This window comes from Hetaerina americana, unplaced genomic scaffold (genome assembly GCF_022747635.1).
Source record: "Hetaerina americana unplaced genomic scaffold, ioHetAmer1.1.p SCAF_5, whole genome shotgun sequence".
NCBI lineage: Eukaryota > Metazoa > Arthropoda > Insecta > Odonata > Calopterygidae > Hetaerina > Hetaerina americana.
In genome coordinates this window covers 71,639,258-71,711,346 of record NW_027287095.1, presented here as the reverse complement: position 1 = coordinate 71,711,346, position 72,089 = coordinate 71,639,258, and the positions used below count along the sequence as shown (strand labels likewise).

Below are 72,089 nucleotides of genomic sequence, written 5' to 3'. Positions count from 1 at the left end.
ATTTCCAGTTTCTTCCCAATATTTTTCATTTCCCTCAATCTTCAACGGCTCACCTAACCGCTTGCTTGGTCTAATTTCGTCATTCTTTGGTGGAAGTAATTTTTTTAAACTATTTCTTTGCCTAATTTCGTCTTTCATCGGAATATTTTTTTGCGTCTCAAAGCTATTATATGGCGCATACTGTAATTGTTTCATTGTTCCTTTACTTTCATAATGCTCCATATTGTTCATATCATTGGATTTTTTATATAATTGCAAATATACATGTATGCAATTTTAAATAATTTGATATTTGAAAGGTATTAAAATTTCCGTTCGACTATCAATCGTCCACTACTTTAAATCGCAAATTACTGGCATCTCTTGGAATTCAGGCTTATTCGGATATTCTTCTTAAAAAATCGAATTATTTTTCTCTCGAAGGTGGGATACCAGATTGGTGATCGGTTCTATCAGCTGGATTTTTTTATAAATTACCAATATGGCTGATCTTAGAAATGTGCATGCCTTTCCTGTCTCTTCTCAATTTAATTGCATTTCATAATTTGCTCAAAAATATTCACAACATGAATTCTAGCCGCTGACTTCAAATTACGTAATCGGGTATGATAAACATTACGTGTTAAGAAGTTTTAATTATTTAGAAACTGCTAAATGCTCAAAATTACTATTGTAATACCAAGTGAATAAATATTTGTGTAGATTTTTAAAACATTCGAAGCAAATTATTCGTCAATCGGTTGATTCAGAAACAAATCCATTATTAATTCATTACCTGGTACATTTTCCCAACTATGAAGATGATTATTACTTTTGAAAACTGATGATTTGAACAGCAATAAAAAATTTGTTACTAAATTACGTAAATGAGTTAGTTTTCATGACATTAATAATATTCTAACAATAATAATCAAAGCCTTGTTCCGGCTTAAAAAATCAATGAAACCGTAAGAATAACAAATATGAGATATGTTGCCGAGATAAGGACTGCATGCGTTTCATTAGCATTACGATAATAAAATACTTCAGATATCTCACTTTCTAATATCTAAATTTCAGATATTTACTAAGAAAATAGAATAATTTTACGAAAAATTGCTATTATGAAATGCTAATCCACCGATATTCAAAATTATCGTAGCAATCTTATCCAATCCGGACTGATGATAGAAATGAGTTGTATGCGAGGATGTGTCCCCTTTTACGTTTGGGGCAGCCGCGTTTGTTTTGTGGTGAACGCTGCTCCCCATTCCGTTTTCCTACGGGCGACCGAGTGAGTGCCCAGTCTGCTTCGGTGGTTGTTTACGGCCGTGAGGAGGGAGAGGGACTTGCGTCGACGCAGCGCTAACCGTGAGGTCGAGGAATGAGGGCTCTGTCGACGACAGCAGAAAATCGGTCCGACGGGAATGGGATGGGGTGAAGGAACAAAGCTGTCGTCGTCGCTGATGACTCCTCAAATTCGACGTTAAAAGCATCAGTCACCATTCGTCCGAGCAGTGCTTAAGCCGCGGGCTCTCGATACGTTTCCAATTTTTAAAGAATTGATGAGAACTCAACGCGGTGTGCCCGTCGACGCAGTAAAATAACATCGCCACAGCAATAAAACGCGTGCGTCCTTCAGCGTCTACACATGCGTAGTCGTACCCTTCAGTCAAGGGTGTATGTGGGAGCTAGAGTGATTAATCCGATGAATTATGCTCAAGAAGTTATGTCAGTAGGCAAGCATCACAGTAATCAACCCAAAGGTTTGTTTGATAGGCGGGATATAGGTGGGAGAGCCAGCTCCTACACCTGTGTCACCCACGAGTATACCTCGTATAGTATCCTAGAAATATCTGATACTCAATAAATCACATAGTTTGGATAAGTCGAGGGTGCCCAGAGGCTTACTCGGGAACCGAACCCGGGCCTTCTAGTAAGCAGTCAGCCGCTCTAGCCACTGGACTATCGCGCTACGTTAGTGAAATGGCAAGAAAAAATGGCTTCTAACCATTCATATATAGAATGACGTCACATCCTCTATGACGGACCAAACATTCCACCAATTTGTATAAGCAATTTTAAATTAAAGACGATTGGTTTAAAAGTTGACGACAGCTATCACAGATTCATGCAATGACGGGTGGGTAAATATTGAATTTAATGAGCGATACTGAGGGAGAGTTGTCGAATTAAACTAATGAAACATACTCAGAGAGTGAAATAAATATTGTTTATAATTATAATTAGCGCTCAAGAAAAACTAAAATTTGGTAAATGAGCAACAAAGGCTTGATACATTTTTCCAGTCCAAAGGGAAAAAGGAAAAGAGCAGGAAAGGGAAAAAATTAAGGAACACGAAGGAAAAGTCCCCGTAACGAGAAGGAAACGCTGAACCACAAACGCGCTCCATTTGCTGTCATTCTCAAAAGTCGGCCATACAGCAGCAAAGCCTCTTTAATCACAAGAATAGCTCTTTCTTTGTAACTAGCACTTTAAAGTTTCCTGATACTAAGGAGCGCTAAACTTGATGACAATTGCAGTGAACTCACGTTATTGAAATTTTGATAAAAGTGAAAATCCCCTCAAGGTAAACAAAACTTTACTTCATTGACAGCATTGTGCTACTCAGAATGTACAAAATCTGGGAATGCGAGTTTTGTTATGACAAAAATGAGGCAATTTGGCTCACACAAACGCGTAGTAACGGTGAGTTGTGGTATTTTCCTCTGAATCAGGGTAAATGAAGAAACTCAGATATTTTTAGGGTATTTCATTTTTATTATTTCAAAATTCATAATGCGCTTTGTAGTAACATCCTATTACGTTGGATTCATATCATTCATTGGTAAATTTCCCCATAAAATACAGCTGTGATTAAATCTTCATATAGCATTCCATTTAATGACAAACTGTCCCATCAATTGGACCCAGTTAATCCATATCCGACAACAAGTCAACAAGACGACAAAAATTGGACCAAATCTTGTCGACAGTTATCAATTTAAAAGGAAGTACATGCCAACTTCTTCACACTTTCTTAAGAACTGATTCCCACCAAAAGCAATCTAGACCACTAAATCTGGGATAAAAGAAATGAAACATTACCATAATATATGACTGGTTTGGAGGGGTGGCAACTTATTTCTTGCCTCCATATTTTCACAGAAAATAATCAACAGAGTGTGATATTTCACTCAAAGAGACATTGTTTCCTTTGACATTTGTCAATAGTTGTGATGTCTTGTAACGAAATCAACTTAAATTGAATGCGCGTCAATATTGTTTCATTTTTTATTTAGTTTGTTTATTTATTTTAAGGTCGGTGACAAATTTCCCAAATACAAAATCTGATCCCTAAGTTATGGAGTGCTTGGGTCCTCATTAGAAAGGAACAAGTTTTACTCCATTCTCCGTCATCTGTCCCATACATTTCAAATTAATGTCGTCGAATTCACAAAGTATAAATATTATTCTTACAATTATGAAAAATTATTTAGATTTAGGTGTCGTAAATCATCAAAATTAGTGTGGCCAATTTTGCCCCATATTTTATCAGCGAAATAATTAATAACACACATTTCCGAAAAGATTAACCAAACAAATCCTTTTGTAAGGTTTTATAATAGGCACATTTTGAATGAATGTGCTGGCTCAATGTCTAGCAAAGTACGAGTTAGAACCAAATCCTATACTGCATCTGGAAAGATTTCGGAAAGTTACTGATTTGAGTGTAATGACTATCATCAAAGGTATACATTGGTTTCATCTTTTGAAGCATATATAGCTAAAAAAATGTTTTTAAAACATTAAAGAAGTAATTCTTTGATTTTTATGTGTCAATAAGCTATGGGTAAAATTTTCGTAGCAGGTTACGGGATTTTGTCTCATCTTCTCGACGGTGACGCGTTTCTGACACCCTGCTATTCCCTACAGCACATCAGTATTGCTGTGAGCTACTGCGGAGCTGCATGCATCCTAGCGTAAGGTTTAATTGATGAGTCACCATCAATGTGATAAAATCACGGTGTAATGTGTTAATATTTATGCGTTAGGCATTTCTCTTTCAATGATATTTTTGTGGAGAAAGTAGTAATGGTTATTTAGGGAGGTGACTGACAGCTGAGGTCATTTCATTCATTCGGGATAGGTGGGTAATTTGGAAATGGTAAGATTTTCAGAGAAGGAAATTGCCACCGACAGTAGCACACTCTGAATAAAAGACAACAAACGGTCCAAAATTGAACGTCCCATTTGATGGAATTCACTTGAAATGCTCTTCAGATGGCACCGAAGTGGAGATAGGGACATCTCTGAATAATCCAATCACCTCGGGGATCCAAACCCAATCTCTCGGCGTGGGAAGTAAGTGCACTAACCACCACATCAATCCGATCCCCATTTGGATAAACATTTATTTTTTTCGGCAAAGGGATGTTGAAGACTGTAATAGAGCTAGATATAGTAGTTAGATTGCTAGGCAAGCGAGGGAGGGGCAGGAATAGTGCAGGGATGTTGAACAGGTTGAAGTAAGGCGATAGAAGCACGCTGGCTATATATACCTTCTGATCATAGGAGGGGGGGGTTGGTCAGAGAGGGAGGTCGGAGGGGTAAAAAGGTTACAATGTAGCTGGGAAGAAAAGAGAATTACATTTTTGATTTAGAAGAGTGGTAGGTCTAGGAGTGGGGAGTGGGAGGGATACAAAATTTCGTTGGCAAGATCATCTTTCCAACGGACACATTTCAAAATTTCTAACTGCTTGTGTCCGTTGGAAAGATGATCTTGCCAACGAAATTTTGTATCCCTCCCACTCCCCACTCCTAGACCTACCACTCTTCTAAATCAAAAATGTAATTCTCTTTTCTTCCCAGCTACATTGTAACCTTTTTACCCCTCCGACCTCCCTCTCTGACCAACCCCCCCCTCCTATGATCAGAAGGTATATATAGCCAGCGTGCTTCTATGAGGACCACCTGATGATGACGTTCAACGTCGAAACCTGGGTCGTGTGTTTTTTTAAATAAAGTGTGTGGAATTACAAAGTCAATTATTTCATTACATTTCAATATGTTATGCAAATTCCACAAAGTTACGCCTGAGACAACAAATTTTTTTGAAATGAGCTTATTTAAGTTTGGAGTCAGGCCGTATTTTTTCAAGACTATGGAATATATCGACGTTCAGTCTGTGTCCATCCAAAATCTATCTTAAACGGTAGACCACCAAATAATAATAAGACTGACTAAATAAAAAAAAGTTGAGAAAACTTCTTTGTCAGATTTACGGTTCGTATAGTCATTTGAAATTATCAAATTTAATCGAGTTACGTGGAAAATGGAATGAAGTGCTCTTATCTTTCCAATCTCTCGTCTCTGTTTTCCAAAAGCAAAGCTGACTTAGATTTTACATGGCATCGTAATTTTTTTAAAGTATTACGTTTGGTTTTAAGCAACAGTTCTCAACACGCACTATAAGACTCGTTCATTCAAACACATTTTTACAGACGCAAACGCTCACAAACATACTTAAATACACACAGTTATGAGCACATAAGCACACCTATACACATTCACACGCACATTCACACGCACATCCACACTCACATTTACACATTAGAATCCGCATATACCCATTCACATATATATTCACGCATACACGCATGCACACATGGACAGAAACTTACTCGCAGATACGCACGCACTTACATACACGCACCATTAAAATTGAGTTATCGAGAATATGTTCAAACGTATTCAAATCACCTCAAATCCTAATAAGGGACGCAGTTAGGGTTTGGAAAAGAAAACAATCCGTTTTAATTAAGAACTCAAATAGAAATGAAATAAAATAAGTACGATCTGGTTCTTGACGAATGAAATCTATTTTCGTTTCCCCAAAACCACGTTCTGAAGCGCCTAATCTCTACGAGAGACATTTCTTAGCTGGATCATTTGTAATAAAAGCACCCTTTGGTCCCGGAGAAGGATGCTTAAGACCCTTTTCTGCTTAAATAGAGGTTGCGGGCTTGTTTTTCAACTAGATGGGTTAACCTCCACCTAGGGCTTAGATATTCGAGTGTTGTTTGTGCTCTTTTTATAATTTGAAAATCCGATTTAAAATTATAAAACGGGCTGATTACGGAGTAATGCTAAATACACTCTTCATATAACGTCAATTAATTTCAAGTTATCATAAAAATGTTCGCAACAGCCAGATTATATAGTGATAAGGGTAAACTATAACATTTAATCCTGAAGTAGGTAAGGTGAATGCAGAACATTTTGATTGGTAATGGAATGTCGAAGAATGTTATACAGGGGAGTAAGTTAGGAATTGATGGTAGGGGAGAAAAAGGTAAGGGATGTTGGACGGTATAAAAATAGGGAGGATGAAGTATTCATTGTGGTGTAGAGTGTCAGATGGTGTCTTATAAAGTCAGTCTTAAGTCAGCCACAGCGGTGGTTCGTCTGGGTTCATTCAAAACCTACCATAAATGGTAAAATAACAAGTTAATTATCTTGAAAAGGAAAAAAATATCCGTTACACATATTCTTCAGGAATATCCTTTGATGTCAAGAGATTTTTTAATTCAGTGTCATAGTACTTCAGGTGGTGGATTGTCATGTAATACTTCACTGTCGCGACGGCACGCCGTGAAGTATAGTCGCGAGGACGGTATTCAAAAGTCTTCAAGTCCTGGCTTCCCACCCCGAGAGTCCGGGTTCGTATCCTGGAGGTGGCAAATCTTTTCAGGGGTTTTCCGATCCCTACTTGTGGTATTATATGTGGAGAGCAATTTTAATGGAGTAAGCTGTCCGTCGGATGGAACGTAAAACCATGGACCAGTTGGCACCTATTTTTAAGTACTTGTTAATACCTGCGCTGGGTTTTACTTCATACCCTGAACAACTTCTCTCAGCAAATTACTGTACTTCCTATTTGTAACGGCACAAAATGCCTTAGTTGATGGTCACCTCCCCTAATAACTAGAACTAATCATAAACGGGTAGGTAACGTCTCCGTTCTCAATACCTTCCTCCGACTTGCCCAGACTGAAGGTAGGATAAACCTGATCCTTCATACGATTCAATCAGCGGAGACCTCGGGTCTTGAATCCGAGGGTACAAGGGTAACCGTTTCACTGGTTGGGCGTATTCTTCCTCCCCCGATGATGTCCCAGAGGCGACGACGGAATACTGGGGCGAAGGCGGTAGATTGGGCTGGCAGTCGCCCTTCGTCCGGTGGCACGTCGATTCCGGGTAGGGCTTGTGTTCGACTCGGCAAGTTGGTTGTCGCGGATTGGGCCCGACGAAGTAGCACCGTCGGAGGAGAGTAAAGAGGTGGAGGTCGCAGCAGATGGGGACATCGTGATGCGGGAACACTTTTGGGGGCGGGAGATAATATTCCGGTGGAGGTTTTATTTGATTCTCTGCAACTGGCACCTCCTCGATCCTCCTCCTTGGGGCCTCCACTCGTTTCTCCTCGCAATCTCGAGACGGCTCTTCACAGGGGCGAAGGTCGACGGTTACTTCCCTTAAGCGACCTGCCTGTGAACGACAAAGAGAACTTTTTAGAAATTTTTTGGATAAACTTAACTACTCCATGTTCCACTTGGTGAAAGTTTTTAATATTAATTTAAAAATAGCAATCGTGTTATGCCACAGATAGTATTCCATATTTTTTTTTGAGAGACTACGATTGCTTTTTTAAATGAATGTTAAATTGAGAAACTTTTGATGCAAATTTATCTTTTCATAGCTCACCGGAAACACGTAAGAGATATTTTTTTCTGAATTGAGCTCTCTCGGACATTTTTGAGGAGAGGTTAAAACTCTCCACAAAAGTTATTTTTTTCATTAAAACACATGGGAAATAACAATTTACTTTTAAATAAATCTTTCCAATCAGTAATCCCTCTATTTTGCCAAAACTTTTGAAAATTGCGACTATTCTCAATTCCACCCGATGAACGAGAGGTCAGGAATTATCAAATCAATTATCATAGTATGTGATTTATTCATTTGATTATCCAATATTATCCAATTTTTGTTCTTGTTTTAACGCTATTTACACCCTTTTCCACGATATATCTCGCAACTTCCCTTACTGTTTTTAAGCAGAACATACGAGAATGTATTGCACAGGATTAATTGTCAATTTTTAAAGTTGTAACTTGTTCCAAGGAATTAAAAATACCACCATGTCTATATTTTTCAAATTTTTCTTTTTCTAAAAATTTGTTCCAGTCTCCTTAAATTACTTTAGCTATCTTCTAAACAACAAAGTTGTAGGACGAAATTGGTTATCTGTGGAAGATTAGCTGAAAAAATGTATCTCACCTCTGCAAAACCCGATGACTGGAGAATGCATATCGATAGACCGGCAATAAGAAAAGCACAATGGATGGAGAGGCGTGAGGCCATGTATAACGCCATTGGTGATGATCGCGTGGTGTACATAAGTTACAGTACTATCAATGCATTTATATATGCATCCAAAAGTCCTAGCCAAGTATTTTCAGAATTTAGGTCACCACACAAGGATTAAGGTGAGCTCAGAATTTCCGTGAATCATCTAATATGAATCGTCCTCAATGTTTAACACGCGCAGAAGACAATGTGACCATTGTTTCGCGCCTGGGGTATACGTTTAACTCACTGCAATTAGGTCGTATTCAAAGCTGCCAACGGGTGTGGAATCCATTTGCTGCTGAGTTTCTGGATATGATATTTCATTGTTTCTTTTTAATCACTTTTAAACAGCTAGTTTAAATATATATATATATATATATATATATATATATATATATATATATATATATATATATATTTTAATGGAAGTCAACCAAAGAATATTGATATGCAAACAGAAATGGTACATCGACTACAGTGTACGGATAACGATTTATCTAAAAAGAAAACGAATTAAATTGAAATTTCAACTAAACATATTTGGACTGAAGTATTGATAAATGGCTGCCTCATTTACTTATCACTTGCTAGTTAAAAACCTTTTTAAGGAAAGAAACATTTGATTTTAGGGGGCTGTTGATTCAGCGACCTCGATCGTTACATTGTTAACAGATAATTGGTCATTAACAAATGCGGTAGTATACAAGAACATGCTACTGCATTAGGTTCTATAATTTTGTAGCCATTCGGCCGAGATGGGTAAAAATGAACCCATTAATTGATACCTCTTGCTGATGACTAAAGTAGTCAAAGTCGAGAACGAGAAATGGCCCAAATGACAAACTAAAACTCCAAATCCTCTCGTATTATATATTTCCTACATTTAATGATATTTTTCAAGCACTCATGTCTGCACTTAAATAATCTTTGTACATAAAATTGATCCTAACTTATTATCTACTGTAGAAATGTTTCTGAGATCAAAAGATTTGTCTCCCAAAGTGGAGATTTGCACATGTATAACTATAGTACACCTGGGAGGAGAGTTACTTAAATGCTCACGTTTACTCAGGTCATTGAAGTCACTGAAACTTACACCGCCATCTCTAATTACATTACACGTACATTTCCTCTACCAGACTCCATTTCGGGACCTGTGTTTGGTCCATAGCCGCGGATTGTAACGCCGAAATTGTCAGTACGCACCAACTTGGTCTCGGCATGTCAATGCGAAATTCACACAATAAGGCTGCGCTTTAGGCATCCAGTTCCTTGTATCAACTGCGATTTATCAGGGATTTCGTTACCCAAAAAATCACCGAGCTTGGGTGCATCGGAATGTATCCAAAGTCACAGGGCATCAAACTCGGACCTTACGATCAGTGATCATACGCTCCATACCCTAGTCTACCGCACCACGATCCAAAATAGAATATCAGAGATATTACTTGATTTTTTTTGCGATAAAGACTGCATAGGGGTTTGGTTTGGTTGACTATCGGAAGTCGGACCTTATTTATAAATCACGTAAATTCTTATGCTTATCCTGTTGGTTATGCGACCAACATTACACCAACCCTCGTTCCAAACTACCCTCGCTACCCTTAATTTCGATCCAAATTGGTCGCCTTCCTTGCCAGAAAATCGACAATTTTTGCTGAAATTCCCGCATAGCAAATGGCAAGAACACGATAGGAATAGTGAAGGCAAGATAAAAAAATCAGCTTGACGCAAAAAAACATTGTGAATAATACAACTACTCAAGATTATGAATAATACAACAACTACAAGATTATGTTGAAAAATAGATTCATTTTTTTCCGAAATGTTTGTGTTTTCTTTTTTGGCTCGGGCACTTCAGGGACTACCCTCGTAAGATGATTCTGTCGAAGTATAAAAGTCACAAATTCAAAATAAATGCCCCATAATACTAATATTTTTATTAATATCATCAAATTTTCTGTTAAAATAGAAATATACATTTCTCTGAGGATTTTACTCCAACGCATAAAAATTAGAATGTTATATAATTATACATTTTTTTTCAAATAACTATTTTTTATTTGAAGCCCTCAGACCTTCATTATTTGATGCCCATTAAACCCATTCATGCCCTTATTTAATGCTAATAAATGGCCTTTTTTTACATGCACATCTTAAAAATTCCCCGCAAGCAGCCGCCAGGGCGTTGGGCGGGGGGTATTAGGACACCACCCGTAAAACAGAATGCAACCACATGAAAACAAACCAAAGCATGCTAATTTACACCTATACACAAGAATCTATTTATACAAAACCAATTTTAACTTTAACACGCATGAAAATACACATATGTACTAGCAACTAACATACTACCTTGATCAAAAAGTTCCCGGAATAACCACCGTGTGGCGCTCCCATCGTTCCGATTTGAGTTCTGTTTTTTTTGTTAAATTGGTACATCTGTTGTTGATATTCCCTTTAAATCTTAGTGTCATAACTTGACATTTGCAAAAGTTACGGTCGGTTTTCGGTATGTCCATCAGTGCTTCCTGTGATTTTTCCATTACTTCCTCTCGGCTGCTAATCAGGTGAATTCGGTGGCTGTTGGATGGTATTTGTTGCATTTTTCGTCAAAAAATTACGAATAATGATAGCACTGTGCGACGGTGCGTTATCATGGTGCAAAATCCACGAGTTTTCTGCCCACATTTCTGGTCTCTTTCGGCGAATTGCTTCACGCAAACGTCTCATAACGCCCAAATAATACTCTTTGTTTACTGTCTGGCCTTCTGGCAAAAATTCATGATGCACTACACCGTTGTAATCCATGAAAACCGTCAGCATTGCCTTCTTTTTTGACTGAAAACGACGTGGTTTTTTTGGTCTCGGCTCATTTGGTGAACGCCATTCACTTGCCTGATGTCTGGATTGCGTGTCGTACTCATAAACCCACGTCTCGTCTCCAGTAATGATCCTTTTGATGAATGTGGGATCGGATTCAGCCTCGCAAATCATGTCTTTTGCGACGTCAACACGGTCTCTTTTTTGCATGAAATTGAGGTCTTTTGGAACCAACTTTGCTGCTACACGACGGAAACCCAAATCATTAACCACAATGTCTTGGGCGGATCCATAGGCAATGTTCAAGTCCTCCGCTATTTCTCTGATGGTTAATTTGCGGTTATTGACCAACATTTCTTTTACTTTATCAATTTTTTCACCGACTTTCGATGTCGATGGTCTGCCACTGCGTTCATCATCTTCGATTGACTCACGACCACTTCTGAACCGCTCGTGCCACTGGTAAACGACCGTTTTTTTTAGAGAATCGTTGCCGAAACACTTTTCCAACATTTCCAACGTCCGTGCGCCACTAAATCCGTTTTTTACGCAAAATTTAATACAAGTTCGTTGTTGCAAATTTAAATCCATTTCTGCAATTGTAAAAAATCGCTAACACACACAGAGATAGATGTACTCTTGGCTACGTAACTTTTGCAAATGTCAATTTATGACACTAAGATTTAAAGGGAATATCAACAACAGATGTACCAATTTAACAAAAAAAAACAGAACTCAAATCGGAACGATGGGAGCGCCACACGGTGGTTATTCCGGGAACTTTTTGATCAAGGTAAACAGGCGCGAGCACCTACAAATGTACAAGATGACTACGCAGAGTTTAATCTTGTCCTCTCTTATACTTCCAATGCATGTACTCTTTTTGTGAAGACTTCGATTTCTTAATAATATGGTTCCTGATTGTACGAGAAAAGAACGAATATCTGTGTCTCTGTGTACTGGGATCCATCTACCTAAGTTCATCTTTGTGGTCTAACCTTCCCAAATAGTGTGGGGTAATTCCCTTTGTATCACAGTTAAATTCGTGGTTTAAAAACAAATAGAAAGTAAAAACAGAATGATTCAGTTATGGAATCAATAAAACGTAAGATTCAATATCTAGTTCAACAAACTTGAAAGACAGAAAAGAAGAGACAGAACAGTAAACCCTCATTTCAGCATGTCAACCATTACAAGATTATCCAACAATTAATAATTATAACCTTGAGTTGTAAGATATCGATTGTAATTCGACGTAAGTATTTTAAAAACAGCGTTGAGTTTTACCACTGATTTTAGTCAACATTTTCATCTCAAAATTCTGATTTTTAGTCTCACCAGGTGCGTGTTTCTTCGCCAAAGCAGGATTGTGGGAAAAATATCCACAACTCGGGGATAGCGCAGCTTTGATAGTCTTCCTTCACATCTCGAGGGCGACTGAGCTCAAAACCACTCTACATCTCTCCTATTTCGGACAGAAAGAAGCATGGGGTTCTTCTGGGTCAAGCAGTAGTGCAATGTTCTTGCTCAATTAATTGTTTTCTCCCGGTTGCTTTTTTTTCCCCATGGTCTCAGGTCAGCATTTTATTTCACCATATTCTACCTAATTCAATGCAAATTCGTCCTTTGTCCACCACCTAGACCTAATTTAAACTTGTCACCGGATTAGGCTATGGTTGACTCCTTGGGATGCTACTTACTCACCTCGAGTTGATGTTGTGTGGAGACTTTTGAGAGAAAGAGATAATCAGCAAACAATCCCCAAAAACGGAAACGAATGGGATGATGCAAAGCGACCATCTAGGGAAACGTTTGGAATTGGTATATTTGTATCGCAACTGGTCTAATTTTCGAATAAATAGGGTCCCTCTGCAGTCAAGAGATACAGTCTACAGCCTTTGCAGTAGAATAGTAGTTGAAGATGGTCTCCTTCTATTCAGTAACAGTCTTATTGCTGTCAGCGGCTCCTTTCCTGCTGCTCTCTGCTCAGGTAAGCAGAATTAATTTCTCTCGGTAAGAGGAGAGAGGTAAGTTCAGACTCTATGAAGGGGTATTTGAACTTATTGGCGAACAGGGAAATATTTGAGTAAATTTGGTCATTTTATGGATTTACACGACGCGGTGGTTCGGCAAACGAGCTATATAATAGATTTATAAATGCTCTTTTGACTGTGCCGGGCTCAAACCCAGACCCCAAGCTAAACATTCCAAGCTAAACTATTGATGCAAGAGATTTTAGGCTCATTAAGTTTTTCTGTTCTTCTTTCTGGGAGACCAGAGGAGACAAGCGTAAGATTTAATACCCTCTGGTTTTTTGTAACAATTACTAGCCAGTATTAGTCCCTAAAATAATAATTTAAACGCTCTCCGTTTTAACGTTAGTTAGTGTGAATATTTGATTAGATCCATTATATAATAGGGCTCGTTTTTGAATTGAATTCGATATATTGTTTTCAGTACACTCTTGTAAATTCCCGGGGATCGAGATGGTGCGGGGGCTAACGTCCTGGCTTCCCACCCAGAGGGCCCGGGTTCAAATCCCGGCGGTGTTGAATATTTTTCAGAGGTATCTCGATCCCTATTTGAGGTGCTTTATGGAGGGCACTTTGACTGAGTACGCCGTCCGTCGGATGGGACGTTAAACTCCGGACCCCTTGGCGCCTTTCGTAAAGAGCAGGCTAATGCCGACGCCGGGTTTCTCTCCATCCGTCATCCTTTCCTGTCCATCCCAAATGACCTCAGCTGTCGGTCGCCGCCCCTAAATACTACTACTAATTGATTATTTTCGCTTAGGATTCCGCTTTTGTTCTTTTATCTTCCTCTCGCATACACGTAAGTATCTTTATTACACTCAATTTATTAGCTGTTCACAGACTTATTTGCCTCAAGTGTTTTTCACTCAATATTAGATTACGTATTGGCTATGGTTTTATTTATACAAGAAAGTTGAGATTTGGAGGAAAAAATTTCAGCGTCGTCCTTACCCCACTGATTTTTATCATTTCGGAAATGATATTCAGTTTAATGATCCTTTTTGGTACTAATACGCACACTTCTTCTATTCTTCTTTTCGAAAATGAAATTTTATTTTCAGGAGTTGTCCGTCGGGGAAACCTACGATCCAGCCGAAACATCACCAAACGTCCAAAATCCCGAATCAAATTATGTCCGGAAGCAGCCCCCAGCCTACCGACCTCGCGGCAATGGATACCAAGGCCTCCAGCCAAATCGGTTCACGACTGCATTCTCCTGCGATACCCTGTTCGACCTAGCAGCTTTCCACTCGTACATCATCCCCGTTCCTGGCAGCGGCGCCGTCGCCGAGTATCAAGACGTCCGCGGCATCCTCTCGCCTTTCTTGGATCGCTGCGGCTTCGGGAGGCAGCCCGGTGCCTTCGGCCGGCATGGCGGCCAGTATGGCGGCCAGTACGGCGGCCAGTACGGCGGCCAGCGGCGCCCCGGAAGGAGGCATCCCTCGCCGTACTTTGCCCCGCGCGGTTGGGACTCAAGACGCGGCCCGACTCAGTATTACGACGGAAGGCCTCAGCGCAAGTACCAAATGGTGTCTCCGATCTATCACAAGAGGTTCCCAGGATACTCGTCGTAGGGTTGCTGCGACGATTGAGAATCCAGAGGCTCGGCGGGTATTCAATAAGTTATGGATATTGAAACATCACTCCGTCTTCCCCGAAGCCCTGCACCAAGCCATCGACCCACGTTCTCCAGTTATTGCAAAATGCAAAAATATTTTTTTTTAAACCCGGTCTTTAAATCTTTCCACATGATTAGGACTTAGTTCCTTGAAGATTTCCTTGAATTACGTAAGGCTTTAGAGGCGGAGGAAATGTGCGCCATTTCATTGCTTTTTTTTTTAACGAGAGGTGGAGGGGGATGGTCCGCGAGTAGTTTTACGTAAGGTTAGTCATTGCATTATTTCAGTCATCGTTTATGAGGAAATAATTTTAATCGCCCTTCATATCCACAGGATGTGTAGTGGGAACGCCCACCATTCCATTTCACTCTTCAGGAATATCTATCCATTATTTACTGTCTAATAGCTCTAAAATAAAAATTAAGTCATAGTTCTCGTAAGTGCACTAATTTTGCACTATGTATACGTCGTAGAATTGTTCAGGAGACAATATTAGTGTAAAAAGCTCCCATCGAACTGAAATGTGCTTTTTTCCTGTTGAGAAGCTTCCTGCTTGACATATTTCACATTGACAGCGCCTCTAATTTCGGGGATGAGGCATTCATATCATACGAGTTCTTGCAAAACGGGAAGAAGGGCTGACCTTGCGCGATACGTAAGGGATGACCTTATGCAATGTAGGACGGCTCTTTTACGGAAGGATCGAGAGAATTTTTAAGGTTAAATAAAACTGCCACCACCCACTGACGCAATATACGCAACCTTTCAAGGCAAAATAAAATGTTAGGAGGAATAATGGCTTTTTTTCATCTTAAAAATATTTTCTCCTTCATGAATATAATAATTCACATAGTCAATCTTTCTAAATGTGCAAACTAATTATGCCAGCTAAACTTACATCTTCAGAAGTAAGGCTGAAACATGCATAGTCATTTTTGCAAAATATTTTACATTTTTTGGGATGGGATCTATCAATAATTCTCCAAAATACTAATTTTAAGCATCATTTTTTTGTTTGGCATGGATTTTTAAAATCCGATTTTCACGAGCTTGTCAATGTCAACGAAATGACACGACCTAAACTTCAAATATTCTTCATGATTTTGATTGAGATAATTAGTTTATTAATCTTTCATGCTCCGTGGATTGTATTTTATGCATATGTTTATATTTATGATGTTAATTTGTTAGATATAGTAGCCATGGGTAAACAAAGTGTTATTTCTTGTATTTTATGTAATGAAATAATGATCATTCATAAAACTTTTTAGTATATTTCACTGCATTAAAATAACTGTAAATTAAATTCTGCAAATAAATATTATTAGCTTTCACGCCATTCTATTTGTTTATTTTTCGTCTAAACCAAACTATAATTGGAAAGCTTAATGGGAAGAAAAGCTATCGCATTCATTCTCTTCTGAAAGAAATGCCTAACCTCTGGTTTTAAATTATTTCCGGATTGAGATAATATACATGCTTATTAGTTCAAGATATTATGCAAATACGATCCTGAAAATTATGTTTATTCCGTTATCTTAATGGAAAATGACTCAACAAAGACTTGTTTCAAATAAAACAGTTTATTTAAACATGCACCACCACAATATACAGCCTATCTCTCTAACCACGTGTGCCAGAAAACGTGGGCATTCCAACGAATTGTTTTGTGAACTGGGTATTTACAATCTAAACACGCTCTTGTAAAAGCTAGTTTTTGTAATGGAAAATATCAGATTCATTGTTTGTAGAATGAATTATGTAACTGAAATATTCATTAAGTCAGCATTCCTCGGTTATTTTCAACCCCAATGTCTAGGCATTAAAGGCGTAACCTTAACTTTTAACTCACGTCAAATGTATTGATCTGCCAATAACATAAAAATCACACTTTTTACATTAAAGTGCAATAACAACGATTATTTATGATCGATGAAATAATGTCAATTGCAGAAATATTTTGCGGGCCATGATTCCTCTCGGAAAAGTCCGTAGTTGTTACGTAGTGTGCTCAAACCTAATCGATAATGTTCAGTATTTTTCTCCTTTCTCCTTACATTCCAAAAATTGGAAAAATATCGTCACCTCTCTCTACGCTGACTAAATGATCAAGACGATTCGTTTAAGATGCCTACGAAGACCGACGAAGAGTGCGCGCAACCACAAACAATGCATTTCCACCCCCCTCCCCCAGGTTCTAGCAGTTGGCGCTATTGCGTCACTCCCCCCCTCCCCCCCGAGATGAGGGGTGGGTGGATTTTTCAGCATAAGCACATTCCCAATGACTTACCATCGACATAGAGCACATGGATCCGCGGGAACACTCCCGACGTCCTTATCCAGATTCTTCGCCAACCACACGCTCTCGGGAATTATTTTTTCATTAAATATCAAAAGGACCAGAGAGTCAGGGGGACCCAGGAATAATTGCGATACGGACAAAAAATCTATTATAACCCAGAGTAAACCAAACAGAATTTTAGCTCTGATAAAGACTGAAGAAGTTAACTTTCCCATATTACGTATATCGCCGTCGTCATTTCAAAAAGAGGATTGGTCGCTTACAGCCCTCTACTCCTTATCTTTCTAATTCAAACTCCCTTATAGTATTTCCTTCTAACATTCTTCCTGAACCGGCCTTCAATATTTGGCCTCGCTTGTCTTAGATTGGCATTATATAGTCTCAAACGAAGGTCATTGTAAGTGTTATATAAACTCGAAAACTATGACCGACCGGACTCTTCGTATGGCTAAGATCATCGACGGTCAACTCTTTATGTCGTGGGTAGTAACCTGTACTTTTTGGGATGAATATCGCGTTTGGCATCATTGGATTTTATTTTGAGGAATTTAAGGATCAACATCTCATCTATTTGATGACCTTAGAGACAAAATTACTTCTACTCAGTTCATAATTCAAAATAACTTTCGTATTTTACAAGCTTTTACTGAAACTTCAACTGTAGTATGTGTGACATATTATGCTCGTTAATATGCTGGAGTACAGTGAAACTAGTTGTTTTACGTACAAAAAAAGTGTGGAATATACAAAGTTATTTTTCATGCATGGTTATTTCTTATTTCCAGAAGGTATTCAGAGATTTTACATCGCATAGATGCACCTACCAGTATTTCTGGTATTCCATCAAAACGTGAACCATATGAAAATCGCTACTGAGATTTTTTTATTTGGTACCCTATTAGCCATCAATATTGTGTGTGGCAGTGGGTGATTACACACCAGGCTCCTTTTGACCAGAAATACTTTTCTCTCCTTGCTAGGTCGGACATCGTTATTCTGATCCCTTATCGTTCGTAAGAAAAATGACATCTTAAATTTATCTGTTGTACACTTAATCTCTCTAATTTAATTGACATGATATCTCCTACCGTAGTGCGATTTGGTTCATAATATATTTTCAACATTATTGCTAAAAAGACATCCTTTCAATTTGTGCAAGAGACTTAATCTGTGACTGAATCTTCGCTCCGTGAGTGATTGCCGTCCTATCTCCTCTAATAATTTTGATGCGCTGCTCATTTTAGCAAAATACTTATGATCTGAGATAATATGATTTATCTTTGAAGGAATGCGAGATCCCCACAAAAAACTTTCAAAAAAATTAAACACACTATATAGGGAATGTGTAACTCCTAGAAATTTGAATAGCTACTTTCATCACTCCATATTTTTGGCCTCTCACAGTTAGCAAACAGCAGAATGAATCCATTATTACCTTCCAAATCGAGAGTACGTATTTCTCCGTCGACCAGTTGTCACACACACATTTGCCTTTTACGAAGGGAAAACCAATTTTGAAGTGTTTCGGTGATGGTTATTCTCATTGACTCCAAATTTACCTTAGAACGACACCGATAGCCTTCTGATTGTCTTGAGGAAATTCGAATGAGTCCAAGGTTGGTCGACGACCTTCCAGGCATTGTCTTTTTCAAACACAGTTCAGCGTTCAAGCTGTGCAGACCAACGACAACATCAGGACAAGTAAGTCGTATAAAAGACGGAAAGTCTTTGTCTCAGGAGTCACTGCAACAATATTCACAATGGTCTCAGCTCCTCTTTTACTGACGCTGACTCTCCTGCTAGGTGCTATCTTTGAGGTAAGGGCATGTGCGGTAACATACCATCATGGATCTGGACTGAGGTCCTTCACATCATCGTCTTTTTTATTTGAAATATATTTGGATTCCGTAAACTGAGATTAAATAATTCATAAAATTTACTTTGCATCCCACAAGTGATGATACTCTTACGCTATTTATGCGATCATATACGAGCTATCTGTTTTTTTATTTAAAAAAATAAAAATTTTTATCGTTAAATTTCCCTTTTCCATTTCCTAAGAGTTTCTAATTCATCAGTGTTGATATTTACGATGAAAGTAGACGTATTTTCCCATGAGGAAGAAAGATGTTTAAGTGTATTTCTGTGATCTTCTTAGGGGACGTGGTAGCACTTTGTGTTGAAATATTTCGGAAAAATTGCGTTAAGTCACGACCTCATAAATCTCTATTCAAGTGAAATTTGCATAGTTTGTTTCTTTTCCATCATGGATAAATTTCACAGGGTTAACCCTAATACCGTTCGGTTTGTTAAATATTAACCCTCTGAATTCTTCACTTGGAATTACTCATCTAAGGACATCGTCATGGTCTCTACATGAGGCCAACGTCCATTAAACCTCCTGATTCACGCATGCTTTCAGTAGTATTACACACACGTCTTTCAGAGGACAAATGTATGCATGACTTAGGGGTCTACGTCTACTTTAATCTCCTGGAGCTATGTTTAGCTCGGTATTACTAAAAATAGCATTGCCATCCCTCCAATGAAAGTAAATTTTGCCATGCATGCAAGGGTATACTATACATTCATTTACATGCGGTTTTCTAAAACTAAATTTCGCGAATCCTAGGGTTTCATAGCTACATCTTTCGAGTTCTAGAGAAATCGCTCACTCAGAGAAGTATTGCAGAAATTTAAGAAAACATCTTGGGAAATCTATAGCTAAAAATGAATGAAATTGCGGAAATTATATTTGGTTTCAATTGTTTACATCCTCTGGGATAGGATTTTTACGAATAATTACTTCTGTACCTAATTTACCGTACGATTTTCATTGGACGCTTGATAACATTAGTAAAACGGTAAGGTCAACAAGGGCTGACTTTAAATTCGGTAATTTCAATAAAAAACTATTATTTTCTCTGGACTTCCCTCAGACAACCTCTGACGATGATTTAGATCCATTTCCAATGAAAACTTTGCAATAAATTTATCCGTTCGATTGATATTGACTTCCCGGCACAAAGGAAAATATTAGATTTTCGTTGAATCTAGATTTTAATATTATACCGATTCATTTCTGGTTATCTAAGAGTTGTCATACTTTGGTCAAATTGAACCTTTCATAAATGAACCGAATCTCTCGTATGATCATTTTCTACCCTTCCGCAGCTCCATCGAATCCTATATACAACACATTTGCCAACTTTCCCTAATTCTGCTTCCTCTTATGTCTAATACTTGCCTTAATTCGCTCCACTAAAAGCGATAATATTATGTCGCGACAGGTGCCGGCCTTACCCAGGAGAGACCAATTGGCCCACACAAGGAATCCACGCTCGACAGAGGAAGCCGATCCTTCCCCAGCAAGGGTGCGAAAACCGCGAGAGGATACCGAGTCTTCGCAAGATGGCAGCTCCGGATCAGGGGGAGAAACCGGTTTCAACGTGGACTATTACCCGGCAGGCGACTCAACGAAACCCACGAATACGGATGGGGTGATGGCGGATGAATCAAAAGACTCCGCGGGGAGTATCTTCGGCATCGACTACTCTGCAGTGTCGAGCGATGGAGAGGGTTCCGACCCCTCGTTCTCCGAAGAGGACGATGACGGACTCGAGGTGAGAACAAAACAATTAAACATCCTGCGTAGCTTTCAGCGCCTTGACCACCGAGAGCAGGCTTTCAACCCACAGCCTAAAATTAACCTCCACTTCTCTCGCTTTCCATTTTCTCTAACAAACACATGATTAAGAGTAATCTACCCTGAAATGTAAGCTTTTAATAAATTCAATATTCTGCTAGTTGTGCTACATTTCTAAGGCCATGAAAAAACAATAAATAATTAATCGCAAACCTGCATTGCAAAAAAAACATACTTTTAACACACATTCATCTTGATTTCCTTCATTTTTTCCAACGTGCCTATTTTTTCCTTTTCCGTCCATACCTCGCCTACCCCATGTTCTACCCTCTAACGCGGGTGTGACCAAACCGTGACGCATACACTAAACGTTGGATGATTACAAGTAGCGCATTGGATCCTTGACGCGACTTAATTTTTTTAATATGTGTCATGATTTGAATCAATCTTAATATTTTCAACACCAAAGTGATCTCAGTTCAATTCGTAAATCCCTCAGTAATTCTCAACTTCTCGGTGTCTGAAACTTAGAATGAAACTTGTGATATGTTACTTCATGCGGGTTTACAAACGTACAAATATTTTTATCGGTGTTGTCATCGCACGCTTCTGCTCAAACGGTCGCAAATAAAGAGCACTAGCAACACATCGTGTGTTTGAAGTCACGTGCGAATGAGCGGCGAGCGTTCGATGTGATCAGTCAGTTATGAGCAAGCCAACTTCGCGTGGAGTTTGAAGTAGTGTTTCATTGAGTTTACTAACTTGATTTTTTATTGAGAGTAATTGAAAAAGAGATTCAAGATTAAGTATACAGGGTTCGTCCGGAAAATAAGTGTACTGAGCTCAGGAAAAAAAAATTTATTACACTTTTACATATCTTAAGCTAATATTCCTCAAAATAAGACCCTTGTGAGTCGATACACTTGTTCCAGCGGCGTTCCCATTCCTGGAACGCTCCCGCGAAGGCATCATCGGGAACCTCTCGAAGACTCGTCGTCGACCTCTTCTCTGCCCTCCACGAACATCTTGTGCCACCGAAAGATCATGTTTCTGGACATGGCTGACTCCCCATAAGCCTGGTTAATCATACCGACAGTTTCGGTAGACGATTTCCCAAGCTTTACCGCAAATTTGATGGAATAACGCTGCTCCAAAAACTTCGGCATCGCGTTCCGTGACGTGGGTCGAGCGTGGAGGTTCGCGTTAACAGAGCTCCTCACTACACCACAGCTCAGAGCCGACTGCCTTTTTCAGCGTCGCTTGCCAACATACCCCCCTCCAATCGCAGCCCGTCAGAGCGGTGCTGGGCGCGCCTGGAGCGGCGGGAAAAAATCAGTACACTTATTTTCCGGACGAACCCTGTATATATTACGTTTGTCAAAAAAGGGTGCCACTACTTCCTCTTGACGCGAACATAGAATTCAAGTAGTAGTAGTATTTAGGGGAGGCGACCGACCGCTGAGGTCATTTGCGCCATAGGGGATGGACAGGAAAGGGTGAAGGGTGGAGATAAACCCGGCGTCGGCATTGGCCTACTCTTAACGAAAGGCGTCAAGGGGTCCGCAGCTTAGCGTCCCATCAGACGAACGGCGTACTGACTAAAAGTGCCTTCCACGAAGCACCTCAAGTAGGGATCGAAATACCACTGAAAAATATTCAACACCGCCGCCGGGATTTGAACCCGGGCCCTCTGGGTGGGAAGCCAGTACGAAAGCCCCATCTCGACCCCAATTCAGAGCATTGAGAAAAGAATTCAAATTCCACATAAATGATATTCTGTGTGATGCGCCGTACGTACTTATAATCAATTTGTTCTTTTTCACTTGATTTAGTTTTATATGTACTTTTCTATGCTTGAATTCCTGTCATCCATTGCAGTGCAAAAGAAGCCAAGAAAGTGATTGTAAGCGCGAATTCAATGAACAGTGGAAAAATGAATTCATCAGGAAAAAAGTTCATCAGGAAAACTGTTTTGAATTGTTTGTGAAAGTACTCTTTCACATAACAGAAAACATTATCTTAAGAGACACTATTCAACACAGCATCAGACTAATATACAGTAGAAGAAAAAATGAAGCTTGTTCTTGGGTTTTATTTGATAAAAACTGGCAATTTGATTTGGAATTATTCATTATTTTATCAGCCATCTCAATGATTCCAAAGAAACTGCGGGAGATGCCGCAACAGTAACTTTTAACCGAGTCATCCGCTAATGTACATTTCAATGCAACAATTTCGGAGTGTTTCACTCTGAAATTTTGGGGCTTTTAAAGGAACTAGATGTTGTGACGAAATACCGTACATACAATGTCACATGCATCTCCCGCAGTTTCTTTGGAATTTGTCAAAGTATTAACACCGTAAGTGTTTGAAGTTGGCTTTAACCTCGTGGACAGTGGCGCCTCGCGCACGACTACCAATGCATGTGACATTGTATGTACGGTATTTCGTCACAACATCTAGTTCCTTTAAAAGCCCCAAAATTTCAGAGTTAAAGAGGACGCCTCGGTAGCTTAAGTGGCTAAAGCACTCGACCGGATATTGAGGGATCTGGGTTCGAGTCCCAGTCAAGGCGCATGATTTTTACACTCTGAAATTGTTGCATCTCAATGATATTTAAAACTACAAAGCGAGAATAAATTATTTCCTAAATTAGTAAATAGCATCAGTTCATTTAAAAGAAATAAAAACTGCTCATCTCCCAATTAAAAAAAAAGTATTTAAGTCAATTTCCATATTCGAAAGAGCAGAGTGAATTTGCTGCGAATAATAAGAGTTTGGATAAAAATATTGAAAAAAATGATTAATGCAAGAGTCATTTGAAAGTCATTTTAATGATATTACTATAGAAGAAGACTGCGTGCTGGAATTTATAAACCCATTTCATTTAGTGAACAAAACGTAATGCAGATGTTTGGTAAGATACAAATGGAACTGGTTGATTCAAAAACAAATTTATTCTTGAAAATGAAATTTGATGAGCTTGAGCACAAATTAAGAAGCTTCTGATATAATTAATTTCTGGCATGTATTACTGTCATGACTTTCTTTTACCATTTTTTTCCTCCACTTATCCTTTTATCATCGTGTTGAGGACCCTTCCATGTCCTAGTACATGTCTAATCAATGATGTCTTCTTCACCTGGTTGCTTCCATATTCTAGACTCCTTCCTCCCATTCTTCTGAGAGAGTGTCTCTTCATTTTGATTCAATAAACTCATGTTACGAACCTTCAGCATCTGTCTGTAGCACATTATTTCGAAGGCTTCGATTTTCTTTCTGTCTCCTGTTAAAATGTTTCACATCCACGCCGCATTACTCCACGCAAACGCTCTTAAGAATTCATTTCTAATCCAGAGGCTAGTTTTTTTTCTACATAAGTACATTTTTCTTCATATAGAATGCTTTCTCAGCTTGTTGAATTCGACTCTTAATGCCTCTTATATTCCCTTGTTCTTTGTGCTATATATGTGTGTGCGTGTGTGTGTGTGCGTATATATATATATATATATATATATATATATATATATATATATATATATATATATATATATACATATATATATATGTATATATATAAACATATATATACCATAAACACAGTAATCAACCCGAAGGTCGGTTTGGTAGGTGATGGTAAAGTTCACCCAGTACTAAGCCCGACGGCGTGTGAAATTCACACATCAGGGAAGGGGGGCCAGTTCTTTTCCCTGCACCGGTTATGGTTTCCCAGGAAGACCTGGAACCCGAAAAATCACATAGCTTGATATTTATATACATACATACATACATGTGTATATATATACATTTATTTATTTATTGCTTTATATTTTTTTGTTTTCTAAGTGCAACGCATTCAAAAATCATCATCGTTTTATTTAGAAACTAACACATTTGAATGAAAAAGCCCATATTTTTCATTATTACTGAGCTTTCTACCGATCAAGTTGTGTTTTTGAATAGATCCACGGTATAAACCGGTGACAGAAGAGGCCATAGTCTTAATATAACCCCTCAATAAATACGGCTATCTATCCCCACAGATCCGCGTGGTGCCGGAGACCGCAAATAACCGAGTACCGAGGTCCACAGGTGTTTTGGCGTCACCAATTTGGTCCCAGGATCCCTCTTCGTGGCAGCGAGACACCGAGGACACCTCATTGCTCCCCAGTTTTGGGGAGCCAGGGAGCATCGCCACCGCTCCCCGCTCGAGGAAGTGGATCACTCGGATCAAGGATAGGGTTCCCGAGCGCGTCTACGTGTTCCGGATGCGGCGGCCGAACGGCCAAAGGGTGGAAACCACAGATGGAAGGAGATACAGGATTACACCCCATACCATCGACATTGATGAAAGTTGAATCAAGACAATAAAAGTTGCTCAAAAAACATTTTCAAAATTTATATTTGTCCACCTAACCTGAAAAACGTGGAACATTGAAGAGCTTCCAGGATCGATTTATGGGGATGCGTTCATGCCTTCTCGCGCTTTCTTGATGCCATGGTAATGGCTGACGATAAGCCGGTCATGGTTTATCGTCATTTTTCACGAAAGTCAAAACACCATAGTTTACAAAACACTCAACCCCACGTTGGGGCGCATTATTCGCTACCTTTCGGTCACAAATCGGGCGAGTTACCCAACCGACTTACTGGAAATTTTAAAAACATCATTTTCACGGCATTAACCTGGTTAAATTTCACACTTTTCAGCGTCTTTTGTGAACTGGATGGAGCGAGGCGCGTCAAAATTCCACAGAATTGGAAAAGGGAGTAAAAATCATCAAAAAGACAAGTGTGGATTGTAATTAGTTGGATGAGAGGGTTATACGAAGCCTCAGAGAGAAGGGAGACGTGTCGTCATCTCACCTCTTGATAAACCAATATAAATCGATGATTACGGTTTTTAAGGTCCGGGTCAAGGAGTGTAAGATGTTCATAGTAAACTAGGGTGAAGCGAATTAAATTAGATTTAACATTTTTTCCACTCACACGTCATGATCCGTTGATCGTAAACAAAATAACGCAAGAAATGAAAACTTTCGTCCGCCAGAAGAGTCTCCGGCGAACCAGCATGAAATGATTGCCAGCATGGGCATAAGGAAACGGTTCACAAATAGCCTCGTATAAAACTCAAGAAGTCATAAGTTTTCTACGGCTATCAGCAAATAATTGAGTACATGATGAATCTAGGGTCCTAATAAAATTAAGGATAAAAATAAATTAGACTAAAGTAGTTCTTTGGAAGGTAGCGAATTATTCCGGGTCTTTGCATGCCTTTCGTGCAACATCCCACAGGCTCGATCCATCGATTTCAATTCCTTTGATGGTAAGGATAAGAGGTAAACACGGAACATACTAATTAGAAGATATGGTAAACTAAATGAACAATGTAGCTGATACAGTATGTCGATGTATACAGTGATCGGAGAAGTCATGGAAAGGATGAGCTTCAGAGTCTGATCATTAAGAGAAGGAAGTGATGGGAAAGATTGGAATAAAAATAAATCAAAGACTGAATAGGTCACCTGGGAATAAGCTATCGAATGTAGCCGCCGCCAATGGTAGGATGGACAGTCTGCATTCATGGAAAAAATTCAATGAGAACACTCAATTTTTAATTTACATGCGTACACGCTCCGATTATTTTTGGGTTGAAATGGATCTTCCTGGAGATCTGTAAAATCTGCATTGGTTAAACTACACTCTTCGCCATTCGGTTTCTCCTCACCTCCAATGAAATATCTCACTTATGGCCTCATCTTTGTTAATCAATGTATGCTTCTCACCGCAGCCCACGATAGGGTGGCAGCTCTCGTATACAATTGAGAGAAATATGGATAAACCGAGTGAAAATCAGCAAGATAAAATGGATATAAAAACTAACAGGCATCGAAAAAAAATATGATTGAGTCTGTTCTCCAGGGTGTATGTCAGATGTGAATGGCTTATTTGTTGGCCGAAGTTCTAATCTTGCTTAATGGACGTATATATTGTCTCGGAAGTACCATTAATCAATAAGGATGTATTTTTGCACTTCCCTTTGCGAAAAAAGGCTGCGAGCCATCTGCAAAACAGATCTCGATATCGTGACGACGTGACCACTTAAGAAATTATAAAATATCACCTTTGAATAATGAAACTTCCTCGAAGGCAAGTAGTAGAGGTTTAATATTTTTCACTATCACATTAACTTTCATGATAAACTCCTATAAAACATAAAAAAATTGCAAGTTTGCGGTTTTACTGGATATTAGATAGGATGTGGAAAAATTCACGATTAGAGGTAGAGAAGTTCCATTCATTCAATACCTTGTGAAAGGTTTGTGCGGTGTGAAGCTATTGAAGATCCAAGTCTTTTAGGGTTTACTTCACGTTGGTCCCTACGTATTGCTACAACAATAGTTTTGCCGGTATTGCAGTCGGTGTCTTCAGATCAGAATGCAAACTTTACCATGCAAATAATTATTCAAATAATGTATATCATGTGATAACAACAGGTACATGAACTATGGTATCGAAGTGAGATACACTTCTCTACGCATACGACAGGAACTGTTAGTAACAATAAGGATAATAAATAATTTGACGTGAGAAGTTAAATAAAGTGATATAAACACAATACGATATTCATGATGAAAAAAGAAAAAAAATACTTTTTCCCTTTAGTGTGGTCGAACAAAGTTATTCTGATCTCTTATCGTTCGCAGGAAAATAACATCTGTTCACCCTTGATCACCTTAATTTTACTGACATGATCTATTATAGTGCAATTGGGTTAATGATACATTTTCAACGTCATAGATAAATAAATATAGTATACCTCCAATTCATGCCAGAGATTTAATCCTTAATTTATTCTTCGCTCTGTGAACGATTTCCTACCTAGTTCTTCTAATAATTTCCATAGGCTTCTCAGTTTTTCATAACAACGTTTTACAAACCAAACTACTCTACGCTGCACGCGATCTAATTCGGTGATCGATCCAACTTCATGAGGATCCCATATGCTCGTGTTAGCAGAGGATTCTAAAAGAGGTATGACTAGCGAAAGATAACATTTCCCTCTAACCCTCTCTATAAATTTCCCCTGCGCTCTCTTTCTTACTTCTAATCACTCTAGTTTTCTCATACACATTTGCAATCCAATTGAAAACAATGAGGACTTACACGTAGAGAAAACTGAGAAAACTCAGGCGCTTCAGGGAAATGAAATGGAAAGGGAATGTGTGAACTACATAAGCCGTTGGATTTAATATCAGGTAAGCTGTACTTTCACCTATCAAAACACAACCTATTTACTGTGTTTGATACTGGCATCGCGTTCAGTAGTACGTAAAACTATATGTGCCATGGGTGAATGCCACAAGTTTCCTAGCTATGTTATGAAGAATGCAAATACTCGTAACTCCGTCCAATTATTCACCAATGGTTCGGCAAAGGATATTTTGAGAAAGAATATTTCCTTCATCCCATCAGAGAAAAAATCTCCCGTATGTGAAGACTAAAGGAAAATAAGTTTGACTTTGCACGCAGCCAAGGCAGTACTTAGGATCGTCAAAGAAAAGGATTGAAAGTAGGGTGAATGACTACTTATGGAATGACATGTTTGGGTTCAGATAGGGGAGATATATAGTATGCAGAATGCCATAGAACTAATGATACAAAATTTGTATAAAAATCATCGGGAACAATTTTTTCCTGACGTGACTGTATATTGCAGCGCGCTTGGACCGCGCAGGTTCGATGGTGGGGGGTCTGACCTTCAACACGCGCCAAGCGCCTGCGAGCATTTGTTTAAGTTACGAGTATATCGCGTTTTTAGTGGACCTCTAGCGAGTGACTCGGTGCATGCGCAAAATTCAGCGAACAATTGAACAGCGGTACGCCATCAAATTTTGTATTTTGCCGGGGAAATCGGATACGGAGACGTTTGGCATGATTTTAATCAAAGTATTTGGGCAGGTTTTAAGTAGCATAACCTCTTCAAACATGGCTGCGTGGTTGTGGAGCACGAGCCAAGCGCTGGTCAGTCGACGACGTCAAGAACCGACGACAACGTTCAACGTGTGCGTGAAGTGCTGAATTCAAACCGTCGGTTAGGTGTGCACATGATCGTATATCATATTGGCATTGATGAGATGACACTGTACACGATTATTACTGAAAATTTGGCGATGCGAAAGATCTTTGCTAAACTCATCCCGAAGGTCTTGACGGACGGCCAAAATTAGAGCCGAGTGTCTGCTAGCGAAGACCTTCTGCAACGCGACGTGACGATACCCCAACCCGTCACAGCCCTGACTTGGCACCAGCAGAATATGTCCTATTCCAAAAACTGAAATCTCTCCTCAAAACACACCACCATAGGACCCCAAAATCCGTCAAGGTAGCTTACCCACGCGTACCCCTAAGAACCTTACGGAATCCGCATACCAGGGAGAGTTGTAAAAAAGCCGCTGGTAAAAGTGTGTCGATGCTCAAGGAATGTACAAAGAAGAAATTTGAGGCATTTTAGCAATATTTGAAATTAATCCATTTTTCCGAAACTTTCCCCGATACTTTTTATACAAACCTTGTATCAACAATAGAGAAAAAGATATAAACAGAAATTATTTGCCCCGCGGATTTCGAGTCTACTAACTATGTCGAGTAGGATAAATTACGGTGCTGCAAAAGATGGTGGAGTGAAGGACTTATCCAGAACTTGTGCATAATGTCTCAGTATGGAAAGGTGAGCGTGGCGGATTCATGGTAGGGGAGGGTAATTTTGGGATAGTGAGGGAAAGACATGGCCGTCTTCTATCACCTGTGCTTTTTCAAACGAACGGGTCAAGGAAGTATGGTGAGAGTTTGTCAGAAGAAGAATTTCGTTACCCAAAGAAGCCCTTAAAAAGAGAAGAAAGTAGATCGAAGGAACCTTCAAGTAAGGACATGGATAAAAGTTTAGTGAAAACCTTGATATGAATTGTAGTTTTGTATGGCTCAGAAACTTAGTAGTTGAAGAAGGAGGATAGGTGTAGATTTAGAGTCTTCTGCAATGTGGATATTGAAAAGAGTGAATAATTAAAATGGACGGAAAGAAAACAAACAAAGAAGTAATAGGCATGACAGGAGAGGTGAGAGGGAAGGAGAATTACGAAGGGGGCAGGAGAAATGGATGCCCGGCGTTTTCATTGGCGATGGAATGTTGAAGACTGCGAGAGAGGGGAGAACGCAAGACAAGCAAGGTGGGGGAGGGTGAGAAGTGGCATGTTGGACGGAATGAAGGGAGACAGAAAGTATGTGGAATTGAAGAAGGGTTTAGCGTCGATTGCCATGTAATGTCGGATTATCTGAGAATTTGAAATGTATCCGTGTTTAATTCTTGCCCATCCAAGACCCAAGCTAACCTGCGGACTGTCATCAATAACAATAATGTCTTTAACAGTATTTTGAAAAACCAATAAGAATACCACTCAAATCCGAAGCAGCCTATTTTTTATACGTCCTAATATTTACCTCAATTCACTTCTGTTTTTAGATAATCATCATTCATCAAATTCAAGTCTTCACGAATTTTTCACGTGGATAATTAATCAGCTCCTATCTAAAAACCTGGTCAGGTGGAAAACCCGCTAAGACTTCATCCTAGAATCATTTGTTGGGAAAACAATAAATCATGCATTATGCATTATTTTCACCGCTTGATTTATTATTATTACGTGGTAATCAACCGTTTAAGCTTGATTTTGAATGGACATACACTAACTACCCCTACATTTCATACCCCTGCCTAACAAGACACAATCTTACATCCCATGCTACATACAATAGTATTTAAAATTAAAATATAATTAAATGGAATAATAAAATAAATGGCAAAGTAAATACAATAATAAATCTTCAATGAGGGAATTGCGAGAAATTTTAAATGCCTCAAATATTTTTTCTTCAACAGAGGAAAAAAGTAGGCCAGTAAAAATGTCTCAATTTATTCGTGAACCATTGCTTAAGATGAATAATTACCCCAGAATTAATGAAAAGTCAAATTTAGCCGACAAAGACGATCAAACTCTACCGAAGCGAGTGGTGGTGTCACTCCTACTGAAACTGAAATTTTCCTCCATAGCCTCTTTTGGTGAATCATCTAGAATCCCATCCGGTTCTGCATGTACGAGAGAGTATGCATGTGCATCTCTTAGAAAAGTGATTATTTGACGTTTACTTCTGCTTCCTTTCTTGTATTTTTAAACTTTCTGATAAACAGACGATATATCCCAATATTTACTGTATTTCAAAGTTAATTTATTTCAGGTTCTCGAGAAAATGTTATACGGAGAAAATATTATACATATTATTATTTAATATATATTATTTAACTATTATATTGTTACACGGTTAACTGTGGACCCTTTGGGGCCTTTCGTAAGATTAGGCCAACGCCGACGCAGGGTTTCCCTCCTCCCTTCCTTCTCCCATCTCCTAAATACCCTACCCCTACCAAATGACCCTGCTATGGGTCGCCTCCCCCAATAACTTCTCTGACTCAAGTAGTGATTCTCATGCATCGGCGGGAATTCGTTACGCGAAGGCTAAGCAGTAAGAACCATTACATAATTATTTTATGCTTCGACCAGGAAATTTTATTTCGGCTGATGAGAATAGCACTCTTGAATTGTTATTTCTAAATGATATATTTGCTGCATTTCCGCCAAATAGGTATGTAATCATAGATATTTTAATTAAGAACATAAATTTTATCCATATATTTGTACGCTCAGTTTTTCATCACTACTGTCTCGTTTATCTGCATACGACATTATGAATTAATGTTTTTTACAATATTTATCTTTTATTTTATTAGTCCAATAAGGAAGGAGTACTTTAAAAGTACATTCAGCCTCGATTGATTAAAGAGAGAATTATATTTGCCACGTCAATAGCGAAAATATACCCTGGGAATGAGATAAACGTAACTAAATAATCAGATAAATTAATATGCTGGTATTGCAATCCACAAGACTGCGGCCTAAGTTTTAGTTTGGAATGTCATGAATTTGCTTCATCTCGGGATGATCAATTTTATTTATAGGTATTATGATTCTGCATGGTTCCCTGCTGATGTTCTCAAAAAATATTGAATCCGTATTTCGGTTAGACAAACCATTTAACAAATTAAAGGAAACTTCTAATAGCCGTAATAAGTTAGCACCACTCGCCCTGCAGCAAACAAAATTTGTTGTGATGGTTTGTGGGAAAAGAAATTCCACGGCAGTGACTAACAACAACAAAATTTCTTTTTATTGCGGGATGAGAGGTGCTAACTTATTACGGCTACAGGAGTTTTCCTTTGATTTGTTAATTTACGCTCAGTTTCCTATATTTTAGACAAACCACTTTTAATTTTTTTGTCGTATCGTCTTTTTCATGGATTACTTTTGATCTTTCCTCATAGCCCGATGAAACTACATTAGAAAATTGTTTACTTGGTTTGATATATTTGTGGCATGTAGAATGTTCAATTTAACATCATTAAGATAATACCATGCATAAATTTTGAAATTATATTATATTATTTTACGTTTGGTATATGATATAAGTGTCTTCGGTAGTCTAGTGGTCAGTATCCCCGCCTGTCACGCGGGTTCGATTTCCCGCCGGCCGGGGAGATTTTTTTGTGGGTCGCGGCAGTCCAGTGGGTCGAGGACTACTGACCGTAGGGCCCGGGTTTGATTCCCGGGCAAGTCTCTCTAGGCACCTGCAGCTACACCCAAGCCATGTGATTTATCGGATACCAGGTCTTCCTGGGAAACCATAACCGGCCCAGGGAAACGAACTGGCCCCCCTACCCTGATGTGTGAATTTCACACGCCGTATAGGGCTTAGTACTGGGTGATCTCTACCATCACCTACCAAACCTACCTACCTTCGGGTTGATGACTGTGTTTATGGTTTTTTTATGGTTTTATATGAGAAAGGAGGATATATATTTTGGATCAACGCTGTGTATCACATGCATTCATATTTAGTTTTCACTTTTTGTTTTCTTTTCATTAGAAAAATAAACTCATTTTACTCATATTGAATGGAATTGCATGCACTTCCAGGTGCTTACAAGATTTGTTTGTATGTGTCATACGGATTCATAACACATTAGTGTTAACACATTAGTATTAGCATAGTACACATTAGTATCACCGACTGGCGAGGAATGCTTTTGAAAATAGCTATTGTTTATCATTTTAAATTCTGGAATATTATTTTATCGCATTGTCTTAAAAAAAACCTCTAAAATGGCAGCACCCAACTTTCAAGAAGCAGAAAAATTAACTTCGAGTGATTGGACTTGGATGTATTGCGGCAATTTCGGAATTGCAAGATACCTGGAAAAATTCTATTTGTTCATTTTTTCATGAGTAACATTTTTCACCATTGGGTTTCTACGAGATTTTCTGCGGCATACTGAGTCCTGAGTTATTGACCATTGATTCTTTCTTATGCTTGAACTAGAGTTTGCCTCTGAATAAAAACGTCCTTTCTTGAAAAAATTCGATAGTTTCAGTGAAGGAAATAACTGTGGTAGCATGTTCAACTTCAACCAAAAGCCGTCCTTAAATAGAAGTTCAATTGAAACTCCGGCTGTCATGTAAAAACAGGAAGCAAGATTTCAAAACTACACCTAACTAATATTGTTTTTATCTATTTCAATCAATAGAAAATAATCTGGTAATTAGTAAAATTATTTACGCAGGAAATTACTTTTTAAAAACATAGGAATCACGACGTCAAGGAGATCCTCAAAGATTAATCCAACTGTTTTATTTGAAATATCTCCGAGATTACTTCGCATGGTTTGTAACCACAAACATCACCTTATTGTGGTGAGCTAAGCTAATAAATATTTTATTTGATGTCGTATTTTTCGTTAGTCTTCCCGCTCTTACCTTGATTGTCGTACTTTTACAACTTAGGCACTAAGCAATATTCACCTTGTATTCATCTTGTTGAACAATAATCAACGATTTTCCTGGGACCAGATCCTCCTGAGAAACCATAGACGGGAAAGAGAAAGGTACGGACCACCATTTACCCTGATGTGTGAATTTCACTCGTCGCTGGGCAGAGTATTGTGTGAGCTCTACCCTCATCTACCAAACTAACCGTCGGATTTATAACTATAGTTTCTCAAGGCCAAGAACAAGTAGGTGGTTCTTTGAAACACCTACTTGATCTATGGGCAACGATCACGCTCAGATACTATAATAAAACTATAATAACAAATGTATAATAAAACTATGCCTCTCAGAGATGGCCATTTTTGTCAAATTTCACATTGGAATTCCCACCAAAAAGACAGCTTAACGGCATTTAATTTCCACCAAATTTATTATTTCGGATAATTTTGATAAAATAAGGGTCTTAGTGGATCGGGAGTTAGAATACTGAACGTAGGGCATAGGTTCGTTGCTGGGTGACGCCTCAGCTTCATCTGTGTGATTTTTCAGGCAACAGATCATATTTGGAAATCACTGGTGACTCAGGGAAATGAACTAGTGGCCATACCCTGATATTGGGGTATTTCATACTCTTTTGATTAGAACTAGGTGAGCATACCCCAAGGTATCAAAAAAACATAACCTCTGTATCGTTTACAATGTTAATGTTTTTGACAAATGAATGACAGATTTCCTTGTGGTTGCCCGGCGAGGAGGACACCGAAGGGCGTTTCACACACCAGAAGGAAGGGGAACGTTGCAAAATGGTTCCCTCTCCGAATAGTTCGATTAGAATGCTTTGGCACATCGATTACACTTCAGAGTTGCGTCACGCGGCCCGCAGCGCCTTCGTGGTTACGCCGTCCCATCCGTTCGTGCCGCAAATGGTCCCGTGTCGCGATATCGCAACGCACCTACATCACGGACAGAATGCAAGCGCATCAGTCCAACAGAATGCGAAGTTGACTGAACTTATATGGACTGCCGAGGGAATATGCACACAGGCAATGGGTTTGCCGAGGGGGTGGGATTATGTGGGGGTGGGGGGGAAAAAGAATAGGAAGGAGGTTGGGTAGTCACGAGGAAGGAGGGAGAAAGAACAGGTGTTGTTTGGTTAAGGGTTGGTAGGAACTCCTAAAGCGGCCCAGTCAATTCAATTTCCCATTCCACCCGCTCCGTACCGCCTGTTCCGTGTCGCTTGAGGATATGGAGGCTTCCCAACCGTCCCCGGTGGTCTTAATCGTGCTCCTTTTACTTTTTCAAACAGTGAGTTCCAGCCCTCTTTTCACTTCCAGGAAAATTTGTTTGTTTTTTTTCCGCTTCAACTTGTCAGTCGTGTCCATTTTGTTTGTGTATCATGTAAGTGAGCCGCCCCTCGGTTTACACTCGGGAGTCCGCAAGCGTTCGATGTGTTCATTTAAACAGTGGTCAAGTTGGCGATTTCTCTGGCGGAGGACAAACAGCTCCCCAATACGGTTATTTTTTTTCTTTCTAATAAGTTACCTCTTTGGAATTTTATTTACCTTAATGGTCGATGGATGCCGTTCCGTTGTCTTTCATTGTTTGTAAAAATTTGTGTACTCCCAATCAGTATTTTTTCATTCACATTTCGGTCAATTTATTTGATATTATAATTCATATCCTGTTTTATTATCACTACTTTAGTTTTAAGCACTGGTGCGTGGGACTTTCCAAAGAAAACTTCAACTAATTGAAGGTCTATTGTCTAATGTTATTGTTGAAATCCATTTCCGTGCTCTGCTTTAATATACTTTATGGGAGAAAAATAGTCGAGAGACTTAACTGAAATTATTTATGTGCGAATGGCTATTGGGTTGGCTCTGGTAGAATTTTCTAGAGAATTCATGATCCACTACTTGGGTGCCGTGTCGAGAGAAAACTCAAAAATTGTGTGCGCCGTCCGTCGGAGGGGCCGTTCGACTGTGTGACCCCTAGGTGCCTTATAAGAAGAGTAGCCCAAGGCCGGTGCTGTGTTTCTCGCAATCCTTATCCATCCATTTCTTGAAAATCCTACTCCTGCTAAATTACTGGCCTATTCCCATTGGCGCATATGATCTGTGCTATCGGTCGCCTCCCCAAGTAACTCCTGCCCATTATTACTTTACCTGCTGTCTGTATATTTCGAGAGACGGGTGAAATCATGGATTTAAATAAGGTGATAAATGATGGAAATGCAATATCTGTTTTTTTTTAATTTTGCTCCACGGGACCCAGGTTCCAACTAGGTTCCTGTGGCCACCATAAATCATCGACTCTCGGCGACAGGTTCCATAATTTATAAATATGCGATGGGGGGGGAAATCGCGTTAATGATAGTTTTTGAGCTATCCTTCCAAAAATGACCGTGATCGCGCCCCTGGTAGTCCAGACGGAAATATTCGCTCGATAGCCGTCGCGTGAATTTGGCATCCATCCATGCACCGAGTTCCTTCACTCCGTTCCCGTTCCGAGTGGACGGAGTCAAGAGAAGCCAAAAAAGAGTCGAAAGGAAACCTTTCCTTTTTCAATTTCTTCCGTACTGATCTAGCTTGGAATACGTCATTCCCCTCCCCCACATTTATGCAATGTTTCGTGCTAATTTTCTGTTTCTTCCCCATTCCTAACAGCCCTAATATTTTGAGAATCTCTTTGGCCGCATTCCCTCATTACTTTCTCGGTCTACCCCTTCCTCTATCTCAAGAAATGCACTCTCCTCCCTTCTTACTTTACTCTTCATAGCGTTTCGAAAGCCATCCAACCTCTCTTAACATGAACAAACCAGCATAACACACGTATTTCATACCCGTGCATAACGGGTGAATTCCCTCCATATTCTGTCATTATCTGCTCATTCCTCACCCTGCCCCTCCAATATTTACCATAAAAAGATCTTCAAGTACGCCATTGTTATCACTTTCCCCCGTAAAAACGTCCTCGAGTCAGTGTAAAAGGTCGCGGTGGGTGAAATTAGGAAGCAATGTACTTGTTTTTTTATTCCGGGCAAATATATCGAAACTTTCGGTAATAGAGCATACTGAAATATATTCGTTGCATTGAGCTTTCAATGGGAACCGAAAAATCACCTAGTTAATGTAAAAACTGCAGGCTTCAGTAAAACTTCAACACAAATCGAACAATTCTCTCTACTAAACTGAAAAACTCTGTACGCTTTCAGTTGGGAAAGCACTCCTGCAATCAAAATCCGTTCTCAGATTTCCCATGACTCCAACTTCCAAATAAGACCGAGAATATTTCTACAAATTTTTGAAGTCACGCAGCTTCGTCGAAGAGATATTGCGTGCCCAGAGTAAATTTGTGCGTTGGTCATAATCCAAAATCTCTTTTAGTAGCTTGTCTACCTATTCCAACTCAAGGACCTTGACTGCAATCAACTAAAAAAAATTAAGATTCCTAACGAGGGATATGTTTGTGATCCTTTGAACATATGTGCAAAGATTTTAATCTTTTGAACTTCCATCGCGTGCAGATATTTGGGTATTTGTTTATTTTCACCACTTCACCGTTCCGTAATTGCGAAACTTCTAGGAGATTTCTGGGTAAAAAATTAGCTTTCAAGAAAATAAGGCATGGAGAAAAATCACGACAGGACGGAAGTTATGAGATTTACGAGAGTTAAAAGACACTAAAGTTGAACACTTAAGTAAGGGAGAATAGACTAGAGGAGTTCGTGCAGTATAGAAGGATTGAATAGCAAGCAGTAAAATATTATAGAACAAAATGGACTTAATAGAACGGGCATTAGAAAAATAGCGGTGGTAAAATAAGCGTCTGCAAGAAGGGAAATGTTGACATTTAAGTAAAAAAGGCTTAAGGAAAAACAGGAAGCAAATGTTGGTAAATACTAGACTAAAATGAGACGTAGCCATTTATTTATTCGAAATCAGATCTGAGTCTACAGGATGAGCTTGGACTGAAAGTTTTTTAGATGCTTGTGTGGAAAATAAATAAAGTAAGTTTGATCGCACAGGAAGACTGATAATCAAGTATTAAATATGAGGAAGTTACTATGTGAAATTTGAAGGAGGTAGAAAAGGTGGGTAGAGGAGATATTGAGAAGTCAAGGAATGTTAAATCCCGTGATAAAAGGTAGAGGGTGAGATTGATAGAATTGAGCTCTTGCGGCTAGTAGTATTGAATAAATGAAAAACTCCAATAACCGTAAACAGCTATTCTGTTAACGGCTATTGGAGCTTTTCATTTATTCAATAGTGTAATAATGCAAGAGGGGTAGAGGAAGGAAGACAATAGGCTTTTTGGCCGGCGTGAAGGGAGGTAGCAAGTACGAACAGTAGAGGAAAACAATAATGCTGGGAAAATAAGAGAAATATCACGCCATAGATAGGACATAGCAATCCTTATGGACTACCTTAAACCTAATAGTTTGAATTCCATGAAAAGCATGAGAATAGAAAATGGCACGCAGGCACTATTTTTCGTTTCCACTGTTTCACCCCATACATAATGATTCCATCGAAAGCGAAAATATTCATGACTCTGTCAACGCTGCGTTTCCTTCCGACTCTCACGTCTATACAACATCATTTCATATTACATCAGCCCGGCATATCAAATACGACACCTTTCCTTGCGACCGGAGTGAATTAGCGTATCGCCACACGAACATAATTTCGACGATATACATTGGTTTAATCTGACATGCGAACAAGTGAAGTCGTAAAAAGTAGTATTTCTTTCTTTATGTTTACTTCTATATTCCTTTCGTTTTGATCGATTCGTTTATAGCGGCTCTCCCTACAATACTGTTTCCTTCCAATCTTTTCCCTCCGTCATAGTTCCTTGCACCGACATTTTAACATGATCTGCTCCTCGTAGTAGTAGTAGTAGTTTTGAGGGGAGGCGACCGACAGCTAAGGTCATTTGCGCCATAGGGGAAGGACAGGAAAGGATGAAGGGTGGAGAGAAACCCGGCGTCGGCATTAGCCTACTCTTTACGAAAGGCGCCAAGGGGTCCGCGGCTTAACGTCCCATCCGACGGACGGCGTACTCACTCAAAGTGCCCTCCACAAAGCACCTCAAGTAGGGATCGAGATACCTCTGAAAAATATTCAACACCGCCGGGATTTGAACCCGCGCCCTCAGGGTGGGAAGCCAGTACGTTAGCCCCCGCACCATCTCGATCCCCCTGCTCCTCGTATTTCATCCTTATACTTCCTCTATAATTCATCCTCTCCCATATTTCTCTTCAACTACGATATTTTCTTTCGTTTTATCATGTAATGTAATAATTCAAACTATTTCAAAAGTTTCCTATTTTAAGTGTTGTTTTACTCCAAAGAATGAGAGATCCCGAAATGCGTACCTCTCGTGTCCGATCACTTGATCGATAAACGTTACTTTCCGCATTATGGATTCAGCCGCTATTGGAGTCCTTTGGCGTCAGATAAAAAGAAGTCTGCGTACTTTAGAAAAGCTGTTAACACTCACCAGACTAGAAGATAGGATGGATGGCTGTATCGTTTTGCCTTCCACGGTGAAAGACCTGGGGCGATTCCCTCAAATATTCAGATAAATGTTTGGGTTTCCACGACACACTAGCTTACTTTAGGGTAACAGTTCAAATTATTTCAACTGAATTTCTTACGGCAGGTGTTGAGAAAGTGCCAGTTTCGTATCGGAAGCAGTTATTAGGAGGTAAGACCGATGCTTGAAGCACATGGTTCCTTTGGAAACAGTATTGATTATTTGATAGCTGAAGGGTGGTGACAAACTTTGTGTTGGTATTAGTCTACTGTTTACGAAATAAGCCAAGGGATCACTGAATTTTAAGTCCCATCCGACGTACGATGCTCTGCTCCTGAAGTGTCCTCCATATCGCACTTAAGCATGGATCGGAATAAAACTGAAAAACTCGTCACCACCGAATCTTTGGTGTGGTAAGCCAGTACTTTAACTGCCCGATCCTAGCATGTCCATTTTCTTCCACTTTCGTCCGTCAATCTTCTCCCTGAGATTATCAGATTTTCCGTCCGTCTGAAGGAACTAAACTTCATCGCTTCAAACACACCGTGACCTTCGAACAATTTCAACGTATTTTAGCACCATCTCTGAATTTTAACGGTCTGACTCCCTCTGTATAGTTTTTTCTTATTTAGGGACCCTGCAAGTCACCGCTAGGGTGTGTAGAACGGGGTGAATGCACACCAAACTAATTTGGACCCAAATATCACCCTACCGCGGTCGGACAATGTTATTCTGATCCCTTATCGTTCGTAAGAAAAAGGGCATCTTAAATTAATCTGTTCTACATTTAATCTCTTTAATTTTATTGACATGAGATCTCCTACCGTAGTACGATGGGGTAATAATACGTTTTCAACATCACTGCTAAAGAGACATCCTTCCCATTCATGCAAGAGATTTAATCTGTAATTTAGCCTTCGTTCCGTGAGTAAATCCCAACCTAGCTGCTCTAATATTATAGATACGCTACAAAGTTTATCAAAATAATGTTTTACAAATCGAGCTCCTCTACTCTGCACGCGATCCAATTTGGCAATCTTGCATTCAGCAAAGACGTTTGCCCTAATTTGAGTTGCGGTACCATGGGATCGTCGGGATAGTGAGGATAGTAGAGGGGTCGAGGGGGTAACTGCCGCCGCGGGATTCCCTAAAGTTTCGTTCTCGGATCCCCTGGCATTAGCGATATGACGAGTTTCAACTCTGAACAGAATACCTTCGACATGTCCCCTGCTGCTGGCCAAGGTTTAATTATTTAAAGCAGACCCTATCTCCTCCCTGATAATAGATAAATTTTGCGTTCAATGTCGATGGAAAGTTGTACGGTTTTTGTGACCTAGACGGTCAAGAAAATGTTAGTGAAATAACTATCGAGTCGGGAGAGCAGCATCATCGCTAGTATTTTGGAAGTCATTTTCGTGTCAACAAATTGGAACCTAAACCAATCAACCCTTTTGTAAGGCAATTTTAGATACAACTTACGTCTTTTGAAAGTATTTAGGACAGTGAAGAACGAAGCAGTGAGGGCATTACATTAAAAATTTAGTTTACAGTAAGGATAATCACCAATTAGTAATTTTTATTCACCAGAATAGTTTACGAAGATTGAAAGGGTAGATTAGTGGAGACATTGACGTGAAGGATCAGAATATTTGGACTTCAGGAAAGACAATTGAGTCAATTTAGTGATTACGGACCGATCGGATATGGATGGGAAAATCAAGTCTAGCATTGACTAAGAGAAAAAAGTATATGGATAAAATAGCAATGGGCACGACGGATAAATGATGAATTTGCAAGTTAGATGAAAGAAAAGGGCTAAGTGGATGGGCAAGTCGCATAGTGATTGTGCAGGATGCGATAAAAGAGAGCAATTTCAATACGAGGTGAAAATGAGAGTGCTTTGGCAAATTCGACGGAATGGGAGGCTATAGTAACCATGAGGAGCCGAATAAGACATAAATAGTTTGAAAAGCCCATAAATATGATAAATAAATATTAAGTACTTAATTTAAGACATATATCATAGAGATCTTGATTTTTCGCCTGGCTTTCCACTACTTAAACGACGTGTCCGATAGTAAATTTCCCTCAAATTGCAACTCACTCTTATCTTTTTTTTTCCTTCTCATGCATTTAAGAAATCTCTGAAGTTTTATGGGACCAATAAATTTCTCTTGCTGCTAGGAGCTCACCGGTTATTCTCCTCTCAGAGACTACGCAGATCTTCAAATCGATATCCTTAGACCACTCAAGTTATAAGTGCAGTCCTTTGAAACAATTAAGTTTATACGGGCATATTGAGTGTACACGCATTGAAGCAATAGAATTCAAAACCGCAGTTGCCTTTAAGGATTTTACGGCCATTACTTGGCACCCTGGCGTGTTCAGTAACGCGTATAATGGGAGGCCACTTACTTTCCTATGTCAGTCGCGGATTCCCTTGGAAAGTTGAAATTGATCACATGTTGCTTGCCCTAAAGGTTTTAGCATTCGATTACCTTGATACTTCAATGCTTTGTTTGACACTTTGATACGAAATGATATGTTATGTTAATTGAATTCTATTCTACTGCACGGCATACAATACAGCTTGAGCCTATATGTTTCTAGTGAAATAACGCTGACCGAAAACGGCAGTGTCACGCTCTTGCCTAGCCATATCAGCAGGTGGGGCTCGTGTTGGTAACAGTTTTGGCGATAGGACTGATTCAAATACTTTCTTTATCTGACTGTCGATATGTCATAAGTAACATTGGCCGATCAATTTTTTGTTGATGTTATTGAAGGGAGATGTATTGGTCGAAGGTTCCTCAATGGTCAATCTCCTCACTTCTATCTTGCTTGAAAGTCAATGTATCTGAAATTTCAATTTATTCCGAAGTGCCTGGCGGTACCACTGGAATCCAGGACAGAGCCCCGGGGTGGTTGGGAGAGCATTGGTCTTCCGAAACGCCACCAAACCCTTCCACGCCTGGATCGACCGTCTCTGGTGGATAGGGCGGATAGAGTGGCTGGTGCCTTCCGGAGCATCGTCAACTTCTTGGCGCTGGTTGGTGAGATTGAGCACTTCATCAGCGACCGGGCAAGGATGGTCATGAAGCGGGTGGCCAGGTTCTACTCCTCCGAGGAAAACTTAGATTGTACATCTTGCCTGAGGGGACGGAGCAAGCGAGGAGTCACGGGCACGGAGGGCAGGCATCTTGTGGTCCAAGAGATGACGTGACGCCTCGCCTTTTAATGTGCTTTTGTTCTCCCTACTTCGTTATGCCAGACATTTCCGGGGCTCGTCATTACAGTGAGATCGTAATCATGGACTCCAATCCCTAAATTTACGTGTAAGCCACGTAATGCCGCGAATAAATGTCTGTGCATAATTCATTTTTTCCCTTGTTGTACTTGTTTAATAAAAATATAAACAATGACGATGGGTTTGATTTTATTTGCGTCAGATGACTCGACTATTTTGCAATTGTTGATTTTAATTATGACCAAGATGTTAAGACTAAAATGTACCATGTGACTCTGTGGCTGTGACTCTGTGACACATTGTTTGCGCACTTGCTCAGTGAAATGACCTATTGACAGTTGCCTGTCAATTAAAATACTCCGTAGACCATTGTTTTCAATTTTTATTTTTTAATAACAAAATAGAAAATAACATGCAAAGCGGATACTGAATTTTTATATAATTACTTGGATTAAAATTTAAAAAGCAGAAAATTTAGGTCATGCGACTTCTTCTGAGTGATTATTCTGATCCCGCCCCAAAATGTCCGTCCCCGACATCATCCTTGAAACTTTCGCTAATCAAATTTCGGCTAATTTGATAATATGTATTACACTATCAACTCGATCTTTATTTTTTTAAGTGGTAACTTAAAGATATACTAGATAGTCAATGAATCCGCATGGAGTGCACGTATTCTGAAATCCACATAGCGGTTGGGCTGTAGTGTAATCAATTTGTGCGTGGTTTGGAATCCCCATGCTTACACCCACATTACCACTAGATATGATCAACGTTCACCTTATTATTGAACTATGTATACTAATTTCACCATTACCCACAAATTCAGTCAGCTTGGGTCACCCTAGCTCCCACCTACTGTGAGGTCCAGTCAACCCATTCAGATGGAAATAACTTTTTGCTTAAGAGATTGAAGCAGCCGAAAAAAACGTAACAATCACTTACTGTTATCCAGCTTTGAAAAGTTATTATTTTCTTGCAATTATAGTTTATTTCACTTTGTAGCGAATCTCATATTACTTTCCGATTACTTTTCCGGCCTTTTTGGACTCAGAATCATAGAGCTGGCACTGATCCTAGTTCCCTATCCACACTTCCACTTGGTGATTTTCTTTATGCAAACTATCCCGACCAAAAATGATAGCGGATTGTATTGTTAAGTGGAGTGTATTATGAAAATAAGAGTTATCACACCATGATGTGCGTCATTTGCCAAATGACCCTGTTAACTACCACCGGAGTGCATGCTAATGTAACGCAAAATCACTTTCCCCTTCCAAGAAATATTTTGTCAAAATTTAAACTTGTGCCAGTTGAAAAGCCAAATTGTCGGCACAAGCTTTAAATCATTGCTTTGTACCTTCAGTCTTGTCAAAGCACGCATGCATGAATAGTTAAGATGTTCTGTAGATCTTTCTGCCTCTATGGTAGTAATGTAATAAATATTTAAAACGTTCAGAACAATCCCATTTGGACCAGCTTCTATCCTATTTGATGAAGAAAAAATCACACATGAAAAAAGTTTTCAACGTGCCAAAAATGGATGCAAATCCAAGTGACTTTTGAACTACACTTTACTGAAAAGAGGTCAAAACCTTTCCGCCGGTTTTGGACAAGTTTATTATATTCAACCTTAAATCAATAATTTCACATCAGGTAAAATTATCCTTTACTATAAGCCAGATAAAATCCATATGAACCATCGAATTAAGAACATTATTATTTAATAATTATTTGATATTGTAGTACCCTGCAAGCCACCGCTAGGGTGTGTGGCAGAGGGTGAATACACACCAGGCTAATTTTGACCCGAATATCACCCTACCGCGGTCGGACAATGTTATTCTGATTCATTATCGTTAGTGGAAAAAATGACATCTTAAATCCATCTGTTCTACACTTAATCTCTCTAATTTTATTGATATGATATCTGCTACCGTAGAACAATGGGGCTAATAATATATTTTCAACATCATTTCCCAAGATACGTACTTCCAATGTATGCAGGAGCTGTAATCTATAATTTAACCTTCGCTTCGTGAGTGAATCCCATCCTAGCTGCTCTAATGTTTTGGATACGTTATCAAGTATATCGTAACAACGTTTCACAAATATAGCCCCTCTGCGTTGCACGCGATCCAATTCGGCAATGAATCTAATTTCGTGAGGATCCCATACACTAGAAGCATATTCTAAATTAGGCCTAAACAGCGATAGATAACATTTCTCTTTGATCTTTTCAACACATTTACTCAGCACTTTTCAAATAAATCCTAATTTTTTTTATTTGTCCACATCTTCCCCGTGTGTGTTTCACCCAGGAGAGATCTGAGTGAGGGTAACGCCTAAGTATTTTATCGGGTCTATGCATTCCATTTCGGGGCTTCCCACCCAGAGGGCGCGGGTTCAAATCCCGGCGGTGTTGAATATTTTTCAGAGGAATCTCGATCCCTACTTGAGGTGCTTTGTGGAGGGCAATTTGAGTGAGTACGCCGTCCGTCGGATGGGACGTTAAGCTGCGGACCCCTTGGCGCCTTTCGTAAAGAGTAGGCTAATGCCGACGCCGGGTTTCTCTCCACCCTTCATCCTTTCCTGTCCATCCCCTATGGCGCAAATGAACTCAGCAGTCGGTCGCCTCCCCTAAATACCACTACTACTACATTCCATTTTGGTGTTCCTAATGCAGGCGGCGTTCAGGAGTAAATTGCTCTTTTTCCAAAAATTCATCACTACGCAATTTTTAGTTCTAATTATAATTTCCAAGCGTAGCGTCAACGTTGTATAGCATTGAGGTCATCAGATAAAGTTACTGTGTCCTCAGGATCACTGATATCACGATAACGGATCATGAATATCACTGTATCATCGGCAAATAAGCGTATCTTACCAGTGACAACGGAGTGAATGCTGTATATATAAAATAGGGATAAAACAAGTCCGATAACACTTCCCTGGGGAACACCTGAAGTAACTGCTACTGCATTTGACCACTCAATCTATGACTACTATATGTACCTGACGAATCAAAAAATCTTTAATTCAACCCAGGATATTTTTCTTCATGCCATATGCTTATAGCCTTGTGAGTAATTTATATTGAGGTATTTAATAGAAAGATTTCTTAAAATCTAGAAAAACCGCGGGCACAGGAAACTTGCTCTCTCCCGAAATAAGAAATATTAGCGTAAAACAACATTATAACACCATCCACATGGTGATAAAAACTCTACAACAGACTGGGCCTTGTCCTACAAAAAAGGTGGACTCATCAAATACTTTTCGGCTGCAGTTCTGGAGTTATTTGTTAAGAAAATAACATGTATATTTCTTCTTTCGCCAGAAGTGAAATTCAGAACTGCAAAATGTGTGCATGATCTACGTTTTCCCGTTATTACTTTGATTAATAACGAAAGCGGTACCAGAATCCTTCAACTTTCATTCTATTGAGCCCATCTCCACGGGCAGTTCTCATTCAGGTCCATCTCCTTTGGGCTCATATATTTTTATGACGCGTGAAATTTCTTCGCATAAAATCCATTTTTGCTTTGTTTCATTCATTATGATCAAAAAGAGTATCAATATCATAATTAACCATAAATAGTGACCTCTTGCATCCTACTTTCAACACTAATGCCATAAAGGATTGCGAGACCACAGGGTGACTGAACGACGCCATTTTTATCTTATGGTATTTTTTTCTGAGCGACAAATTTATCCTTAAAGCTTTCTGGGCATAGGGAGATTCCTTCCTCTTATACTTTAGAGGTTTAAAGAGATAACGCAGTATGAAATTAGATCAAATAAAGCGTAAATCGTGATGCCTTCCTTTCTGTTAGCGAAGCGGCAATTAGATGCACACATATTGAGATTTAAATTGGCGCTCAAATGCGGATAGCTATTTTATAGAAGTTGCACATTCTGACGCTTGAGTTCGGAGAGCGCTGATTACTTTCGTATCTTAAGTGTCAATATTGAATGTGGATACTTGTCTTAAAACTGTGATTAAGTTTTAATTTTTATGTTAAAGAAATATTTGAATGAAGTTTGCGATGAATATAATAACATCATTTTCATGTTTCTATTTTGGTACGGATTGATATGTAATTGCATAACGTTCATTCCCTCATTCAAGGGCATATTCGAGTAGACGATATTCTTAGTTCACCAAAGATGCAGAATAATGGTAAGTGGAAGGAGATTATTAACTGATGGCACCCTCTATTTATAGAATTACTTTAATGAATATTTAACCGGATATATTATTTTCCAAATACTAGTTTATTTTCTTTATTTTGTAAGCATGAATATCATGTTTGTAGGTTGTGTTAATTTATCTCTTTCGCCTGTTACTATTTATTGAACCACTGCAAAAATGTATATAGTCTATGCTTAAGCCTTCCTGAATATTTTAAGGGAAAATAGCGAAAAATATGTAACATTTTTGAAAATTACATGAATGAAACTGTATTAAAGACTACTTTCTTTTAGTGGGAGATGGAAACGTACATTCGAATGCTGTTATTGTCACTGGATTTGGACCATTTAAACACCATATTATTAATGCTAGTTGGGAAGCTGTAAAGCTCCTTCCAACTTTAAAACTAGAGGAAAATCTTGGTATAAAGTTGATAATCGAAAAAATACCTGTGTCATATGATGCTGTAATTGACATTGTGCCTACGCTCTGGAAAACCCACAACCCTCTTGTAAGTTTTCTACTCTTTTTAGACATTGTCTAGTATTCAGTTATTTGCTCTATATAGATGTATCCTTCCTGTTATGGCTATCATTGATGACCGTATCACAGCTATTCGTCCATGTTGGTGTGTCGAGCATTGCCAAAGACATTACATTAGAGACAAAAGCTAATCGATCTGGGTATTGGAAACCTGACGTTGATGGAAATTCTCCAAAGAGTGGCTGCTGTCCTTGTGGAAAGGATGAGTGTATTTCGTCATCATTAGACGTTGAACAAATCTGCTCAGAAGTGAACAAGTGTGAACGGGGTACTCTGGCATGTGTGTCTTCTGATGCTGGGCGGTATGTTTCATTTCAATGTTGTTTGATGAAGATTTTAAAAATTCATTTTAACATAGCCAACACCACATCAACAATTTACATGCCCATACATCGACCGGAAACATGGAGGTCCTTCACAGTAGTGGCTGCCTTTTGAACCACTCCAACAGAAACATTCAAGATTCAATTGTCTATACAAGATGATCACCTTCTCTTCCTTATCCTTCAGATTGCAGTCGTGATATGAGTTTTCACCTTTGCATTTATTGTGAATGAAAATACCAAGTTTATTTGATGTAAAATGTTAATTATTCATACTTTTAGATTTAGATAAGTCTACTTCCAAGTTCCAGTCGTGTTCCTATTGAGACGTTGTCCCTCTGCATGATGCCTGGCCTGATTTTTTTGTTAGAGTCCCATCTAGACAAAAATTAATTTTCTGATTACCCAATTAATGACATTTCATCTTGAATCGAAAGGAAGACGAAATTTTTGGCTTGTTTTCTCATATTTATCAAACATGTATTTATAGAAAGCAAAATGAAATGAGAGTTAAGTTTTTAAAAGTTGTGCAACGAGTAGTACCTACTGGAAATTTTAATGTCTTTTCAATTCCCATAAGGCTGCAAACACTTTAATTCTGGGACGTTATTGACTGAAATGGTTTCATTTTTATAAATGCATGTCTGACCTTTAACAGCAGTCACCAGCAGTTGATCATTTAACCACCTGTGTGGAGCACAAGGAAATTTTGATGGTTTGCATAGAAATTTCAAATAATTAGGTAGAAATATTACTTTAATATGTGGCAATTAAATACACTTTAGCAATTAGTTGTAATTAAACTGGCTTAATTACAATTTTATTTTTTAATGAAACTGTTATTATCATTATTTTTAGATTCACTCAAAAAAAATTCAATTTATCGGCCAACAGGGTTTAGAAGTGTAAGTTTAGGGCACCAAAAGTTCAAAACAATTGGTGACTGCTGGTTTAACAAATGTTTAGATGTCTCCACAAATGACCACTGTATAAACTTAGGTGATAAATCAGGAGTTGTAGCAGAAAATTAACGTTGATTTTGGTAGTGAATATTTGTTTTCATAATTTTCTTTTTCTAACTAGGTTATTCCAGTATGAAGATCACAAATGCAACAGACTTTTGTGTGAGAATTCTTCAATATTTCATTATTTTTGACACAGTTTGCTGAGATTGATCTGTTTTCTTTGAATTTCGGTTGCATCGATCATTTTAATGATTCCCCTTATTATTTATGGCATCATTTTTCCAAATTCAAATAGGTATTTCAAATTCCTGAAAAGTGAAAAATTTTCGGGAAAACAAATAAAAATCAAGTAATATAATTGTAAGGACATCTGAATGGAGTAATTTAGAAACAAAGATTTTTCATTTACTTAAAGTGCTGCCATAACATGAGGAGTTCCTTTATTTTTTCTATGCTCTCGGATTTTTTCCCATGCCTGTCGTAATAATAATAATATTTTTACTGGTCTCTGACCATACATATCATGATGGTTTAGGAGTCATCTAATACAAAGCAAAGTACAAAATACAGAGACACTTCAACAGTATTAGCATTCTTAAAAAAATAACATGTATATCAAAGGTAATTGGTTATCATATTTGTGAAATTTGATACTTATTCCTATAGAACCTCCTCTTTTTTTTGGTCCTTACTGCAGTTATTGACGGGTATGACAATATTTTCACTATCATTCCTGCCAGTGTCTTCTGTTTGAAGGTAATAGCTGCAAAAAAAGTTAAAACTGTTGTCAGATTTTGCTAGCAATCATTTTAGTTGCACAAAAATGAATAGGATGAATTAAAAGACTTGGTAAATTTGTTTCACAGTTTAATTATCTTTTATGTTTCAAACCATCTAATCCATGAAAAAGGCAGGAATGATAACATTGGAGAAAATAATGGGATATATTTGCCACTTTTATCTCTCTTTTTTGGATTATAAGATAACTGTTTTGCATGATAACCATGGTCTGTTATGATTATTGATTAATCTCCCTTATATTCTGCATCAGCATGGTGCGGTCATTAAAAATATTCCATTGGATGAAGTTCTTTTGAGTTTCCAGCCAGAAAAGGTAATCAGCAGCCAACGTTTTGACTGCTGACTCTTTCATTGTTATGAGGATAGAAAAATAAACTTTACACTTCCACATAAAGAATTAATACTTCGCGCGGCCATGGTTTAGATGCTGTGCATCATCACCTTAATCAAAGCCATGGTTGTATGAAGTATTAAACCTTTATGTGGAAGTGCGAAGTTTCTTTTCTACCATCAACAAAGTTAAGCCTGAAACTGTTATGTCTTGCATTGTCCTCAGAGCTTCGACAAACCTGAGAGTACTTCATCCATAACATTCACTAGTTAATCACCTGATCTTTCAATTATTTCATTGTTTATGCATGACCAATCACATCTACATTTGGGTAAATATTATTATTCTATGATTACCCTCTGAAAGTGCATTTAATATTATGGGTTATGGATTTTCCGTTCAAGAACATTAGGATATACAGTCTGTGTTAACGTGAATAGTTCTTATTAATGGAAATGATTACAGTTATCTTTTCGATATCATTTGAAGAATAGTTTGGGTCATTTGTCCTATATTTCAAGTCCTATAATGCATGTAGTTAGTGCAATGCTGGAGTGATTAAGGGTTAGTATGAGGTATGCATGATTTAATTACAGTAATAAATAGAAAAACACAGCTAACCTGTTTGAATTGTTTTCATTTATTTTTCATTTCACATGTATTCACATTTGTGTGTTCAGTCATGGGGGTGATCAATCAATGGCTTTCGATGTTTTCATCTGTGGGTTTTTATCTTAAATTTTTGGAAGCTAATTAGCAGATTAGAATATATGCCTAATAATGATGTATAGTTTTGTGGGGAAAAAAGTTAAAATATGGAGGGGAAATATGATATTTAACAACAATTTGGTCAAAGGGTGAGGTGTCTGCATGCCAGAGATCTTCTTAACTATGGATAAACATTGACATATGAAATAAATGACAAAGATGCACCCATGTTATATCATCTTGCTTGAGATTTTTCATAAAATAAAAAAGGGAAGCCATGAGCCAGTGTTGATAAAAATTTCCACCTTACCAAGTTGATTAGAAATGTTTGTTGTGTCACATGGTGACTTTTTCAATGACTTTTGTGTTAAAATTAAAACTATTGATGGCATTAGTGTTTTAGTAGAATGCAACATGGTGAAATTATGTGTACATTCTTAGATTGGGTCAGAGTCTAGATGAAAACATAGCTGTGTTTAAGTGAGGAGAGCATTGCCGATTAGTAATTTCCATGACCTTAAATCAGGAGAACCGTAGAAATGACAGCATCCACCAATTAATTCTACATCATGTGATGTAAATGCGAATTTTATTACCTAATAAAAATTAAGTAGCTTCAGGCGCGATGTGGTGGAAGTCGAACATAATGAATAACTGATCGAAGCACTTTTCCACTTGATAAAAATTTTGTTTTATTATTTTACGACCAGATTTCAATGTATTACATCATCATCAGGTCCTTATCATCATCATCCCTGAGCCCTGAGAAATTGAGCCCTGGGATAAGTTAATATGTAAATGTGTGGAAATCTACCATGAAAATAGTCATTTGGTTTATTGGGATATGAATTCAGATCTCCCAATTTATTATCAGCACACCTGACTGGGAAGTCTTGATCCATTTTGCAGTGAAGTGAAATTGTTTTTTTCATGATGGAGCTCCACATATGTGTGCAATGTCAGAAGGAGGACATATATTTGTTAATCACTTTTTAGCAGGGCTCATAATTTAATATTCATTGATATTTTATTTTCAGATCGTCAGCTATTGTCTTTGGAAAAATAATTATTATGATTTTTATACATAGTATGTATTTAGACTTGGGCTGTGATCCTGAAAATGTCGTACTGCATACTGTTTACTGGGAATTCCAATTACATTGTGATTTCATTAAATTTCTAATTGTCATTCCTAATGACGAATACCAGCGTGCTTTGTGTATTTGACTTCTATGTTTTGCTTCCATTCTAGGTGATGTCTTCTAAATAAATTTCTTATCAAAGTAATTTACAATTGTCATTGGTAAATATCCATTGCCTTTAAACAGAACAGAAGTCTCTTGACTAGTCCTAATTATTTTTTTTTGAACAGTGCTGTAAAATTCTTTGCCTTGATGAGAGATTATCAATCTCTGAATTTTGTAAATGGAGGAGGTGTTTGCATCTGGGATGTCACATCTTTATTACAACTCCTTGAAGATGATCTCACAGGTTGAAAAACCATATGCAAACTATCATTCTCTAATAAAATGCAAAATTTCGTAGAAATAAAAACAACATTTAATAAGTTTTAATTACAAACATTATACAATTCAAGTTTTCTAATAACAGTTGTAGGTTAAATGGTAAGCAGAGTGAAGAGAGTGATCAGAAACATATACATTCTGTCCTTCACTGCTTTTTGTGTAGAAGGGGACCACTGATGTTGATTTTTTTAATTACACAGCATTTGAAATTTTTCCTAATTGCTTTTTTTTGCATCATAATAATAAATAACTTTAGTTTGTCATTTAATTTAGTTAAATTGTCTGTTTCTTAGTTACTTCATGTTCGTTTTAATGTAATGAAATAATTCAAATTCATGAGGTATTATGTATTCTATACAATTTTCCTGATACTCGCAAAATTTGATGTGAAGCCCATTCATAGGCTAAGATTGTGCATCACCTGGGTAGGATGATCCCAAATCATTGATCACTTTGAGCAAAAGGTAATCACTATTGCCATAGATATCACATGTACTTAATATGGTATAATTTAATTGAAGTGCTTCAAGTGTTAGAAGCCTAAAGTCAACATATTAGCTGTTTTTATGTAAATTTGGAATTGGATCTTAACCTCATTAATCTAGATACCAAACAACTTTCATGGCAAATTATGTTTGACTAGTTTTGTACTCAATTATTAAAAAAACTATCTGTAGTTTTCAGTGCTTATTCATTAAAATAACCAGTTTTGTCATTTTCAGATAATTATCAGAAGTTCAAAATTAACATTTCTTGGCATCTTAACATATATACCGGTGAGATGACAGGAGTGGTTGTAATACCCCACATGGGAAAAATGAAGGTCAACTTACCAATTGCTCAACTCTTTGCAGAGGGGGCTGATGTGAGGTTGAGGGGAAGGACCCTCCCCTGTCTTTTCCCCCACCTGGACCCCCCCTTTCATCTCATGGGTTTATAAGTTAAATACCAATTAATTTTAACTTTGTCCTGTAGATAATGAAGGGAGTCCAGCTATGTTATTGAAATAAGTATAGAACGTAACATTGTCTAATTAATCATTATAAGGAATCACACCTATTCAAAGCACCTGAAATTGATTTGATTAGTACTTTTCTAAACGTCTAAATAAGTGGCCCCTGCAATGTTTGTGTTTCTATTATCTCCTAAAAAAAAGGGCTTGCAATAACAATTTGTTGCTTTTTCTTATTTAGTAAGGATTCTTTTTGAATTGGGGAGCTTTTCTTTATATCTTGTCAAATATGTGTAGTGATGGATCTTCATTTATTTCTTTGTGAACAGAAATAATTTAAGAACATTTGTGTCGCAATTCACTCTACTAATAATTAACACATGCAAATCAGGGAGTTACATAACCAGTTTTCTCAATGGTGGGAATGTGTTCCAGAAATTTGGTGAAAGTGTACCAAATAAACTACAGGGAATGGTATGAGTTAATTATGATTTGTGTTATATGTCTATATCTTTGTTAACAGAAATAATTTAAGAACACTGCATTTGAATTCTCATTGTTAACCACTAATGATTAACGCATACAAATCAGGAAGTTACATAACCAGTTTTCTCAATGGTGGGAATGTGTTCCAGAAATTTGGTGAAAGTGTACCAAATAAACTGCAGGGAATGTTATAAATTAATTATGATTTGCGTTATACATACCATGCATAGGTTGAGTTTACGGATGTATAAAGTCTTGCTGATTCCTTGGGAACCAAAGTTCCCCATTGCTTTCCATGAGAATTTTCACTCAATCAAGATTTTTGCGAAACAATTGCTTGCTTGTAATTTAATTGCCAAATTGAATGATGAAGCTGACCAGTAATTTGAAAATAAGCCGAAATTGTGTGGCTATTTTCACCCAAACACCCACAAATTTAACCTGTTGTAAATGGGCAACTCATGGTAATGATGGTTTTTACAAGTATGAACTCACAAGTGTGTTATGGTGGTATCAGGTTATTTTGAATCTATGACACTACCTTCCACTAATCCTAACCTTTGGCCATATCATTTTTCCATGGTTCACAATTTTAATGTAGTGAATAACTGTATGTTGAAATGTAAATCATATTTGTCATAACTATATTTGTTTTAGGAGCTAGTGCATCTTGCCAGCATGCAGTTCAAAGGGAGTGGAATCATTTCTTCTTCTTTCATTTTTTACATATTTTGGTCTGTCATAAAAAAATTCACAAGGCAGTCACTTTTCAAACATGATACACACTTTTAATTTTTCTATTAACACCAAATATTTTTACACGTGATGCACATTGTTGAAAATATTTTCTGCCCACTTATTTTGTGTCCGTAGGAATGGAAAACTGTGTTAAACTCTTGGCCTAATTTGTGAGTGAGAAACTGATCAAAGGAAGTTCGATTTTGATACCATTGGCTGATAAAATACTGCTTTTATTACTTAATTTGTAGAGATTCTAATTGTATGAGTTATACCATGAATGCAGTTTATGTAGATCACTTGTTAGGAATTCATAAATTCATATTGTGACAAAAGCAATATGATTTCATATAAAATATGCAGTTCTACTTTTTGTAAATGGAATTTTCTCTTTCTTGCAATTGTAAAAAAATTGCCGTGCATCAGACTTATGAATATTATTTAAGAGAGAGTTTGATAATGTTAGTGAGGGTGTTCTTAGATTGTGTGTTTGCAATAGTTCTTGCTGTGTTGAATTTCAATATACTCATAGTTAAGTTTTATGTTATGTATGTGGGTCAAGGGCTACTCAAGGCCATCTCCTCCATCATCAGATTATTTTCAAGTCTGTTACAGATCGCCCACATGGTTGTACTCATTCTATTTTCTTGAAAATCCCTGACTGTAAAATGAAAAGAAAATCTATCTAGCGTTCTTATGTAGGAAGTAATCCAGAATTTACGAATAACACTACACAATGCGACATTGGCTCTCTGTCATAAAATCACCCTCTGCAACAATTAATCCAATGACACCTGTGATGTACACAGAAAGGTCTGGAATTCCAAACGTAATATGTATAAATTCCAAGAAACTGCAGGAAATGCGGCAATAGTTTCTTTTCATGGAGTCATCCGCTAAATGTTATTGTGCATTACAATGCAACAATGTCAGAGTGTAAAAATCATTCACCTTGACCAGGATTCGAACCCAGATTCCTCAATGTCCAGCTGAGTGATTTAGCCGGTTAAGTTACCAAGACGTCCTCTTACACCAAGATTTTGAGGATTTTAAAGGAACAAGATATTGTAAGGAAATACCACCCATACAATGACACCGGCATTTGTAGTCGTGTGCAATGTCCCCAAGTCCACAAGGTTAAAGCCAACTTTAAACACTAGGGGCGTTTTGTCTTTGACAAATTCCAAGGAACTGCGGGAGATGCCATGACGGTAACTTTTAATGAAGTCATCCGCTAAATGTGCATTACAATGCCAAAATTTCAGAGTTTAAAAATCATTCACCTTAATGGGGATTCAAACCTGAATCCTTTGAAGTCCAGCTGAGTCTTTAGCAAGTTAAGCTACCGAGGTATCCTCTTATTTATAATCTTGTATAATATGTATATCTTGGGAGTAACGGAGGAAATCTGATGAAATCATCCAAATTTAAACCCAGACCGTACATCTTATAAATAAAAATATTACATTTTCTGAAATTGGATCAGTATTTTTCACAGCAGTAATCACAGTTATCCAGTCTCCCCAGAATTTGCTTTTGTTCATTAATTAGTTTGATGAAGTAGGTAAGTGCTGCTGTTGTTAGAATGTATTTATAGAGAGCACATTTATTCACTTTTACCAGTGTGTATGCCCATATGCCCTCTTAAGGATAATGTAAGTCATAACATGAGTGTATCCTGAGGTAGAAAATGGTGTGCCCTCCATTGAGTATTAAAATAAAAAAACTTTTTGTGGTTGTTTAGCTCTTGCTACCTGATTTACTTAAATCTTCACATTGTACTTGCTCAATTCAGCTAAGCACACATTTCTGATATATCCTTTACCTACTCCTAAATCACAATGCAGCACCTAAATTTTACTTATGTTTAAAAATCTTTTCATTCATGGATATCTTCGGCCATTCCCTCACCAATCCAGTTAAAGACACAGACTTTGACAAATACAAAGTTCTGCTTTAGGATTTATGTCACAAAGATAGCTTTGTGGAGAGTGTTGCATTCAGTCCTGAAGTCATCTTTGGGTCAAGTGAGTTCCATTGCATTTTGATCAAATGGCATTTGATGTTGTGTCTTAATCACTGATTTGGCTATTTGTGGGTGAGCTTGAATTTCCTTCTTCTATGCAGAATTTAGTAGGAATCCATCTTTATGAGCAGTAGTAGTTTTTAGCCTGAGGCAAACAATAGCTAAGATCATTTGCGCCATTAGGACTGGAAAGTATGAAGGCTGGAGAGAATCCCAGTGTCGGCATTAGCCTACTCTTAACGAAAGGCACCAAGGGGTCTGCAGCTTAACGTCCCATCCGACGGATGGTATATTCACTCTAAATGCTCTCCACAAAGCACCTCAAGTAGGCATTGGGATACCCATGAAAAATATCTGCTGCCTCTGGGATTTGAACCTAGGCCCTCTGAGTGGGAAGCCAGTATGTTAGCCACTGCACAATCCCGATCCCTCCATTGAAATGGATGTTTTGTTCTATGATCGACTCCACAGATCATTTTCTTTGTTGTACCTGCTTCAGTTGACTCGACAGATGGACTGATGATCTTAATAGCGCTCATTTTTTTCACACATGGCCCGCGTTTTTGAAATGACAGAAATAATCTCCATGTACGAGAATAAGAACAGAATAGGGGGATCAGGATGGTACTGGCTTCCCACCGAGAGGGCTCGGGTTTAAATCTTGGTGGCAACAGAAATTTCTCAGTTGTGTCCTAATCCCTACTTGAGGTGCTCTGTAGAGGGCACTTTGAGTTAGTATGCTATCTGTCAGCTTGGACTTTAAGCTGCGGACCCCTCGGTGCCTTTTGTTAAAAGTAGGTTAATGCCCATACTGGGTTTCTCTCAACCGGTCATCCTTTCCTATCCATCCCCTATGGTGCAAATGATCTCAGCTGTCAGTCGCCTCCCACAGAAAGAAATACTAGGTATCCATCTTCCTGGTTGAAGTTAATCGAGTTCTTCATACTATCCACAGCTTCCCTTATGAGTGTGGGGAAAAATAGAATATTCTCTCACCAACACCCTTGTCTAATCGAATTCTATGTGGCGTTTCGGTCTAGCCTGTGTATGCATGTTTGGTGATTGTTGCGAGGCAGAATCCACCACTGCACATAGAATGTGACGAGAGACCCCAAGGCTAGCCATCAGAGGGTTTGTGTATACTTTAGTGACCAAAATGCATAAAAAATCACTCGAGCCCAAATTTATTCAGGGCAAGGAAAAAATGTTGCCAATAAAACAACTTATTTGATGGAAAACTTTAATATGAATTCAGGTAATAGTTGAGTAGATTATCAGTTGTAATGGGAGTAGTTTTATCTCAATTTAGTAGGAAATTATTTTTTTTTAGTTTTAGCTACATCTTTATATTCACAACTCACGACTGTTACAATTGATGCATTCAGAGAGTTCTTATTTTGAAATATGATATAATTAACTTGTTTTTTTTTCAAAATTTTATTTTTAAATTAAATACTGTGAAAATTTGAAATAAGTAATTTATTTATTTATTTTAAAAATGTTCCTGCCATTAGCAGCCATGTGGAATAATTGGGTATAATAGAGATGCATGGACTGGATGTGGATTGCCTGCAATTCTTTTTGCTCTTTGAATCAGTATCCCACTCACAATTACAGCCACAAAGTATATGATTGTTTTTTTTAATAATTGATTTTATGAAAGGACTACATCAGATATTTTTCAGCAATGTATTAACAAAATTAAATTTATAGTTGTGTTTCTAACTAAAATTTTACTGCACTGCACCTTCTTGTTTTAACCAATGCTTCCATGAAACTTCCAGGTACCTCTGTGAGTTCACCTATTACACGTCATTAAGTTTTGATAAGGATAGAACAATTTTTATCCATGTGCCAGAGCTTGACAAGCCACATACAGCAACGGAGTTAGCTGAAGGCATAGCTAGAGTAATTAAATCAATGATTGCCCGTGTTACTAAGGAAAAGTGTTTTGAAACTATATCTCTCTGAGAATTGTTATCTGTGCTAGAAAGTGCCTATGTGGTGCATGTTGGTTTAGTTGTTCATGGTTTTTTTGTTTGACTTCATCAATATTTGCATAACTTAAAGAGGCTTCAATGCTTATTGTTGTAATCCTGTTTTCAGTATTTATTATTACCTAACATTCATAGTGCAAGGAAATGAATGGATTGTTCTTTTTGGTTATCCATTAGCCATTGTATAATTGTGAGTGCTAATGTGTACAAATGTATGCTATACTTTTTGGCATATATGTATTTACTTATAATGTTCTATGAGTAATTTTGGCATCTAATGTATCCAGTCCTTATGTACTATTTCTGTGAGGTCTATATTATTAATATAAACTCCTGTTTCAAATACTACATATCATCCTTCCATTAAGAAACTATCATAGGCTGAGGTCATTGAAGGTATTTGCCTGTTTCAAATATGTAGTCCTAATGTAATGGTCATAGTCTCTGATTTTCTGAAGCATCTTGGACCCACTAATAATAATTAGTGCCTGCCAGAAAGTTTGAATAATTGAATTATGCTTTATTGTTCCATTGGTTTGGTTCACCAATGAATTCTTGAGGAGTTGAATTTTTTTAAGAAGAGAGTTAGTTTTATACATGTGGAAGTAATAAGTCAAAGTGCTAATGGTAGTAAAGTCAAGTCAAAGTGCACTATAAGGAAATATAAAAATTAATTTTCTGATTATGACAAAGCATATTTTTGTTTTTTCTTTTGGTTTCCTCTTGGTTCCCTCTTCATTTAGTCCGAATGAGTTATTTTGCTATCATTACCTTATTTATGAGTAAGAGGGAAACATTAAATAATCCTAAATGTGCATGGAAGTCTTCCGATTCTTTAAAGCTTATGTGTTGATCATTGTGTGTTACATTAATTTGCTGTGTATATGTTTATCCATCCATCAATTTTTAACTCCAAAAGTCTCCATGGACACCATGATGTACTGCTTGTATCTCCTGGACTCAAGCCTTGGAAAATCTTGAGATTACTTTTGTCTCAAAAAAGTCAACGAAAAATTCTTGGAGGAGCCTCTGCTCCAAAATGTAAAAATGAAAAATTCCTCACCAGCAGCTTAAGATGTGTAACTTGTGATAGATGTGACAGCATTGCTTTCATTGACTATTATATAAATAATTTGATTCAATATAAATGAAGAATCACATTTGTCTGGCTTGTGGTGTAGTGTTCTCTTTGCTCTCACAGACTTGAACATTCCATCATCAAACAAAATACACTCATCAATCTTTCCTGCCTCCTTTGGATTTCTGCTAACAATCCCCTATCCAACCTCACTATGCATAGTTCTTCCTAGTTTGTTTTCCCTTTTGACAATTTTCCTTATCTATCTTTCTCCTCATCCATATTTCAAAAGTCTCAAATCTCTGCGCATCACTTCACCTCAATGACCTTGTTTACTCTACAAAACCATGCTCAATGTCAAATTTTTCATGAGCTATTTCTTAAAATCCTTATAAGCCATCCCTTTTTTGTCAAGGTTTTTTAACCTAATGCATTTCTTCTTTTGTCCCATTTTGAACCATTTTGGTCCAAACACTTCCAATTTTCACCTCATCTCTATGATAGGGATATGGTTATCATGATTATTACTTTTGCCTTTTATTCATAAATTATACCTTGGAGTTTGTTTTAAATGAAAGGAAAATAAGAAAAAGCAGTAGTGTTTTTTTCTTATGCAAGTTTTTTGCCAGCATTTATAATATGGGGCAGTTGAAGAAACTTCATGGTGAACTTGCTTCAGAATCCTCTCCACTCATCTCCACAAGTTATTTCACTTCTTTACAAACATACTTGTTCTGGCCGCCTCCATTGACAAAGGGTCTTCTGTATCCAGAGATTTCTACATATAATGTCATCCTAACCAGTTGCAAAGCCAAATTGCAAGCCTGCTGCAGAGTAGGAAACAACGGTCTCTCAGTCCTTGGAAAAGAAGGATGTGTAGCTACCCTCAGATGGGAATGAAATCAGCTCATTGAACCTACTGGGTGAATATGTCCTCTGAACGAATAATGCACAGTAAAGTAGCTAAAGGGTTGAATGGAATGGTAAGCTGCTTCCTCATGTTGCACTGGAAGTTGGCCATCCCTGAAGAGCCTGATCTTCCTCAAGGACTTGAGGATTCCTCCACATATATTGGCCAACCCTTCTGTCATTCCCTGGTTGGTTCTCTTGATGCAGCCCCAACATAAACAGTGGTAACTGATGAGCACCAACACTATCCTCTCCAAATCTCATAGCTTCTAATCACCCAGCAATCAATATGTGTCACTGTTCACTGGATGGGGAGCCCAGGGAATGAATGACTTAGTAGTTATTAATAATTGGGAAAACTTTATCTACACCCTAAAGATCTCACCTGGATAATGTCAGGTGAGATTGTGTTTTTGGCTCTTGTAAGAATTAGGTAGTAATGTGGTAGTGTAGCAAAGGTTTCCTTTGTATGGGTTACATTGTCTAAAATCAATATAGAGGTTTCCCGGAAGCTGTGTATGGTGAGCTGAAGTCCTGTAATAAGTTTCGTGATGGCACTATTCTTAAACTTAGTCTACCAGTGCTCATCAAAGTGAAAAGGTACTAGTCATGGTTCATCTAAATCTATTTTAAATATGTACATGGTACTTTAAATTCTTAGCATATCCAGGTGTGATGTGCCACTAAGATCTTTGGTACCATAATTTGAAGAGATTGTGTGGTAGATGACAGCACGAGCAGGCACCACCTATCATAGGCCTAGAGAAAAAAGAATAAGCAAAATATAGTTTTGCAATGCCACCAACACTGTTGGATACATATATGTATGTGGGTCGCGGTAGTCCAGGGGTAGAGCATTGGACAACTGACCGGGTTCGATTCCCAGGCAAGCCTCTCTGGGCACCTGCAGCTCCACCCGAGCTATGTGATTTTTCTGGTACGAGGTCTTCCTGGGAAACCATAACCAGCACAGGGAACTGGCCCCCCTACCCTGATATGTGAATTTCACATGCCGTTGGGTTTAGTACTGGGTGAACTCTACCATCACCTATCATACCGACCTTCAGGTTGATTACTGTGTTTATCTTAGATTACAGAATGTATTAATTCTGGCGCTAACATGTTTTTAATCGACTCAGTCCCACTACTTTTAGGACAGACTTTGTATATACCTGTATAATAAGAAGAAATGGCCATTTGTAAAAGGCATGAAGGGTTGTCACTTAACCGTAATCTGGTCTCATATCGAATATTTTGCAGCTATTTGAAGTCGGTGTAGAGCGATATAATTTTGTGAACTTAGTAAAAGGCAAAGAAAACCCTCCAGATCCATGAAAAATTTCGAAGGACGAACAGGAAGCCTCTCACAATCATTAGAAAACCTACCATGAAGGCCACCCGAGGAAAGAAATAACTGACAAAAGGTAACCAGATGGCAATTTTCAAATCGCACCATTTAAGTGCGGAGAATTAAATTTATGGACGAAATATGGAGAGAAGTTCGCGCTTTAGTCCTAGTGAGAACTCCGAGAAAGTTTACGCCTGGCACAGTAATTGCACGTCATCACCAGGCGCTAATTTTTTTTATAATGAAGTCAATCAAAGAAGTAATATATGTATGCGGCGGAATCCTATAACTTCTCGTTCTTTAAAAGCTTCATATTTCGCCTTGGTTTTACCATTTTGTGTATTGGTGCACGTAGTTCAGTAACAATGGCTTAGTTTGGTACTAATCCCTTCGGTTACATCTACACGTGTAACCATTTCGGAGTGATTTATCAAGCAAGATCTAGAATTTCACTTTACCCTAGTTGGTTTTTTATTCTTTGGCACATTTATTGGGTGGCGAACATATTGTTATCTTGTATGTATTGCGGGTTCTCGCTGCGGTATCATCAATACAGTGGTTATTCCAGTCCGTTGAAGGAAGCTTGAAATCACCTATTCTCCCCAATAACCCTTTTCGTGTCCTTATAAATAAAATGCGATACTTAGACCCGGTTTTATAATGTATCCTAATATCTAATCGTTAGTTTAATTTGGAGATAGCCGACAAATCCGACTTTATGAACAATGAAGATTTAGTATTAGTGAATGTTGTAACTATAGTAACATCTTCTGACAGGTATTCAGAAATTTAATGCCGTAACATAACTAGAGTCAATAAAATTGAGTTTCGGCCTTAACCAGAGGTGCATATGGAACCTCTTAACTTTCAGTTTAACGAGGCATTATAAAGCCTGACATTAGTCATCTAATGCGTGTTGTGCGCCTGAAGTTGAATCGGGTGGCCTGTAAAATGAGCATACGTGTATATTTTTTACGATTATTTCTCTTTATTGCGCACCAAACGCTCCCAATATGGTCACCAAATTTGTGCGAATAGCTTTTACAATACCAACTAATACTCCTCCGTTCCTGTTGCCCCTGCCTCGTGGGTAAATGCTGCAACTCGAAGGGAAAAATCTTCATCCTCGGTTAGCCAGACCACCGTTCGCAAAACTATGTCAGCGCTTGAACTACGAGATATATTTTCGATTTCGGCTTGTACCCTTCTACAATCCTATAACAATTTTGTATTATTGTGTCTATCCGTTCGACCTGTAATTTCTTTATTTTTGCTTTACCTTGTTTATCGCGCGTTTCAAGAGGGTTTTCGCTTGCATTACTTTCTTTACTGAAAGTTCTCAAGAAATTCCCCTTATTAATTATTTACCAGGGATGTGGTACTCCATTGGTAGACTGACTGGAGGATCCGAGTGAATGTTTATGACGCCTCTCCGGGCACCCTCACCTTCACTCGGGCCGTGCGATTTTTCGGACACCAGAACTTCATGGAAAACCATGGGCGGCACAGGGAAAAGATCTGCCCCTTCCCTATCCTGATGTTTTAATTTCACATGCGGTCGGGTTTAGAACTGGGCGAACTCTTACCGTCACTTGTCAAACCGATCTTCGGGGCGATCACTGTGTCAATGATTTTTCAAAAATTAATTGCCCTAGAAATAATTTTTTCTAAATCTACCAACACAAAGAGGGCAGGCATACATGCAATCCAGGCACTTATTACCGGTTAGTAGTATACGCATTCCGGACAAACAATTCAGAAACACAATAGACATGATCTACATTCATCTACCCCCCCGGCACAAGGGCGCACGGTGGAAGGCGTTAGGACGCCAGATTTGGGAGAGAGTTTTGCGGGAGTTTAGTCTTGCAAACCCCTATTTTCGACAGCGTATACCTATTACTGTCTTAGGTGCTCCCCCTTTTACTGTTGTCGCGAATAGTCCGCGAGAAAATCGAATGCTTTAATCTATCCGTCCGACAGTCTCTCTTATGTTTTGACAATTATCGGCCCTGTCAATGTAATTAGAGGGCTTAATTACATCTCTAATGTCGAATGTAAAACCACACGCTTTATGCCTTTGTTATAAGTGTAATCTATCCCTGAGTCTTCGCATATGTAAGGGTTCCCATCCCAGATTTCGTATCAAGTGTGTAACACTAGGCGTGTGTTCTTTCGTACGAATTTTTCACAAATATAGTGGCCTAACTCTGTACCTTATTCAATTCTGTAATCAATTTTTTTTGTCCATGGATCCCATACGCTCGCCGCATACTCTATGTGAGGCCTTACCAAAGAAAAACAGCACGTTTCTTTCACCTGTTCGTCGCTATACTGTCCAACTATAGGTTTGGCGAATTCCAGCTTTATTAGCGCCCCTCCGCAAAGTGTGCGTATATGTTTTCTCCATGTAAGATCCGATGCAATGGTGACCCCCAAGTATTTTAATTCATCCACGACTCTCACCCGAACACCTCCGAGTGTGAAAGTTGCTAACGTTTGGTTGTATTCTCTATTTTTTAAGAAATGCATAGCAGTACATTTTTATCGCATTTACTTTCAGCCCTGATTCTTCATGCCATTTTTAAATGCTGTTTAACTCAGTTTTTAGTGTATCACGATCTACGTCATTAGCTATTTCCCTGTAGATTACAGTGTCGTCGGGATAGTCTTTCGCTGCTTTTTTATTTTACAGGTGATATTATCATTAATGTATATCAAAAATATTAGTGGTCCTATGACGCTACCCTGTGGAACGCCGTATGTTACTTGCACATAATTAGAGCTTGAGCCATCTATCACTTCATTTTGCTTCATTGACCTTACCTTTGCTTTGCTTCAGTAAAGAGCTCCTGAATCCAGTTTATTACTCTGTCGTTTATTTTGTACCATTGCAAATTAGATGTCGTTTTTTCCACGAACGATAAGGGATTAGCATAACATTGTCCGACCGCGGTAGGACTATATTCGGGTCAAAATTAGTCTGGTGTGTATTCGCCCTCTACCACACAACCTATCAGTGGCTTGAATGGTGCTAAAATGCGAGTAAATAAATAAAACTTGCGAATCAATTTAACGTGTGAGACTTTATCAAAGGCCTTTTTGAAATCCAACCTTATCGCCCCCCCCCCCCCCCAATATCCCCCAATGGTCGAACGTCGTGTACAGGAATTCCCAACTGCGCTTCGCACGATCTCTCCTTTCTGAACCCGTGTTGTCTGCTGGATAATATGTCGTGAGTGTCGAAAAATATCATGATGTTAATATGAATAATGGGTTCCAAAACTTAACAGGAGAGGGAAGTTAACGATATTGGTCGGTAACTACCAGTGTCTTGTTTATTTCCGCTTTTAAAAATAGGTCTGATGTTGGCTCTTTTCCAGTCCAGGGGAACAACATTTCTGAAATAGATTTTTTGAAAATGCTTTAAAAAAAGACGCATTTTCGGCGCAACGAGCTCTTTCAGTACCCTTGCGGGAATATCCTCTGAGCCGGGCGATTTATTTGTCAGCCAATGGACAGAAATACTTTTTTTCATTGCACTGCAAATCATTTAATGTCTTATCACTGGAAAACATCTCTCCGTTGCAAGAATTAAATGATTGATAACTATACCGTCTATTTTTTACTAATGCAGCAGAGTAACACGTATGCACCATTCATTTTGACTTGAAGATGAATTTCTGACAATTTAGCATATTCCTTAAAAAACTCCTCGATTTATAACGTCTACCTTTGAAAGATTGTCATTAGCTTCTCTAAAAAATTAAGAAACCATAGAAATTCTGCTCCCTTTTTATAGATATTTGGGAAATATTATAATCGGTATACTGACAGAAATTCAATGCTTATCAAAAAAATTTGGTCCCTAATTGGCACATCTTCAGCATGCTCGCCAGTAAAATGACCTTTTTATATTTTCTTATAAGTAAACACCTGATTTTGTCTTTAATGAAACCTTTCTATTCATTCATTCTTCCTCTCATGGAATGCATTGGTACCTGTTCTGCACATTCTATTAATTCAATTTAAATATTTTCAACCGTTGGGAAGTACCTATTACAATGTTTTCTTTGCAAATATTTCACTCAGCTTGATCGTTCGATGAGAGTAGCAGTTTTTTCAAAGAGAATAATAATTGACATTACGCATTAACTTTGACAAAGTATTTACTTTAAGAACTTGCATAATAAAAATGTGTGCCTCTCCGTTCAACGAATAGGTTGAAAATATTGTGTTTTTCATTGCTGAAACCTATACGGTTTGCCTTGTCGAATTGGAAGGAGTGATTGCGCTTTCATAAATCATGGCGATAAATAATAAGAGATTCTCAGAAACGAACGAGTTTGGAGAAGAGCGGAATATGGCATCCGATTGTTAATAGTATTTACGTTCTATTTTCTGTGATTGCACTTACAGATGATAACTAAAACGATTTGGATGTTAGGTTATTATCACTTTGAATTTTCCTGAAAGTGCGTTCCTGGGAATTTCTAATCATTTAACCAGTCAGGTCACCTAGTTATTATGCATACAAATACGAGATTAGGTTCGCGATTCTACCCCAAGCGAAAGACGCGTCATGGCTTATATATTTCCTCAGCGAGTGCCCGTATTTTATACAGAGCAAAGGTAGATACGCATTCGCCGTGATGAAAGTCTAAGGAAAATAACTCTCCGATATTATTGTGAAGTGAAACGACTCTAAAAAGTTACAAAAATGTTTTATGGCTGCGATAAATGCAAAGATAACTCTACTTAGACTAAAGCAACCGGCTCTAAAACGACTCTATATTATCACCATGGTAACTCGTCCCTTCCAGTAAGCCGACTGTCAGTACTCCCAGTAATTACTTTTGTTGGACACAACCATACCTCCCCCACCTCTTATTTGCTTTGATTTTTATAGATGTCGTGGCGGGGGACTTACGCCGATTCGGGGTGGCATTGAGTCCTCAACTGCCATTGTAGGGGTATATATTAGGGGGGTCAATTGATAGCTGAGGTCATTTGTGTCTTTACGGATGGGTTATATAATAGGTTAGGTACTCGCCACAGTTCACCCAAGTAGGGAATCGGATAAAACAGAAAAAATATGCCTCCGGCGGGTTTCGCTGCGATGGTAAGAGATATTACCCGTCGTCTGATAAAGTTATTCGACAATATACATTGTGCTTAGTGGCAGAAAAATCCTCCGTGTGGCAAAAATATTACTATTTAGGTCAAATTTAGGATATTACTATTTAGGTCAAATTTTTAAGCATCACGGAGTAATGAATGTGGAATGGGAAATACGTTAAGATTCAGATATTCCTTAATTATGAAAGAAAATTGGATGAAATACTGGAATTTTTCATTTTAACATTCTTGTGTAAGGTGAGTTGTGTGACATTAATTTGTTTAATGCATCATAGCGGCGAGGGCACAGCCGAAAACAGAAGAAAAGAGTATGTATGTATGTATGTATGTATATATATATATATATATATATATATATATATATATATATATATATATATATATCACGTAAAAGTCTACAAATCACATCATGTGTGACGTATAAGGGTAATTATTAAGTGAATTATACATTTCTGTTCGAAGAGAACGTGTAGGAATACTGCAAGGGCTTAAATAAGTAAATTTAAATTGTGTAATTTTACTGAATGCCATATCTATCTACGAGGTGTGTCCGAAAGCTTCCGACCTGCGTTCATATCTCCGCATTGGTGCTGATCTTCGTCATTCGGGCCGTGGCATCCTTCGAAGGAGTCCCCATTTGATTGAACCGCACGCTTCCAGCGATGCTCCCACATCTCAAAGCAGTCCTCTATCGTCGAACCGCTTTCCTTTGAGCGCCATTTTCAATTTTGGGAACATCCAAATGTCGCAGGGAGCTATGTCAGGATTTTACGGAGTCTGGCCAAGCTGTAAAATCTTGTGTTTCGCCAAAAATTGCACAAGGTTTGATGGATGCGCTGGCGCGTTATCGTGGTGAAGAAGCCAGTCACCGCTTGACCTTAGACGCGGTCGTTTGCTTCTCACGGCATCACGCAATCTTTTCAGAACTTCAACATAACATTCTTTGTTGATCGTCGGACCTCTTGGACCAAATTCGTAATGCACAACACCCTCACAATAAAAAAATAATAATAAAGCACTGGTCGGATACTTTTCGGACACACCTCGAAAATTGCCCCATTTTGTAGAGAAGTAAGCTCCTTAGTAGGCACGTCACTTTATAGTCTGGGTAAGGGTGTCAAAAACTCATTGGAATGATAAATTGTCGCCTTTATTTGCTGAAGAGTGACTATTTTAGACCTAAAGAAATTATTTGGTCGTGAAACTCACCATTTTTCTATGAACTCCGGATTTTCTATGGTATATTCTTAGTTCATAGGATTTCACATGTTTCCACACTCCAGGAACTAGTGGATGAAGACCTGGAATCTAGCGCCGAGGAGTGGAAATGGAGAAGCTCGCTTGAGCAAGCCTCGTTGCTCTCGTGGATGGAGGTTCAACTTTAAAAGGCACTGCACGCTATCGTTTAAAAGACATTTGACTCCCTCGCATTGCGCTCTCTCCCTTTCTCACGCTATCTCGTTTTTTTTACGCATTAAGTGTGCTGGTACTTATCTGTGAGTGTGTCGCCCCAGGAACTCGGTATAAAAGCTTTTAATTCAGGAGATAGCGAGCTGTTCACTTTTGAAATAAAAACACTTGTGTAGTTTATGTCGAAAATAGTTTACTTCGGGAAATGAATGTTAAGTTTCATAATGTGACGCCTAAGACCACATTAATTACAGATAGTGCGAGCCCTTTCAAAGATTGTTGAAGAATGAGATAGGTGGGCGTTGAAAAATATCAGAGACAGCGTAGCATTTTAAATGTGAGGGGAGGGATGGGAATTTAAGTTCGACCTCACTCAAGGACGTGTAGGCACGTTTATTTCGTTTCATTATTGTATTACAATTTTTTTTTCATTGAGCAGCTTGAAATGCCTCTGAAAGTCGTTTTGCTGGTTTTAGAAGCAGCAACTGATATAAATGATTTGATTGCTCACTCTTTAATAAAAAGTGTGGCAATAACTGTAACTTTTATTTAAACCCATACGCATGATTGTCAAAAAATTGATAGGTCAGTTTTCGACCGCATTGAGGAATGACCTGATTTAGTTTCCTAAAATACCAAGTGCGCAAAATTTTGCCGAAACAATATTCAGATGGAAACATTACCCAAAATGAAATTGTTTACCTAATTCTTAATAATTAGCCACCGTTTTCTGGTTAAATATTTGCTCTCAGCGATAAAGTTCGAATATTACAAATAGTTGATATATATTTAAAAATAAATGTTAACATATTGAAGAAGTGAAAAAACTTGATGGTTGTTTCTCCCGCGAAAAACGGTTGATTTGACTCTTGTTTATGTACTACTTAAGTAATGGAAAAACGGTTAGACGAGAACATGCCTTCCTCCTGAGAGGAAGATTGATTCCTGATTGAAAATAACTGGTATTATATAAATAAATGTATGTGTGTATATATATATATATACATACATTTATATATACATATATATATACATATATATATATATATATATACATATATATACATATATATATATGTGTGTATGTGTATACACACACACATGCACATAAAGTTACTATTCCTTGTACTCTGATGAAGATGACTGGTACCACCAGAATGTCTTGAGTGAGTGTAATATTTTTTAATCAATCTCTTTATTATTTTTTACGCTATTATTTATATATATTTCGGAGAAATTACACCTTTATGTTGTAAAGCATCAAGTGCACACGCATATATAAAATACTAGCGTATATAAATCAATAAATAAATAAATATATTATAATAAATGAAAAATTATCAAACTTGGTAGTTTTAGTAATTAAAATCAAGTTAAGAAGTAGTTATAGAAAAGCACAATCGTAACTTGCCACTCCTCACAGGAACATATCAAAATATTTGAATAATGAAGTCGGGTGTCTTCGCACTTGCTTTCCTACCCCCACACGACTCGCGGAGTATGTCGAGAACACAGATTCAATTTGCAATCCACAGCGATCAATGACCCCCAACCCGGTGTTGTAAAGGTCTCATTTGCTGACACAATTTTTCTCCGTATGTCTCCCCTTCCTTTACCATTTTTCTTCTCATTATTACGCTGTCGAGCGTAAAGATTTGAAACCATAAATATATCATATGATCAGGCAGAAATTTTAAATATAGGACAATTCACGTATTAAAAATATTGGGACCTGCCAAAACCTACTGGTGGTTTCCGAGAAACTGCGGGAGATGCCGCAGCGGTAACCTTTAACGGAGTCATCCGCTAATATGTATTTCAATGCAGCAATTTCAAAGTATAACAACCATTCACCTTGACTTCAGAGTTTAAGAGGACGCCTCAAATGCTTAACTGGCTGAAGCACTCGGCCGGACATTGAGGGATCCGGGTTCGTATTCCGGTCAGGGCGAATGATTTTCCTCTGTGTAACTACTGGTGGATTTTATACATTCGTTCCCTCCGTTTAATACACTAGTGATCATTCACACTAGCGGAGTCATCATCGGGAAAATGACCTTCATCGAACTCAAAGCATAAATTCCGCTCTGGTCTCGAATATGCTACCAATAAGTAATTTATATGCTTTTGCTTTGGTAACACTTCCTGGTCCGCACAGGGAGCGCAGAGGAGATGGAATACTACGAGAGAAGGGTTTAGGGCAATTGCCGTCTGCTACAGCGTAAAGCATAGGGATTGATACGAGGGCGGTTTCTTCAACCTCCGATAGGTCATCTAAAAAGACGACTGAGCATTAAAAAATCATGTTATTACAAAGAGTTATGTACACTTATGGTTGCTTATCTGGCGTTTATGCTATGCGGTCAAAAACAACATCAAACAAACCTTCAAGAATCGAAGGGTTATGGCTACTACCGTGTTTTGGGACCATAAATGCGTGTTGATTGTTGAGTTCACGTAGCCGGGGGCAAGGATTAATGCAGCTATTTATTGTGAAACGTTTCGACGTTTGCGGAGAGCCATTCAAAACAAGAGAAGAGGCATGCTGACTTCTGGAATTGTTCTGATCTATGACAAAGCCCGTCCTCGCACTGCTGGTGCAACCCTTGAGTAATGTCAATGGGGTATTTTCGATCACCCACCATACAGTCCCGACCTAGCGCCGAGTGACTTCCATCTTTTCCCTGAACTGAAGAAGTGGCTGTGAGGGCAGGGCTTCCAAACCCCAAACCAACGAGGAGCTTCGAGACGACGTCAGGACACATTTGTATTCATTGGCGGCAACATTTTATGAAGAGGGTATTGTGAAGCCAGACCACAGGTACGACAAATGCCTCAATCTTCAAGGTGATTATGTCGAAAAGTAACCATAAGTGTACATAACTTTAAGTAATAAAATTATTTTTTAATTTTCACTTGTCTTTTTTTTATGCCAATTGGAGGAGGTTGATAAATAACCGCCCTCATAGTCGAGCCAAGACGTGAAAGGAGAGCGGATAGTAGGGATGAGATAAGGCACGTCCCGTCGTTCAATATTCACAATCAGGCCTTCACAGGTATGTACTGCTCCTCGTTCTCGAACCAATATCAGGGAAACGCAGCTGGATGCCGGAGAGTCGGAGAGAATCGAAATTCTTCCGGTACATCTTCTAAACCTTCGAAATTTCCCATAATAGGCAAAAGAGGAAAGATGATTTTCAAGGAACGATGATCGATTGGAGGCCGTGAGTGGATTAATAGGCACTCTAGGGCGATGATCCGGTTTTGACCCTCGGATTCTGCTGTATTTCGATCTTCTTCGAAATTTATACGTAAATGGGTAGCGGAAAGCCATCTCTAGAGGGTGTGGCAGAGGGTGATTCAGCCAGCCAGGCATTGGATGTTCATATTGCAAACATATTGTTTAACGTTTTTAGAATTTATGTACGCGATTCAAAAGATTGGCATGGCTGTAGGAAACTACTTTAAATGAGTGCGCATTACTTAATTTTCAACCAGTCCTTACTTTACAAATGTGAGATGTAGGGTGTCTTCCAACCTATACAAACCTGGAAAACTCAAGGAATTTCGCGAATGTTCTGTAAGATTAGTCTTTTGAAACATTTTCGTTCCGGAGGCACTGAAAAGTCATGCCCAAATGTCGCGTTTCTTCTTCGTTGCCTTTGACATTTAAGGACACACCACTGTGATTGCGAATTGTTTGACAGCGGTTAATGATATACATGTACGCCAAAATCTTGTTTTCTCCAAATAATTTAATGTTCTAACAATTTTATTTTGTGTTTATTTTTATTGCTATCATTTTGAGGAAATGTTTTCTATTCTCCTTCGGCCATCTAGTTGTCCTAGAAGTGATTTCATTTTGTTTTGTTGAAAATTCATGCCCAAATGTCGCGTTTCTTTTTGTTGATCGATGAGAATTATTAAACTTCAGTGCGATTGAAATAATACTGACCCCGGCACTGTTCTTTTGTAATTCTAACGTAAGGTATGCCATGCAAGTGAACAGTACATCACATTTTTTTAAATGTGTTTTATGTACCCAGAAATGCATGTTCCTTTAAGGGAGAGAGGTTC

At 38.3% G+C, this 72,089-nt stretch overlaps 1 protein-coding gene across 2 annotated transcripts; it reads left to right on the top strand.

Moving 5' to 3' along the window:
• Positions 1-46,507: 46,507 nt before the first annotated feature.
• LOC139694269 (pyroglutamyl-peptidase 1) lies at positions 46,508-58,823 on the top strand. Of its 2 annotated transcripts, XM_071592729.1 has the most exons (5): positions 46,509-46,535; positions 46,670-46,720; positions 47,026-47,243; positions 47,345-47,577; positions 57,916-58,823. In XM_071592729.1, exons 2-5 carry the CDS (start codon positions 46,708-46,710, stop codon positions 58,100-58,102), a joined length of 651 nt encoding a protein of 216 aa, XP_071448830.1. In that variant the 5' UTR covers positions 46,509-46,535; positions 46,670-46,707; the 3' UTR covers positions 58,103-58,823. The 2 variants fall into 2 exon arrangements, with proteins under 2 accessions (XP_071448829.1, XP_071448830.1); XM_071592728.1 differs by having other exon boundaries at positions 46,508-46,720.
• The last annotated feature ends 13,266 nt before the right edge of the window (positions 58,824-72,089 follow it).

What these genes read in the sequence shown, in the direction of transcription:
- LOC139694269 (XM_071592728.1), top strand. An exon ending in GGAAAACCCACAACCCTCTT is followed by an intron (nt 47,244 to 47,344) that starts GTAAGTTTTCTA and finishes ACCGTATCACAG; the next exon opens with CTATTCGTCCATGTTGGTGT. An exon ending in GTGTCTTCTGATGCTGGGCG is followed by an intron (nt 47,578 to 57,915) that starts GTATGTTTCATT and finishes TGAAACTTCCAG; the next exon opens with GTACCTCTGTGAGTTCACCT.